General features: G+C 43.1%; 1 long non-coding RNA gene across 1 annotated transcript; it reads left to right on the forward strand.

Moving 5' to 3' along the window:
- The first annotated feature begins 44,409 nt into the window (after positions 1-44,409).
- On the forward strand, positions 44,410-46,700 carry LOC138286468 (uncharacterized). Its single transcript, XR_011201995.1, has 3 exons — positions 44,410-44,544; positions 45,213-45,302; positions 46,439-46,700. It is a non-coding gene; the product is annotated as an uncharacterized lncRNA (long non-coding RNA).
- The last annotated feature ends 25,389 nt before the right edge of the window (positions 46,701-72,089 follow it).

A 72,089-nucleotide genomic window follows, 5' to 3' on the forward strand; every position in this document is an offset into this window, starting at 1 on the left:
TTTAATTTCATATATTATTCATGTTATGTGAAAGCAATATTTAAACATATCTATTTTTTCCAAACACGTAATTCATAATAATTAAATCCATTTAATTGAATAGGTGTGTTGAATTCATATTCTTATAATACTAAGAATACATTTAATTTCTACTGTTTCTACCTAAAAATAATACTCTTAGGTTAATGTTTAGTAATAATTCACTCATTTATGAATGCAAAATATTTTCATGTTAAACGTGATATCAAAATAGGAATGGTAGGTACAAATGTCCACCACAATTTAAACGTGGACATTTCCATTTCTACGTTATTTCTTCTGTTAGGCCTTTGAAACTACAGATTTATTTGCTGCCATATGCTACTTCTATGCCACTAATTCATTAATAAAACTTGATCTCTCTCACTACTCAACCAGAAATGTCATTTCTAATATTTGGTGAAACCATAGACAAATTTGTTGAGAGACTGGATACCCTTACTAAACACTGTAAGTTCAATTAATTTAACATTGAGGAAGCAGTATGTCTTAGAGTTATTGATGGACACATGTCAGATTCATTCAGACAACAAATGCTGAGAGAAACTCTTAGTCTGGAGTTTATTGTCATCTAACTCATTGTCAGAAAGTATATCAGAATCAACATCAAGTGACAATGAAGAAGGTGATTGTGCAATGTCAATGTTTACCTCATGAAAAATGTGCACGTTGTACTGGCCACATGTAGAGAAAAATACTATTCAATGAAAAGTCTACATGAAAAAGCACGAAAGTCATTCAAACACTGCCCGAAAATTATGCTAAAAATGAACCGTTGTTCATTACCTTTCATTATCGAAAGTGATGCATCAATAAATATTATGTCTGCGGAAAAATATAATGAACCATCTCCATTGCTAAGACTGTTGCATTGAAAACTAAAGTGTACACATGGGCTGCATAGACACAATTGAAAAATAAAGGTACATTCATAACTACGATGAAGTATAAGAAAATAAAAGTACAAGAGCCCATTCAATGCTTCAAGGTACCTCATCAAGCACCTTTTTAGTACGTTTAGCACATCTGCTAATATGTAACCAATCTTAGTGAACTACAACAGGAGTGCTCATCAAAAAATAGTAAGTAAGTTCCCTTCTTTGTTTCATGGGTTAGGAAAACTTATGATTATGAAAGTACAGTTGCGTACTAATAAGGATGTTCATCCTGTTGCAAAAAAACATAGAACAACTGTTTTTCATTTATAAGAAGCTGTTGAAAAGGAACTTGAGTCATTACTCAAACATGATATCATTGACTGTCCTATTAGTTCAATGCCATGTTCTCTCCCAAAGTGGTAGTACCCAAAAGGACAGTTAAAAAGACGTATGCATCTGTTTGGATATGCGTCAAGCGAACAAGGCAATTTAAAGAGAACAACATCCAGGTCTGCACATTGCTGACATGAGAACACAATTGAATGGTGCGAGCGTCTTCTCCCAACTTGATTAAAATATAGGATGTCATCAGTTGGAATTCAAGGAGAATTGCAGGTATATTACATCCTTTTCTTCACATATTGGTCTGTTTCAATATAAAATTCTAAGGGCCTGATTTAGATGCTGATGGGAATGGTCCCGCCGTTGACTTTTCGACTGAAAACCCATCTTCCGCTGTGATGGTTCACCCACCACATTTCGATGTTGGCAGTGACAAAGCGGAAAGCTAGCATTTGAATCGCCGTCTCAACCAAGAAACACCACTCGCATCGATGGGGGGAGAGGGAAAAGTGGGTGCCAGTGAGACCTCAGCCACCCTTCACTCCGTGCAGATTTGGATGTGCCTTACCGCCAAGCAAAAAGTGGCAGTCTGACCTCCACTTCAGAGTTGGCGGATTGGGGGGAGAAATGGGTTGAAACTTCACCTTTTTCCCAATGCCACTTCCTTCTACAACTGGACACAACTGAACATAATCTACCATCACTGCTGCGACCATCCCACAGAGAAAACACAACTACCCCCACCCCGGTTGTCAGACACTGTGACATGCATATGTCAGTGATACAAGTGGGTCAGACACGATTGGGGGCACAATGGTACACAACATATATTGCAAACATGTACACATGTGATTGTGGTGTCAGTAGTCATTGACAAATGAATGCTGGCACCACAATGAAAGTACACTCACACTTGACGGTGGTGTCCAATGTGCTCATTGCAAGATGACCTGTACTGGTAGGTTTGTGATGTCTGTTGTGTATTTGAGTCAGTACGTATATGTGTGTGTGTTTGTGTGTGTATATGTGTGTGCATGTGTGGCTTGGCTGGTTGAGTTGGACGGAGATGGAGTGGCATGTGTGTCACTTGCATGCCAGACCGATGTTAATGTGTATGTTGTGTTGCTGTGTGACACTTTCAGGTGAGTGTTGCTGTTGTCATGATGTGTGTAGTTGTGCTTGTGTGTTTGTGTAGCAGAGTGTGTAGCTGTGTTGGTGTTGTGGTTGTGCCGTGTGTGGGTGCAGTATCAATGGTGTGTGTGTTGTGTCGTGCATGTATGTCAATGTGTGTTTTCGTTATGTACGTGTTGTGTTGTGTTGGAATGGTAATGGATGATGGTGTGTATATAGTGTGTTGTGCAGGGGGACACATATGGCTAAGGAACATGTGTATGTGTCACTTACCTCTATTCCATAGCCCATGACCTTGTACAAAGTCCATGGGTCCCGCCGCTGTCTCCCTCCATCAGAAATCTGTCACCAGTCCTCCTGCTTGCAGAGTTGAAACATCTAAATACATCAGGTGGAACATCATCCACTTGACGGTCTTCTCAGGTCCACCGCCAACATGGCTCGGTGGGAACACCATCAAGATCTAAATGATATCCTAAGTTTCGGGATGTCATCAGCTGCAGAGATTTTTCAAGATGGCATTCGACGTATCATACAGCCTGTCATGAATGCTTTCATCTATAGAGATGACATTTTGGTTTTCAGAGCTACACAGAAGGAACACGATAAAGCTCTCAGGCAAGTGTGTCATTTACCTGTTAATGCAGGTTTAACATTGAATGCTGAGAAATGTGAATTTAATAAAACAAAGCTAAAATTCTATGGCCATATCTTTTCTGATGGGGGCATGACAACAGATCCAGCTAAAGTACAAGCATTGTCCACTGCCAGTCCCCCCATAAGATGTTTCCCTGTTACCCTCACTCCTTGGCATGCCACTTTCTGTTCCAGGTACATACAAGACTTTGTCACTGTGAGTGCTCCATTGAAAGAGATGACGTAAAACAATGCTTCATTTCACTGCTCACATTAATGAGAGCAAAGCTTTAAGAGAATCAAACAAGCTATTGAAAATGCTATTTTGTTCCAATGTGTCATATAGTAGTTGATGTTGACGCTAGCCCGGTTGAGTTAGGCGTAATCCTTGTACAGCACAGTAGACACCCACATGCTTGAAACCATATTGTGGCATATGCAAGCAAAGGTTTGGCCCAGACTGAACATGCTTATTCCAACCTAAAAAAGAGAGTTTAGGAATGGTGTGGGCTTGTGAAAATATCCACTTGTTCATATACTGAAAACCTTTTATGCTTCTGATAGATCAATAAACATTGCTGACCATCTTTGGCAATCAAGAGGACAAGGGGCGAGATGTAGGAAAGGATTTGCGCCTCGCAAACGGCGAAAAACGCCGTTTGCGAGGCGCAAAAGCCTCTCCGCGATGCAGAAATGCATTTTGCGAGTCGGATCCGACTCGCAAAATGAATTTCCGACTCGCAAATAGGAAGGGGTGTTCCCTTCCTATTTGCGACTCGCAACGCTATGCAATTTCATTTGCGACCGCGAAAGCGTTCGCAAATGAAATCGCAGTTACCATCCACTTGAAGTGGATGGTAACCCAGTCGCAAACGGGAAGGGGTCCCCATGGGACCCCTTCCCCTTTGTGAATGGAAACAAAAATATTTTTTCAGAGCCGGCAGTGGTCCAATGGACCACTGCCTGCTCTGAAAAAAACCGAAACTAAAGGTTTCGGTATTTTTTTCCAAGTGCAGCTCGTTTTCCTTTAAGGAAAACGGGCTGCAGATGGAAAAAAAAAAACTGCTTTATCAAAAAGCAGTCACGGACATGGTGGTCTGCTGTCTCCAGCAGGCCACCATCCCCGTGAGTGCCCATACTCGCAATGGGGTCGCAAACTGCGACCCACCTCATTAATATTAATGAGGTGGGTCTTTGTGACCCCATTGCGAGTTGCAGAAGGTGTCTGAGACACCTTTCTGCATTTCAAATTGCAACTTGCAATTTGCGAGTCGCATGGACTCGCAAATTGCAAGTCGCAATTTGCTTCTTTCCTACATCTGGCCCGAAATGCCTTCTTGCCTTGAACTTTGGCATCTACGATTACAAGAGTACAACTACACAATTATGCATTGTCTAGAAAAATATGAAAACCCTGCTGACTATTTCTCCAGAGTGCCTATACTGTGTCAAGGTACCCCTTCTAAGACAGCTGAAGCCTACACAAATTTCAATGTGGAACCAACCGTACCTGCTGCTGTTTCATTAGAACACATTGTCACTGTCCGAGTCAAAATAGTGACACGTTTAAGCTGAAAGACATTATTAGACATCCATCATGGAACCAACATACATGACCTCCGACCAGTGACAACAAATAACAGAAGTTTAAAAATGTCAAAGATTAACTATCCATGACACAAGATGGCATTCTCTGAGGGGTTTGAGCATTGTAATTCTGGAGAATCTGCTAAAACAGATAATTGTGGTGGCCCATGAAGGGCATTGTGGAATCATTGTCATGAAACAAGCTCTCTAAGATCAAGTTTGGTATCTTTCATCTCAATGAAAGAGTTGAAAGAGAATTAAATGCTTGTCATCTACACAACTGCCCTTCATCGCAGACCACTCAATAACCCTTAAGCATGTCAGAGTTGCCAAAGCATGTCTGGAAAAGAATTGCTATTGACGTTTTCAGTCCACTTGACAATGGGCATCACTTGATGATGTTTGTCGATGAATATTCCCATTTTCCATTTATAGAAGGTCTCTCATCTATCACTCAGGAAAGAGTCATCAAGAGATTAGGTGGCATCTTTGTGACATCGGGCATTCCTGCAATTGTAATCTTACATCCCGCCTTTCAATAGTTGAGAACTTAGACACTTTCTCAAACTGCCTAATGTGAAGCATTAAAAGAGCACACCTTATTGGCCACAGACTAACGTCCTGTTGAATGTTTCATGAGAAAAGAAAGCTGTTCAGCGTGCTGCATTTAAAAAGCTTGACCTCAAGGCTGTGCTGAATTCTACCCTATGAGCTTACTATTTGACTCCTCTTGTGGCCACAGGTGAAAGCCCTTCAATGTTGATATTTGGGAGAGCAATGACAACAAAGTTACCTCAGTGGACCAACACAAGATAAAGAAGTGAGAAGGAAAGCCATAGAAAAGACTTGGATCATAAAGAAAAAAATGAAGACCTATTTAGACAAGCAATGGCATGCCATTGTCTTCTTCGCAAGAGGAGATTGAGTGCTTGTCTCTCAGCCAAGAAAATGAAAGTCTGATGCTTCATTTGATGCTGAGCCATTCCGTGTTGTAACCAAAAAAGGACACATGGGGTCTCAATATGAGTCTGGCGGTCCTGAGACCGGACAACTCGCGGTGGAGGTCAGACCGCCGCCAAAGCAGTGGTCTGGCCTCCACATTTTGACCCTGGTGGAGCTGCCACAGTCCGACCGCCAGCACCGCCAGGTTGCCACCAGTCGACACCCTGGCGGTGCCGGCGGTGCCGGCGGTCTTAATCCGCCAAGGCAGCGCTGCCATGGGGATTATGAGTCCCTTCTCCACTGGCTTTTGCATGGCAGTCCCACCGCCATGCAAAGGCTGGCAGAGATGGAGTGTTGGGGGCCCCATGGGGGACTCTGCACTGCCCATGAATTTGGCATGAGCAGTGCAGGGGCCCCCTTGGATAGCCCTGTTGCACTTTTTACTACCCGAATTACGAGCAGTGAAAAGCGTAACGGATGCTGTCGCACCGGATGCACCGCAATATTGCCACTGGCTCAATTACGAGCCGGTGTTAATGTTGTGGTGAGTTTTCCTCTGGGCCAGTGGAACACTCATAATAGTGTCGGAGGGCAGAAAACCGGAGTGGTGGTTTTCCATGCTAAAGAGTTTGGCCGGTGGCCTACACCGCCTGCCAAACTCAAAATGAGGCCCACGGTGTCTGCCCAGCGTCCTGGGAAATCCATTACTTAAGATTCCTCACATTTCAGACATGTGACTCATAATTCATCAGACAGAGATGTCAACATAGAGACTGGTTCAGGAAGGACAATTGGAAAAATCCAGACTGCTGTTGCTCCTGCATTGCCAATGTAGATCATGAACACTCCTGTTGCCAATTCCAAGTTTCCAAAGACACAACCAGTAAGAGTATTCAGAGCACCAAGAAGGCTCATCAAAGAGCTATGATTGTATAAATGTTTGTAAAAAATTGTAATTTTTATTCAACAGAGTGGGAGATGTAGTGTTGTCTGAGAAAGAATGAGAGAACCCTTTTGGCTCCTAAAGGACTCTGTAGAGCTCTGACGTAAGTGTTAAAACATAGTGAAGTGAATGCAGGTTTAGAATGCTGAATTCGCAGTTACACGCAGATTAATAAAGACAGGTAATACAAAGTTCAGTGTTAGACAAATTAATTTGCTGGTGCCCTGGCTGGGGAATACGCTACTCTATGTACCACGGTATAATGCAAAAGTACTGCAGCATACTGCGGTCCAAGATATCAATACTTTTTTGCCCATTATTACTAAAATACTGCTGAACCAATTTACATCAAATACCAAAAAGGATTATTTTTACATAAGTCTGCTAAATCTCATGAAAATTCGTTCAGGCATTTTGCTGTTATGTCTATCTAAACGTATATGGAAAATGCATTGGTGGAAAAAGGTGTTTTGGGGCCCCTCTTTTTTTCTTTGTGCCTTCTTAACTAAGCATCATGAAACTTTGCATCATCAGCTAATGTAGAAAAAGCAATAAGACTGCAAAGTTTTGTGAAGATTAGTGTAGTTATATATAATTTATTAAAAAAATTAAAATAATATAACAAAATAATTATAATGTTTTTAATTTAAAATACAAAATAAAATAAATAAACGTTTAAAACAGTGTGCAAACTATTACAAATTACATTAACATTATTGATATAATTGTAAAATGTACAAATATATACATATGTATATATTACCTAGTGGCGGTCGCCACTAGGTAGTTATAGTTAGAACCAAGATTTTGTGGAAAGAGTGGGTTTTTTTGTTAATAACTTTGGAGCCGCCAGATAAATCTTCACAACATTTTCCAAGAAAATACGACGCTCACTTGAGTTGCTTTCTGGGAAGTTTCGGGGTGATCCGTCTGAGGGACCAAGAAAAAGGGAGGGTCCCAAAACACTTTTTCCCCATTCATTTTTCTATAGAAAAATTGAACAGCTACAGCGCTGACACTACTGGACTGAACTACACCAAATTTGGTAGAAAGGTAGGTCCTGGTACCGAAAGGAACCTTTTTTGTTTTGGTGTAAATCCATTGAGAAGTTTTTGAGAAATTAAGGGGGAAACAAATTTTTATATATAGGGACGCAACCGATTTGTGACCCCTCCCAATCTCGTCCTGAGATCTGATTGGCTGATAACAGGCCAACCAGGAAGTGTTGGCAGCCATCTTGAGACTTGGCAGCCAAGTAAAAAAGAGAAAAAGGGGCCAGGGTACAGGCACCCTAAACCCTTAGCTCTAGTGATGGGATCCCAGAGGGTTAAAAAGTATTTTTTTTTATTGTTGTTGCGATTTGTGGTGGATCCATGGATCCAACAAATATTTTTTTTAAAACAAAGTCCGGGCTCCTGTGCTTCATCTTTTTTCAGCCTCCAGGTGGACCAAGTCCTGGGGGCATTGTGTTTTTGTAGTGCAGGGGGCTGCCTGGCCACCTGCAGCCCTGGGGATTGTTACCTCCAAGGAGTCAAGCTGTAATTATGTGCAGGGGGGCAGCATGATCCCTCCAATTCCCGGGACTGCCACCTCCCTGGGACTTTAATAAATTAACACGTGGGAGGCCACCCGCCCCGTTTCGGACTGCCTATAGCCCTGGGGACCACCGCCTCCCCGGGGCTATATTTGTTAGAGGGGGCAGCACAGCCCCACCTCAAGAAGCCATTGATGGCCCTGGGGACAGCCACCCCCCAGGGCCGGCTCCTTCTATGTCCCTGGGTGCCCACCCCAGGACATAGCTGTTTGCTGTAGCTTGACAGCAGCCAATTCACAGCAAACAAAGTCCACTTTCTGACAGTGGGACCTGTCAAATAGGTCCCTCTATCAGAAAGCAGAGTTTTCAACTCTGTCAGCTATGCGTGCAGGGAACAGAGATGAAAAAATGGCTCCAGGAACCACGGGGCTGCTACTTAAAGCAGCTTCTTGGTTGCTGGAGCAATAGGACCACAGGGGAGGTCTTGAGGCTCCCCTCGCAGTCCCACATAGCTCGTAAAGGGCATATAATAAAATACATTTTAAAAATCATAAGGGACTGCGGAGGAGGCCTTGAGGCTTCCCCCACAGTCCCAGATAGCCCATAAAGGGCTAAAAATGTATATTTAAAAGAAATTCATAGCTCAAGTGTGAAGGTCTGTGACCTTCACACTGAGGGTTGAGAGTTCGAGTCCAGGTGTATTCCTGGTCATTCCCCTCCTGTATTTATTTGTTTTTGAAGTGCAAATATTTAAGGCTCATACTGAAAGGTGATCATACTCTTTTTAAATGATAAATACATTTTTCTTTTCAAATTCTGCAGAAATATCTTATTCTAAGTATATCATATATCAAAATCTAAAAAACTCTCTCTCTCTCTCTCTCTCACTTTCACTCCCTTTTTCTCTCTCTCTCTCTCTCTCTCTTTTTCAATCTCTTTCTCCCTCTCACACACCCACTCAGACACTTATGCACCCACTCAAAGTCCCACTCAGAAACTCATGCACCCCCTCACAGACCCACTCAGACTCTCGTGCACCCACTCACAGCCCCGGCAGATGCTCACACACCCACTCACAGACCCACACCCACACTGACACACTCACTAAAACACTGATGTACCACACCCAGACATTCTCAAAGCCACTCTCAGCCCAGATACACCCTCTAACACCTATTCTCACACCCAGAGAGGCTGCTGCCAACTCCCATTACCCACATTCAGGCAACAATCACAGCTATGATCTTCACCCCTAGAGGGCGCAGTTCCACCAACTTGTGTGTGCCCGCTCCTGGGAGTAGATGCAATGCTGGCGGCCATCCTGGGCACTCACCCTTTACCTTCCTTGATGGGGCCCAAGGGTAGGGTCTTGGGCCACTTGGCCACATCTTCATGGGGAGTGCGATGGCGCTCCCCGGCTTCATCTTCCACCACAGGGCCCAGTGATGTGATTCTGGGCAGCCTCCTCCTTTTCACAGGGAGCATGATGTTGCTCCCAGACTTTGCTTCAGGCATCTTCGTGGGGAGCACAATGGTGCTCCCTGCCTTCATTTTCCTGATCGGGGCCCTGGGATGGGGTCCTGGGCATCTCCCCTCCACCATCAAGGTTGTGCAGCAGCTCTCCCCCACAACTTGCATCTTTGTCAGGGACGAACCATGGCGCTTCTTGGGGGCAGCTACCGGGCCCTGGCCCACCCCAGGGGCATATGGAAATCAGCAACAGAGCCTCACCTGCTTTGTTGCCAGTCTTCCCTGTTGGTCAAAGGCCATATACCTTCCCTTAGGTATATCTCAGGCCCCCGTGGGCCAATCTGGGTGAGCTTCGTCTCCTTTCACTCCTGGGGATGAGCCCTTGCCACCCGGAGCACTTTCATCGGACCTCGTGGCTTGAAGGTCCCCATGGTAGTGAGCCAGTCTCAATGACCTCTTGTACTAGATTTTTATTTGGGTGCCTCTCTCTCTTTGGGCAGTGCGCCCTCCTTGTGTCGAAGCCCATCTTTCCCCCAACAGGTCCTTGGTAGCCTGGTCCTGGGGCATGCACCACTGTGTCTGGAGTCAATCAGGGGCAGAGTCCTTGCCCCAGTGGGCAGTCAGAGGATTCTTCTTTCCAGTTGTCAATAACACCCATCTTCATTCCCAGTGGTCTGCAGAAAAGCACATTCAAGAAAGAGCTCTCTCCTGTGTGCAAAGCCTTTTAAGTGGGGGTGGAAGGGTTTATCAGGGCTGTGCCTCTGGCCTGTCCTGATGTGTCACCACCTCTCTCTGCACAGTCTTCTGGGAAAGCTCAAAATGACATTACCCAGAAGTCCGTTGCCCCATGTGCTCTGAGAGTCTCAATTCCCCTCCTCCCTGACATTCCTGCCCGGGCCTCCCCCAGCAATTCCTCCAAGGAGCCCCTCCTCTTTGAGTGGCCTGGGGCAGGCCCAGTTCTTGGCATGGGATGGAAGCTGGCTGATTGATGCAGGACCATGTTCCTGCAGCTGGAGAGAACAGCAATCAATCCAGCCCAGCAGGGTCACAAAGGCCTGGGCCCTAATCCTGAGCTCAGTCAAAGAAAGATGGCATTCCTGGATGACCCATAAGCTGTACAGATGTGTTTTTTGTAACCTACTGCATTGTTCATTTCATACAGGTTACAGTGTACATTGGTGCGACTTTGGCGTCTGTGGACCCTAGGGAACTGGAGTTTCACCCTAGGGCAGCTTTTCCTGTTAGAATATGATGGAGTGTCACTACAGTCAAGACAGCAAAACACACTGACTTACTCTTACATGTGTACGCCCCCATCACAAAGGCCTATTCCAGGTCATAAGCCACTCTGCATTGTCCCTTGTCGCCAGGCTACCCTGGTGCAGTTCTTGGGCTGCGCACGACAGAAGTCCTCCCCATGCAGCCCTCGCATGGGTAATCACAAGTAACAAGTCCTGGGCCTCTTACCCTTCCTGCATCGCAGCAGCCTTACCTTAACAAGGCGGCACCGGCGGTAAACACTTGCAGTCCACTTTATCATGAGTTTACCCTGGGGGAGTCCCAGACTTTAAGGCTTCCTCACAGTAAAAGATCAAAAAACAGGTGATCTAAAAGCAAACAATCTAGGCAGACCAGATAGTCAGAACCACCCTCTCACACTTGCGACTGACAAAACAATATCTAGTGAAACACAGAAGTTACTGGAATCCAACTGGGGAATGTTAAAATATGATCCCACTTTGGATAACATCCCAGATGGAAAACCCAGCATTACATACAGAATAGGGTGCTCCCTACGAGACCATTTGGTCCACAGTGATGTAACTAATAAAACAGATACTCAGAATCAGGAACATAAAGGTTTCTTCCCATGTGGCAAGTGTAAACCTCGCCACTACAGTAAAAGTGTAAAAGAGTTTGAAGTACCCTATGACAATGGGATAAGGGATATTCAACAAATTCTGACCTGTAGTACTCAGTTTGTTTTCTACATTTTAGTATGCCCCTGTAACAAACGATATGTGGGCAGCACTATTCGTGCAGTACAAAAAAGTGTGCTTGAGTACATTGCAGCCATGAACAACAATGATCCCCCTTACCCAATGGCAAGGCATTTAAAAAAATCACATTACAGTAACAGAACTACACTTACATATTATGCCATACGGCATGTGCCTCATAATGCTAGGGGGGCATGATAGAACAAAACATTTGAGGAGAAAGGAATCTAAATATATTTTAAATCTGGAAAACTTAAAGTCCTAGTGGAAGGCATACAGAAGAAGAGCTTAAATTAAATCTTGAGGAGGAATAATGTGTTCTCAGAGATCTTGAAACAGATGTCCTTTTATTTTTCAACATTACGTAAAGAATGTTAAACTCAATCTGTAATTCAGATTAAGTTGATCAGAGATAAATATAAACATGAACATTCATATCGTAGTCCAGATCAGATGTTGGGCATATGCTTTCTATTGGTTCCATTGGCTGTATATATTTTCTGGTGGTTCTATTTGCTTGTTTTTAAGATTGTAATTATATTTTACCATTTCTTCCAGAGGACAAGAAGGAAAGGAATCTCAAGTGAGAAGTGGTAATGGCAATATAGGGGTGGTCCCTCCTACCCTTTTCTTCATTCTGCAATTTTTTTAGTAGACATCATTTCAGAAAAAAAAAAAAAAAACTTTTTGCATTTTGAATGATGATTTAATATAATGATGTTACTCTTTTGGTATTGAGGCATGTGATAAGGTAGGGCTGAAGAACTGTTCAGCAAAAGCCCACCTGGGCTGAATTTCTCACACATGATGTTTGAAGGTATTGTTGGCACTCTATTAACATCAACATTTGCATAATTACCACTTACATGTTTTGCTCAATGTAAGGTGATCCAGTTTGAATACAACACTATGTTGACAGAAAACATTCCTCTATGGATCTGTTGACATATGATTCATTATTGAAATGAGAATATTTGAGAATGGATTGCCCAAAATGAACAGAAATTGTAAGTCTGCATGTTTTGTTCTATATAAGGTGATTCAGTTTGAATACACAGTATGTCAAGAGATAATATTCCACTATGGGTTATTGATGTACGATGCATTATTGAAATAAGAAAATTTGAAAATGGATGCCCAAAAATAAACAGAATACTGTATGTATTATTGCGCTTTTTGCCTCGATCACCACTTGTTATTTGTGATTGCATGATGTGTCCGCTTTGCAAAATGCTCACACTTGATTAGTTCTTTGTCTTTGTTTATGCTTTTTAAGGAATGGAATCACAGAGGTGGTCATGTGATCAAGGCCCTTGGGGGCTGAAAAGCGTTGTGTGTTTGGTGTGAACAAAATACGTGGTGTCTCTGCATATATTGAGTGAGCAGTATACTTTTTTTCTGCTTGGCTAAATATTAGAAACTGTACTAAAAAGTGCAAATATTATCATCCCACTAATACATTATTACAATAACATATATATATACATATATATATACATATATATATATATCTCACCAAGAAGCAAAATGCTGCACTCCCGGAAACTGAAACCATTAATGCTTTTATTCTGCTCATCAAAGAGGCAAAATCAGGTCCCACTGACGCGTTTCGACTTTCTGCTCTTTTACATTGTTGTTTTAGCAGTTTGATTTGAGGTGTACACCAAGGAGTGTTTTTTAGACCATGTTTCCTCATCAACATTTCTGTCTTTCACCCTTGGGTCCCCCAATGATTCGAGTTTTCAGAAATGTCTGAGATTGTGCAACATTTCTGCCTGGAGAAACCCATGGGAATCCAGAGTGATGTTACTGCACCCAAGCATGTTTTCTTACCGAGACTGCCGTGAGAAAGATAAAGTATGGCTCAAAAAGGAACATATTCTTTCCATATTTATGTGACAGAAATCTCATTCCAGCCAATGGCGAAAATGTTATCACCCGGCAGTCCCACATTTCCACCTAATGAAATGCTGCCTCCCTTGGGTGGGTGAACCTTATGCATGTCATTTGAAAGGACCAAACTGTAACCATGTAAAAACCTCTTTGACACCTTCATGTGGTCCAGGTTTTGGCCGGTTACTGTCATTCTCATAAGCACAGTTCCATTTTTATCTGGAGAAGTATGGGAACGCTGGGCTGTAAGACTTTTGTCAATTCCCACAGATTCCAGAAGTTTCCTTCATAAACCTATGAGAAACGTCTGTGATTACAACAGACCATTGTGGGGAAAAGCATGTGGGGGCAATGTTTGGAAGCTACATCAATCTCAACTTCCTTGAATGTCTCTTTCTGAAAAATGTCTGGATTTGGTAGGTTTCCCTTAGTGTTGCTGACCTCAGGCTCAAGTTTCAAAGCTATGCACATCACTAGAATGACTGAAATTAAAATGACAAATCTTTCACATTGCATATTTTGGTATTTCCTGTCGCAGGAGATACGCCCCCCACACAAGTAGGATACTGGTTTTATTAGAAGAAATGTGAGAGAAAAGTATGTTTGGACACTTGTCAATCCCCATGGATTCTAGAAATATGTCTTACAGAAGCGTGAGACAGTTCTGTGACTTTTACTAAAATTAGTTGTTTGCATTGTATTCTGGACAAGAAAAATTAGTAGGATCCAAATAAACCACGCCACCCTTGGGTTCCCCCAATGTATCTAGTTTTCAGAAATGTCTGAGATTGGTAGGTTTCCCTGGGTGCAGTCAGAACCTGGGACCAAGGAAGGTAGCTAACGAGATCACCAGAAAGATTAAAATTCCAAGTACAAATCTTTCCATGTTGCATTTTGAGGGCTTTCCTCTCCCTATTAATAGGTCCACCAGCACAAATTGGTTATCATTTTATTGGGTGAAGTGCGTTCATGCTGGGTGGTGGGAATGTTCTCAGTCACTGGAGAGCCCCATATTTTCTATCTCAGAAATGTGAGGAAATTATGTTATTTTATGCAAAGTTTAATATTTGAATGAAACTGTAGGTAAGAAAATTGGTGGGATTCAAGTAAGCCACACCAACCTGAACTCCATTAGGTACCTAGTTATTATAAACGTTTGGGGTTGGCAGGTTGCCCTGGGTGCCAGCCTGCCCTGGGTACAAGTACTGCAGCCACCCACATCCACCAAAAGATTGACATTACAAGGAAAAATCTTGCTGTTTCAGTGTTGCATTTTGTGGCTTTTACTGTAGCGGATGATAGGCACACCTACACAAGTGTGGTACTGCTTCTACAGAGAGAAGTGTGTGAATGCTGGGTTTTTGTCAAACATACAGATTCTGGAACTTTGTTTTTCAGAAATGAAAAGGAAATCTGTTATTTTAGCCCAAGCTTGATGTTTGTGTGATGACATTCATGTAACCCACACCATTCATGTAACCCACTCTCCCAGGTGTCTACATTTCAGAAATATATCGGGTTGGTAGGTTTCCTTAGGTGCCACACAACCTGGTACAATCTGGCACAGCTACCCACATTCCAGAAACATTGAAAGTCGAAGGAAAAATTTTCATGTCTCCATATTGCATCCAGGAGCCCTTTAGGTTGTGACACATAAATAGGTTAACAATTTTACCAAGAAAATTGTGGGAACACAGAATAGTAGAGCACTTAATATTTGTTGAGTTCCTTTCCAGTTTTGCATTCCAAATTTGAGTCACTGTGTAAGAGCACATTTTGTAAAACACCATCTGAATCACATGATAATATGGGTAAACCCACATTCAAAGTTGATCCTATAACCCCTGCTGCTATCCCTCGGTTCTTGGGCACATTTACAAAAGGCAGACCTTTTCTTCGTACAAATGTTTGAATCATTAGAATTTATCTTAAGAATTGATTTTCAGCACACAGTAAAACAACAATAAGAGCTGCAGCTCGGTTGATGGCATTGAATATCTCGTGTTTCTGGACAACCAATACAAACTATAAATATACTGGGACTGAAAGAGTCTGATAGTTAAAATGGTATATTACATTACTTTTGTAGATCAGCCTTTGGAGCAAAAAGATTAGAGATGACATCTATTTCTATTTTTTCCCAATTTCTTTCGTTAGTGTTTGATTTCAATGGCCGGTTTGTTTGGGATAATCAGGAGCAATCTACAACATTGACCACTTGATAAATTCAGTACTTTTGTCTTCTTTTCAGAAATGTAGAGCTTTCCAGAATCACCCATGGGTTTCGTACCCCTTCCCCTCACAAACTAAAAGTAGCCTAAAAGTGCAAATATAAGACTGACTACCACTTACAAAATTCCAAAAACATTGGTGACAAAAGTGAACATTTTTTTACACCTCTGCCTACTTCTGAAAGCTGGAAAGAGGGTGAAGTTAGCACAGCAAGCCTTTTGTTAATGCCTTTTATTTATTTTTTCACAAAACACACACTTGTTTGTACAGCACTTTTTCCAATTTACCAAAAAAATACCCAATTTTTCTACACGTTGCATCTTTTCTCAGTCCCCTTGGATATCTTTAGAATCTGCAACATGTGGGACAAAATCATGCAAATTTGCCTTGGGTAACTTTTGTGGTGAAAAAATGTTTTGAAGGTTTAAATGTGAACTTCCCCAAATATGAAATGAAAGGGCTCATCACTGTGGGCAAAAGTCCAAGCACTTAAGGGGATAAGCCGTAGAGATGTTATATTCCTGCGGCTACCATCATGAACCCTGAAAGCAGAAGTAGCAACAGAAATGAGGGAAATGCCAAGGGCAAACTTACCTGGGCTACCCCTACTGATATTTAATGGAGAGAGAATTAAGCTGATTGTTCAAAGAGTTAAAATGTTATCCAACCGGGTATTTAAAAAAATGAGATTATTATTTTTAAATTATTGCAAGATCCACAGCCTGGGTGCAGGCTGGCGCCTCTCTCTGCAGGGTTCCATCATATGAAATTCAAGGGTAGAGGTTGGTATTTTTTATAATAATGACACATCTAGAACACTAATAATACTTTATCTTTGCATCTCTTAGGGCTGCGGAGACCAGAAAGCTCTTCTGTGTGGTCTAAACGCTGTACTAAGTGGTGCATTACTGTTTGAATAGCTGCCATCAATTAAGGAGATCTTGAGGTTCCTGGCACAGCATCAGAATTTATTGTTCGCCAAAATCAGTATCCTATTGAAATCTAAAATAGGAAAAGCATTCATCTCATGTCTTACTGAAATGTTAAGACCGTAGAGCGGGATGATATAATGGAAGAAGAACCAACGTCACGAACCATTGTGATGAATATATGTGGTCCATTGTGGCTTTTTGGAAGCGCCGCTAATGAGCATGTTGCACACATCCTGCGGCAACAAAAGTTGCTTTAAATTCGGTTATATTAATTCTATTGTGTTCTGCGTCCTTTTACTGCCTGATAAAGAAGTGGACACCGAGGAACCTCTGTGAGAATAACCGGAAGAGGTGAGCATAGAGCAAAATCGAAAATATTGGAAGAGGAAAAGAGAGAGCAGAGGGGAAGAGTGCAACCTCATTAATTAGACGTTAGTCTAAGACCTTGAAGATACAGTCCCTCTAACTGAATGGAAGTGCCTTGAAGCACAGCCACACATTGTTTGCAAGTTTTTCTTGTTTGAGCACAGCCTATCTTATTTGCCACAAGTCCATCACTTTGCTGTACACTCTGTAAGTTGATGTGAATCTTACACCTTGGTGTGTGTCTTTGTCATTGGGTGAGAGTCTCATTCCTTAGGGCATAGTCTCACTGAGTATAAGATTCATTTCATGAAGCACAATGTCACGCTTTTAAATGTGAGTCTTATGTCAGGGAGCATAGTCTTACTTATTGTCTGCAATTTTCACTTCATGGATCACAGCCTGACTCAGTTAGTGTGGATCCCACACCACACTGTGGTTCACTGTCTCACTTTTTAGGTGTGAGTTTCACACCGTGGGGCACAGTCCCCCTCATTGGGTCTGAGTGACATTTCTAGAGTCTGTGTGACTGTTCCAGGTTGGTGTGGAGGAAAGCACAATCCTGGGAGTTACGTGGCCCCTGCCCTCAGCTGGCAGAAGAGAGCTGACTGACTATAGATTGAGGGCCTCATTCCTAGTTTGTCAGGAGCCAGGGCCGCTCACCAAACTCATTAGGTTGGAAGATCGCCAGTTTGGTTTTCCGCCCGCTGGCCCTATTATGAGTTTCCCGCTGTCCCAGCGGGAAACTACCCACAACATTGACGACGGCTCGTAATCTAGCCAGCGGCAATGTTGCAGTGTGGTGGGTGTGACAGCACCCATCGTGCTTTTCACTGCCTGAAATTCAGGCAGTGAAAAGCGTGACAGGGCTGCCATTGGGTCCCCAGCACTGCCCATGCCAAGTAATGCTTGCAGCGCTGCCCTAGTGGATCAAGACCGCTGGCACCGCCTGGCTGCTGGCGGTCGGACCATGACGCTTTCGCCATGATCATAATGTGGCTTTCAGACTGTCGCATTTGGGGCGGTCCGACCACCACCGCAAGTTTGGCGGTCCTAGGACTGCCAGATTCACAATGAGGCCCTGTGTAACCAACGTACAGTATGGTGCTGTGAAGAGGAAAGGGAACTAAAAGGTAATTTTATCTGCTACCAAAAACCTAGCCCTAATTAAATCTAGGAAGGTGGTAGTCTGGAACCCATTGAATCATACAGAGAACAATAACCCCCCATTCCCTTCCAATGGGCAATGTCTCTTCAACTGCTCTAGTTGTGTTTTGAAATAATACTTTTCCAGTGGGTAAACTAGTACAAGCGGACTCCCTTCACAAAGTAATTAATACCTTGTCTATTGTGTGCCACATGTACACCCTCTGACTTTTGTGTGAACAGCACTATGTTTTGTGTAAGAAGTAAATTACCTCTTCTTATATTTAAAAGCACTGGATATGCATTGATTTATTGACTACTATTTTATAGATCTTGCACACAAGAGGTGTACTCGGTGCCACCTTTTGGGTTCAAGTGTGGGGTTAAGTCCGCGGACACCAGTGGTAAAGTGTTATCATTATTACAATAAGCGCCTAGTAACCTCGGACTGCCCTGGCACTCCTAAAAAAGTTCTCACAGTGGTTATCCACAATCCCGTTCCTGCTGCCGAGGGAAATCAGATTTCATTGGTTCAAAAGATTGTTTACAACTGCCTGTTACATGCAAAATCGAAGGTCCCTTTTAGTTCAGGAGGGAGAAAGGAAATCGTAAGTCTTTTAAAGAGCAGGAGGTTTCAAATATGTGGAAATGGAGAGTTGCTCAAGAGCTTAGAGTATATCAGCGATGGGGGTAGATCAAAGGAGATCATCTTGGAATCCAGACATCAGAAGATCATGCATTGCTGGTCAAGAGCCTGCAGGAACAGATGGGCACCCTGGAGCAGTAGTTGGCTGGGTTTCTTCTTTTGCTTCCGGCCTAAGTCAGCTGATTAGGTGAGATAGCTTAATGCCACAAAAGGCAAATGTCAACTGTAGAGGTCCTCATCGCCCCACACTCTCTCCTTTGATGTTAAATGCCCACCTGTTCCCCTGGCTCAGGCAGCTGCTGGCCGCGGACTCTCATGTCAAATTTGTGCCTTCATTTAGAGATGGAGGAAAGAATGTTATGAACTGCCATAGGGGGGCGAACAATATGTGCAGGATAACTTGCTCTGCCTTAATAATAGAGACCTTATCCGCGCGGTGACACAGCTCTTGTCTTTGTTTCTTACAAGTTTTCAGGGTCATTATGATCACAGATCACTCCAGTGTATACGGTTTGTAATCTTGCTGCCATGGTTGATTTGTGGTATATTTTGAGGTAACCAGTGGCTTATACACAATCAGTTAATGGAATCTATACCATTTATCAGACTTATACTTTTTACTCCAACATAAACATCATCTTGTACTGATTCAGCCGGTAATCCTTTCTAGGTTACAATACTGCATCTCAGGATATCTGGGCCTCGAACCACAGGTTGTTAATTTGCAGTTAGCATACAACAGGGCTACTGGACGGAAAACTGGTCAAAATAGCTGCAATACTGACCAGTAGCAAAACATATCATTTAGATACTGGAAGTCTAATACTGAGAATGCTTGATGTGTGTTTTGCCATGTTGGGAAACTTACACATCCACCAAGGTGCAGTGGAAAATCTTCCTGGCTAAAGAATGTCTGCCATAGCGGAGAAGGTTTCTCTATGAATGTAGCTGTTAGAGAGTAGCCACAATGCTGGAGAAATATTTTAGTGTAGTTTTCACCAGTGTCATTCACTGCTGGTAAAAATGTTGCTAGCAAATGGATGTATATGGAATGCACCCCAAACTGAATGTACAGTCAGTATCCAGACAGTAGCCACATTAAGTTGCTAAGGCGTAACATGTTAGGGGCACTATACTTACCACCACCACTTCCATGGAGTTACTCCCACCAGAAAACATATATTCGATGGATCTTGGGCCACCATATCTGGCAAAGTGAATTCAAATGAGGAATCAACCATGTTTTGGTGAATTTTCAGTTACCACTCTCCTCAAAATCATGCTGTCAGTCTTACATGAAAAATTATGAAGTATGTTAGAAATGGGGCCTTTGGTTGACAGTCAGGTTACCCCCAGTTCAAGCAAGGACCCTCACTCTAGTCAGGGTAAAAGAGAATCACCCTCAGCTAACCCCTGCTTACCCCTTTGGTAGCTTGGCAGAGCAGTAGGCTTAACTTCAGAGCGCTAGGTGTAAAGTATTTGTACCAACACACACAGTAACTTAATGAAAACACTACAAAATGACACAACACCAGTTTAGAAAAATAGGAAATATTTATCTAAACAAAACAAGACCAAAACAACAAACATTCGACATACACAAGTCAAGTTATGAATATTTAGAGATTAAACTCAAAAATAGTGCTTAGAAACAAAAATGCTTCAATGAGATGTTAACACGGCGTCATGACGGAGTCGTTCCCAACAAGCCGACACCAGCGGCGCCGGACACGGAGTCGTGTAGACCCCCAAGTACAGTACCTTTGGTGAAGAGTGAAAACAAGCCGAGGCGCGAAGTAGTGGATCGCAGCGTCTGTGTGAAATGTTGAATCTGTGCACTTCGAGCGGCGTCGGTCACGACGTGGTGCGGCGACTTCCACGGAGCCGCGGACTTCACCGGATTCAGCAGCGGCGTCAGTCCGGAGTCGTCCGAAGACGATTTTCTTGGATTTCCACCAGCTTTCTTTCCAAGGGCCCAGGACTGGATAGGGCACCACTTGTCAGAGAAGGAGTCTCTCCAGATACTCCAGGTGCTGGCAGAGAGAAGTCTTTGCTGTCCCTGAGACTTCAAACAACAGGAGGCAAGTTCTACATCAAGCCCCTGGAGATTTCTTCACAAGATGGAAGGCACACAAAGTCCAGTCTATGCCCTCTTACTCTGGCAGAAGCAGCACTGCAGGAAAGCTCCACAAAGCACAGTCACAGGCAGGGCAGCACTTCTTCCTCAGCTATCAGCTCTTCTCCAGGCAGAGGTTCCTCTTGGTTCCAGAAGTGTTTCTAAAGTCTGTAGATTTGGGTGCCCTTCTTATACCCATTTTAGTCTTTGAAGTCACCTCTCTTCAAAGGGGACTCACACCTACTTGTGAAATCCTGCCTTGCCCAGGCAAGGCCTTAGACACACACCAGGGGGTTGGAGCCTGCATTGTCAGCGGCAGGCACAGTCCTTTCAGATGAGAGTGACCACTCCACCCCTCCCTCCTAGCAGAGATGGCTAATTAGGGAATGCAGGTTACACCCCAGCTCCCTTTGTGTCACTGTCTAGTGTGAGGTGAAAAACAACCCAACTGTCAAACTGACCCAGACAGGAATCCACAAACAAGGCAAAGTCACAGAATGGTTTAAGCAAGAAAATGCTCACTTTCTAAAAGTGTAATTTTCAAACACACAATCTCAAAACCAACTTTAGTAAAAGATGTATTTTTAAATTGTGAGTTCAGGGACCCCAAACTCCACATGTCCATCTACTCTCTAGGGGAATCTACACTTTAATCATATTTAAAGGTAGCCCCCATATTATCCTATGAGAGAGACAGGCCTTGCAACAGTGAAAAACGAAGTTGGCAGTATTTCACTGTCAGGACATATAAACCACATTACTATGGGGGTCATTCAGACCCCGGCGGGCGGCGGGAGCCGCCCGCCTGGAGGAAACTGCCATATGGCCGCTCCGCGGCGAAAGACCGCGGAGGCCATTCTGGCTTTCCCGCTGGGCTGGCGGGCGACTGCCAGCAGGCCGCCCGCCAGCCCAGTGGGAAACCCCTTCCCACGAGGAAGCCGGCTCCGAATGGAGCCGGCGGAGTGGGAAGGTGCGACGGGTGCAGTTGCACCCGTCGCGAATTCCAGTGTCTGCTGAGCAGACACTGGAATTCAAAGTGGGGCCCTCTTACGTGGGCCCCTGCAGTGCCCATGCCATTGGCGTGGGCACAGCAGGGGCCCCCAGGGGCCCCACGACACCCCTCACCGCCATCCTGTTCCTGGCGGTCGGAACCGCCAGGAACAGGATGGCGGTGAGGGGGTCGGAATCCCCCATGGCGGCGCAGCAAGCTGCGCCGCCATGGGGGATTCCCAGGGCAGCGGAAAACCGGCGGGAGACCGGCGGTTTTCCTGGTCTGACCGCGGCCAAACCGCCGCGGTCAGAATGCCCTGCGGGGCACCGCCAGCCTGTTGGCGGTGATCCCGCATCCCCGGCCCCGGCGGTCCTTGACCGCCGGGGTCAGAATGAGCCCCTATATGTCCTACCCTATCCATACACTGCACCCTGCCCTTGGGGCTACCTAGGGCCTACCTTAGGGGTGCCTTACATGTAAAAAAAAGGGAAGGTTTAGGCCTGGCAAGTGGGTACACTTGCCAAGTCGAATTTACAGTTAAAACTGCGCACACAGACACTGCAATGGCAGGTCTGAGACATGATTACAGAGCTACTTATGTGGGTGGCACAACCAGTGCTGCAGTCCCACTAGTAGCATTTGATTTACAGGCCCTGGCACCTCTAGTGCACCTTACTAGGGACTTACTAGTAAATCAAATATGCCAATCATGGATAAACCAATCAACCATACAATTTACACACAGAGCATATGCACTTTAGCACTGGTTAGCAGTGGTAAAGTGCTCAGAGTTCAAAAGCCAACAGCAACAGGTCAGAAAAGATAGGAGGCAGGAGGCAAAAAGATTGGGGATGACCCTGCATAAGCAAAAAAGTCCAACAAAGTACATGGAGCCAATTCACAAAAGCATTTATGAGTAAAGGGAGTAGCACTATAGGAGTATTCATGGACTTCTCTTTTATACCATTACATGTTTGTGAATTGGCACCGAAACAAGAAAGACCCTATTAGTATAGGTGCAAAGTGTTCTCTGTTCTTTCTATTTTTCTAATTTTTTATGAATATTCTCATTTTATTCCCATTTTAGATGTTTTGGAACCAATTCACAAAGGCATCAAAGAGTATGTAAAAGAAAACTACAGTAGTACTACTTTACATACTCAAAAATGCATTTATAAATAGGCCCCATAGTATTCCGAATATTGAAGGATATTTTCCAATGTGGGAGTCACTCCTCCATGACAGGCCTGCATCCCTGCATTCCTGGTTACCCTTGAAGTAAGAATGCCAAACTGCCACTTGAATCGAAATCATGGAGCCCTTTCCTGCCTGTATAACCCAGGAGCAAGTCTTGCCCATCATTTTTGTTTCACTAAAGAGTCAGACAATAATGGGATGGCGGGATCTTTTTAGAGGGGTGCTGTGTTTAAAATGGGCAGGTACTGTCATGTACCTTGAACCCACACTTATTTAATTTGAAAAGGGAGTGTACCAGTGGTTCTTAGCAGGAGTTCAATACATTTAGGGGCATATTTACTAGTCCCTAGCACCACCTTGGGCCGCCCTAGGTCATTTTTGTTTATGCTAAGGCAGTGTTAAGGAGGCCTTTCACCTGCGCCATATATACAAAGTGGCATAATGCTAGCATTGTGCCACTTTGTAAACCCTTGTGCCACATTATGCCTACGCCAGGCATAATGTATGCAAGGGGGCGTTCCGACGCAGGGAGGCCCGAAAAAATGATGCAGTCAAATGTACAACATTTCACTGCGCCATTTTCCCATCATTTGTAACGCCTGCTCAGGGCAGATGTTAAAATGACGAATCCATTGTAATCAATTGGCCTCCTGTGCATTGCTGCACTAGGTTCAACATTTTTGACGCTAGTGCAGTAAAGCGCCACAATAGCGTCAAAGTTTTGACACTATAGTGCTAACAAGCTCTGTAGTGTAAACAGGGTGCAACCATGGTGTCATTAGGTGGGGCAGGGGCGATGCAAGAAAAGTGGCGCATTGGTCCGATCCGCCACTTGTAAATATGCTCCTTAATGGCAGAATATGGACACTCCTCAGTAGCAAACAGGTACTCTAAAACAGCATAACTTCACTTTTACATTTCCATTTAAAGCCCTAGACATGTTCTTCCTTAATTCACTCGATTTCTTCAATAATTCAGCACTCGTTCTCTGCCTCGCTGCTCCCGACTGCCAAATACACTTCTGCGCCTCTTTATCACGCTGTGATATTTCGGTCTGTTCTCAACAATGCAGGCAATCTGGGAGCGAGAGACATTTTCTCGACCCCTCCGTCGTCGCTGCTTTTAAGTCAGCAGACGAGCATGTGTTATTATTTTAAACATAAAAACAAGATGTTTTAACTTATTTAGAAGGGTTTTCACCACGCACATCTACTGTCTCGCCGATGTAGATACTGGAGACAGCAGTGAGGTGGGGAGCCGCAGTGTAAGGTTTCTTCGGGTGCAGAACATGGACAGCACAGGAATTGGTGAATTAGCGAGAGATGAGATACAAGATACTGAGGTAGAGAGAGGAAGTAGAGTATGGCAGTGTAGAAAGAGAGGAGAGAGGCAGAATGTGTGAGAGAGAGCGAGACGAGGTAAGTAGCGGAGGCAAAAGTACTTTAGAGGGCACGTGACTGAAAAGTATTGGGAGAGGTAAAGTGAGGCAAATACGATGGGAAGAGAGAGCTGACAGCGCGACATATAAAGATAGAGCGCTTTGAGGTAGGGATAGGAACAGAATTAGAGGTAGATAGAACTATGGAGATACGCTGAAATAGAGAAAGAAATAATCTTCTGATTTTCTCAATTACTAGTAAGAGGCACCTTGGGAGGTTGGGGCAATGGGCACTTGCTCACTTTGCCAGGCTTTAAAATGGCGAGGCAAGGGTGCCATGAGTGCTAATGCAAGCAAAGAAAATGGGTCGACCTGGGCTAGATGCACAGAGAACATGTGTTGCACGAACCCAGCTATGTACAGTAGATATAGAACTATAAATATCATGCTTGAAGGTAATGATTTATTCTCACTAGTAAGCTGGGTCACATTTGTGCCAGTGGTCCATCCTATCCACTCCAGATCCGCAGGGGTATCAGGCTAGAACCTTCTTTGCATGATTATCCGCACCAGCGTTTGCCTGGGTTTCGCAAAAACGCAATCAGAGGGGATTCTTTCTGTTTAAATAAAGTCAGTGGTCTTCTTGTCTCTAACATCGCATTTCATCATTTCCAGGTGACTATGCTCAGAGGCAGAATTTATTGGGTGACAGCCAACTTCTGCCATTGCAGCTAGAGCAGCAGTGCTTAACTCGAGCTGGTGGTTGGTGGTGGGATCTGCTGGCACTCATTTTTGGGGATCAGCACGTACTTTTCTACATCAGACATTTACCAACAGCAAGACAGGATAAAACGCACAATACGGAGAGACGGAGGAAGAAAACAACAGAAAAACTCTCAGAATGAGAAAGCAGGAACCTGTTAGAGTGAAATAAATGGGCAGGGAGTGTCTGGTAATAGATTAAAGAGGCAAGGCTAGAGTTAATCAGATATCCAGCATGGAAATTCGTTTGTCTGTCTTTATCCATTTGCTAATCCTAGAGTGTCAGCTGACCATTATCACAAATTGGCTGGATCATGTCCATTGCTCAATATATAAAACCTGTTGCAATACATCCTGTTAGCTTCTTAGACCATGACTCCATACTATAATGATGACTACACAATCAAAGGAGCGAATACTGCTTAGATTTCAGGACGAAAAAACGACTGGTTGGAATGCTACCCCAAGCAATTGTCAGAGGTTAGACAAATTGCAAGCATTCTACCCATCACCTTTTGTGTGTATGCTGTAACACCCTAAGTTGCCATTGGTAAATCCAGACATGAGTCCCTTGCTCACTAAGGGCCAGATGTAGCAAAGGGTTTTACCCATTCTGTGTCAATGGGAAAATGTGTTCGTACATATGGCCCTAAGACACTTAAACCAAACTGCACTCGCCTGACAACCCCAATCAGGGCTAAATTGGTCTTAGGTCGCTCGTGTTCCAGTTCAGAGAGAACCTGGCTTGGAGGAAAGCGCTGAACTACTCCTAATGGAGCAGCCGAGGCTGATTTGCATATGGCTGGATCTAATCTGAAGTGGTATGGTTGGCAAAAGAACACATGGTTGGAATGCTACCCAAGTGGTTGCCAGTAGTTAGACAAATAGCATGCATTCTTCCCCTCACCTTTTCTGTTTTTGATGTTATGCTATAAGTGGCCAAGGGAATTCCCAGACGTGAGCCTCCTTCTGACTGTACCACTGGAACCAAGCTGCGCCTGACTGACAAGCCCTAATCAGGGAAAACTGGTTTTGGGTTGCTTGTGTTCTGGTTCAAAGAAACTGGCTTGGTGGTTCAGGTTTGACTACTTCTATTGGAGCAGGGTCAAGGCTGATTTACATATGGCTGGTTCTAATCTTTTTGTGGCATAGTTGGCAAAAGAATGAATGGTTGGACCACTGCACCAAGAGTTCGTCAGAGACCGATCAATTGCCAGCATTCCGCCGACCAACGTTTGTGTGTTTTACGTTTCAGTTTTATCTTTGTGCAGTGGAAATAAAGGGGTCAATTTGAGTGGTCTTAGTGCTTGCTAATGTTTCAAGAGCCGGTAAGATTTGCAAGGCAGACTGTGAAAGTTTACATAAAACTGAGAATCCATTAGGATCTTGTTAGAAATGGGGTCTTTGGTTGGCAGTCAGGTTACCCCTTGTCCAAGCAAGGACCCTCACTCTAGTCAGTGTACATCACACACAATCCAAATTATCCTGTGCTCACCCTCTGGTAGCTTGGCACTGAGCAGTCAAACCTAACTTAGAAGGCAATGTATAAAGTATTTGTGCAATAAATCATGCAATAACACAGTAGAACACCACAAAAATACATCACACAGTGTATAGAAAAATATATAATACTTATCTGGATAAATGCAGGTCAAAACGATTAAAATGCAATAAGTATATGTTGAGATATCACTGCAAAAATGATATAAAGTGTCTTTAGTTTCTTAAAAGCACTAAATGTCTCTTGCAAGCAGAAAGTACCTGGTTTGCATTCAAAATCTCCACAAAGAACCGCAGAGGAGTAGATGTGTGGAAAACAGGGAGGTGTGCGTCGATTTCCGGCGCTCGGTCTCGGATCCTCTTCGGGTTCTGGGGTTTTCGAATGCCCCGGGGATGATGCGTTGAAATTCGACGCTGGCAGAACCAAGTCACAGGGGCTGTGTTGATCCGGTGAGCGTTGCATGGAGATTTCTACCGCACGGCAGGCGCTGCGTCGATTCCTCTCAGGAAGTTGGCTGTGTCGTTCTGGCTCAGCTGTGCATCGATCCAGTGGGCAGTGCGTGGAATTTTCGGTTGCTACGCTGTCGATGCTTCGATCTTCTCCTTACGAAGTCAGACTGCGTCGTTCCAGTTCGGCGTGTGGTGAATTTTTCACTGTGAGGTAGGCTGTGTGTCATTTCTGGCAGGCGATGCGTTGATTTTCGCTGCTCCGGGAGTTCTTCTTGCAAGAATGAAGTCTTTTTGGTCCTGAGACTTCAGGGAACATGAGGCAAGCTCTATCTAAGCCCTTGGAGAGCACTTCTCAGCACAGCCAGAGAGCAGTAGGGCAGCAGGGCAACAGCAAGGCAGCAGTCCTTCACAGAAAGCAGTCAGGTGAGTCCTTTGGGCAGCCAGGCAGTTCTTCTTGGCAGGTTGCAGGTTCTGGTTCAGGTTTTCTTCTCCAGGAAGTGCCTGTAAGGTAGAGTGTCTACCACAGAAGTGTCTAAGTTGGTAGGGTCAGAGGCCCTGCTTAAATACCCCAATGTGCATTTGAAGTGGGGGAGACTTCAAAGAGTGGCTTAGAAGTGTGCAAGGTCCCCTTTCAGTTCAATCCTGTCTGCCAGGGTCCCAGTAGGGGGTGTGGCAGTCCTTTGTGTGAGGGCAGGCTACTGTCCTTTGACATGTAAGTGTCAGGCCCTCCACCCTCCCAGCCCAAGAAGTCCCATTCAATATGCAGCTGTATGCAAGTGTGACTGAGCATCCTGTGTTTGGGGTTGTCTGAGTGAATGCACAAGGGATCTGTCAACTAAACCTAGCCAGGCGTGGCTTGGAAGGCACAGAAGGATTTCAGTGTAGAGAAATGCTCACTTTCTAAAAGTAGCATTTCTAAAATAGTAATATAAAATCCAACTTCACCATTAAGCAGGATTTTGTATCACCATTCAGGCCATACTAAATATGACCTGGCTACTCCTTTCAGATCAGGATCTACCACTCAAACAGTATATGAGGGTAGCCCTAATGCTATCCTATGAAAGGAGCAGGCCTCACAGCAGTGTAAAAATGAATTTAGGTGTTTTACACTATCGGGACATAGAGAACACACATGTTCATGTCCTGCCTTTTACCTACATAGCACCCTCCTGTATGGGCTACTAGGGCCTACCTTAGGGGTGACTCATATGTAGAAAAAGGGGAGTTTAAGGCTTGGCAAGTACTTTTAAATGCCAAGTCGAGGTGGCAGTGAAACTGCACACACAGGCAGGCCTGAGACATGGTTAAGGGCTACGTATGTGGATGGCACAACCAGTTCTGCAGCACACTAGTAGCATTCAATTTACAGGCCCTGGGCACATGTAGTGCACTTGACTAGGGACTTACAAGTAAATTAAATAAGCCAATTGGGTATGAGCCAATGTCACCATGTTTTAAGGAGAGAGCATATGCACTTTAGCACTGATTAGCAGTGGTAAAGTGCACAGAGTCCTAAAGCCAGCAAAAATGAGGTCAGAAAAAGAGACGTAGGAAGGCAAAATGTTTGGGGGTGACCCTGCAGAAAGGCCATTTCCAACAAATGTTAGTTCACTGGAAAGAACATAGGAGAATTAGCCCCATGTAGGAGGTAGGTACAAAAGCGTTGAGCCCAAAGAGGGTGATGAGTAAAGTGGGATGAGATTGTATGCATTTGGAATCCCCACAAAATTACAGTCAACTGGAGGACATAAGCTCTACAAGAGATGTACCATAGAAAAAGACATGATTACATCCTTATTATAAAGAGAGTCCTCTTCCTCTGGTCAGTCCTTTGCATCTCCAAAAAGTAAGTCTGGCAGTTCCCTGAAGTTATCTCCTAGAGATGCAGCAAGATTACCCTCCCATGTGCTCCTAGGGGATCGGTGCTGTCAACGATTAGGTACATTCATGATGGTTTTCAAGGTTGTACAACAGTGTGCAACACTAGGGGGCATATGTATACTCTGTTTGCGCAGAATTTGCGTAATTATTTTTAATGCAAATTTGGCGCAAACCAAACTTCATATTTATATTTTGATGTTAGACACGTCTAATGTCAAACTATAGGAGTTTGCACCATTTTTTGGATGCCTGCTCCTACCCTGCTTCAATGAGATGCAAGGTAGGCACTCCCATCTAAAAGAAGGTGCTATCCCCATAGCCCCATATTTATCCCCCTTGCTAAAATGACGCACGGGTGGGAGGAGGGGCTAAATAATGGTGCAAAGCTTGCTTTGCACCATTATTTAATGCCTGGGTCAGACCAGGCATTAGGGGACCTGTGGACCCATTTTCATGCTTAATGACCATGGAATGGGTCCACAGGTGCCCTCCCCAGGCCCCAGGAACACCCACACCGACATCAGAGGGACTCCAGAGGATGGTGGACCCCATCCCAGGTAAGCAGGGTAAGTATTGGTAAGTATTTTTTATTTTTTATTTAAAGTGCTATCGGGCCCTGACTTGGGGGCCCCTGCATGGCACAGGGTGCAATGACCATGCCCAGGGGACATTTGTCCCATGTGCTGGCCATTGGGGTGGTGGGCATGACTCCTGTCTTTCCGAAGACAGGAGTCATGTTTTTGGTGGTTGTGCGCCAGAAAATGGCGCTCGTCTGGTTAGAGGCATTTTTTTTGCCTCTAGCCAGGCTACCATCATTTTTTGACACACAACCCCCTACTCCCCTACTGCCACTCCCACCTAGCTTGTGTCTTTTTTGAAGACGCTGACCCAAGTTTAGCGCTGGCTTGTGCCATTCCTTTAATAAGGTGCCCAGCTGGAGCTGTGGAATGGTGCAAGCCGGCGCTATACTTTTTGCTGCAAAACCGTGTTTGCGCAGTTTTGCAGCAAAAAGTCTAAATCAAGCCCTAGGTTGGGCAAAAATGAGAAATGTTACGTTGCCCATGTACTGGGATTGCAGCAAGTCTCTGTTCCTGTTCACAGTGGCCAAGACATTGCTCCCTCATTTAGAGTGCTTTTACATGATATAGTATGCACAAGAAGCAATAGAGAAGTGAGTTGTGTGCTGAAGTATGCCTCACCCTGGCTCAAAGTCCGGTATGAGGGTAGTTGTCTCATGCTGAAGTAAAAGTATTTTAGGTGATCTTAAAGCTCTAAAGTGGACCAGAGATGGAGTTTTGGGTATTTTTTTATTATTGTAGAGAGACTGTAAGTACTCTGTGGTTATAATTCTGATTCCCAGATGCAGGAATTCCTCAGAATTTTGGTCACTAATAACTTTGCCCCAATTTGACAAATCTCCAGAAAACTTTTCAAGACCTATAGCTTTTCCTACTTTGATGGAGGATTGAACGAATCACTGTAATTCGTCAAGGGGGTAAAAAGATAAAAAGAGGGTCCTAAAATGCATTTTCAATAGACTATTTTATCTCATGTAGCACAAAAACAGCTGAATGGATTTTCATGTCATTTGGCAGGATTAGATATAATGGGACGCAGCAAATCCTTTTGGGCACTACAGATAAGTAGGGTAATTTTTTTAAAACTTATATGGCATTTTACCTTAGTGATATCTGCACTGCAGTACATAGCAATGACAAGGCATTGTGCAAATGACTAATAACTGCCTTTACAAACACTAAAGACAGCCATGTTGTTTTTAGGTACACTTTAGCTGTGTTCTACATTACACCCTTAAATATATTAAAGTATTAGGTTTGATTTTTTCTTTTTTTACGTATTACCACTCATTTAATGTGGTAATAGGTAGGGGATATTATTTGTAAGTTTCTATATATTTTACAGGGTATTGTGGTAATTGCTTGGAAGTACCACAGAACCTACAATAAATTGAAAACAAATATGTTAAACTAAACATATACTATATTTTACAAATATAATGTACTACAGTGTATTTTACATTCCACACTACTTACCAAAATGAAAGAAAAAAGCATGATTCTCTGTAAACTGCTGTAAAAATATATAGAAGAAATGAAATACATTTCTCTACCTATTTCTGCTCTAATAAAGTGTTATTAGGTGGGTAATAATGATAAAACCTACTAAAAACCTATATCTAAGGCTCTAACCAAGAACACAGCAAAACGCAGAATGCAGCAAAAATGTGCTCAAAACCACATGCTGCCTTTTCTTTTTTTACCTTTGGTAAACACGGCCACTAGCCAATCAAATACTGCTTTCTTATCTGCATGGCACAATGGCTAACTAAGTATTTTTAAACTAATAACTTTAACCCCTTCACTGACAAGTCTATTCCCCCCTCCTGTGCCTAGCCTGTTTTTGGTATTTGTAGTAGTTCGCACTTAGGCCCCCAAAACTTTTTGTCAACGTATCCATGCCGTGGTTTGTGGATTCCCCTGGTGGAGACAAAGACATTAGCCAAAATACAGCAAAATTTGTTTTTTTGGGAAGAATGGGAAACAAGTGCTGCAGAAGAAAGCCTCTGTGTTTTCCCCCTTCAAATGGCATCAACAAACGGCTTGCAGTGCTAGAATCACCATCTTCCAAGCATTTAGGAGCAGGCAGACTAGAATCAGAAAACCAAACTTTTGAACACAGTTTTGGCATTTGACTGGAACATACCCCATTTTTCCTATTTTGTGTGCTTTCAACCTCCTTCCAGTTAGTGACAGAAATGGGAGTGAAACCAATGGTGGATTCTGGAAAGCTATACATTTCTGAAAAGTAGACAATAGTCTGAATTCAGAAAGGGGTAATTTGTGTAGTTCCTTCAAGGTTTTTCTACAGAAAGTAACAGTTTAAATAAAAAATATTGAAATTGAGTTGAAAAAAACAGCCATTTCTGTCTACATTTTCTGTAACTTCCTTTAACTATGGCAGATTTTTTAAAGCAATGTACTGTTACATCCGCTGGACCCTTCTGGTTGCAGGGATATATAAAGTTTGTAGGTTCTCCAAGAGTCCAAGCTACCCTGAGCCAATAACTGAGCTGCACTTTACAATGGGTTTTCATTGTCTACTGGGAACCCAGTAATTAATTTGGTAAAATGTAAAGAGTGAAGAATAGGTATTAAAGAAACCTAAGTATTTCTGAAATGGATGTAAGTTGTGTAGTTTAAAAGCAGTGGTTATTTACACATCTCTGAATTTGTGGGTATTTATACTAGCATGTGAATTAGAGGGCATTTCTCAAAATAACTTTTTTCTTACACACTGTCTTAGATTTGGCATCTCTGAATTTGTGGGTATTTATACTAGCATGTGAATTAGACACACTGTCTTAGATTTGGAAAGCGCAAATGAAGAGAAAGACAAATGGTAATATCACTTTTTATGCTATTCTGCATTCCCAAGTCTCCCAATAAAAATGGTACCTCACTTCTGTGGGTCTGCCTAGTCTCCATTCTATGCCACTGCACTGCACACTACTCCATTCTTCACCACTACAATCTACCCAACTCCACTGCACTCCACTCCACTGCACTCTTTTCCACGACACTGTACTCCACTCAACAACAGCCTATGCCCGTCACTGTACCTCACTATACTCCACTGTATAGTCCTACCCTGTCTAACAATATTTAACTGCTAATGCCAGTGCACAGTACTTTGCTTTACTCTATAGCACTTTAGGACAATCTACTTCACTCTATGACACTTTGCACAACTCCCTCTTTGCTGCTCTACCCCTTAATATACTCTACTCTATTACACACTACTCCACTCCACTGTACTCCACTACTGTACTCCACTACTGCACTGTATGCCACTTTATTCTGCTAAACTGTACGTTAGTCTATCCCACTCCACTCTAACATACTGTACCACTGCACCACATTCTACTCTACTTCATGTCACTCCATTGTACAACATTTTAATCCATTCTGTGGCATTCTGTGGCACTCTACTCCATTCTACAACACTTTCTGACACTCTACAACAAACCAATCCTCTGCACTGTACCACACACCACTCCACTCTACAACACTTTACTCCAATGTATACAGCGTTGTAGTGAAAATAGGTAGGTTTGACCACTGACTTTGTGTTTCACCACTGTGCATATAAATTGTTCAATGTTCACCAGTTGCAGATTACATTTTGCATTCAGTTAGCTGCCTATTGGCTTTATCGTGGCATTAGACATTACATTTTGTATTCAGTTTAGCTTCATACTGGCGTTATCGTGGCGTTAAACACTGCAGCTGAGACTTTGCAGATGAGCTGTGTTTATCCACATGCTAAACTAAGCTTGTGTTCTTCTTATTTTCTCTTACCGAACGTGATAGCATGATAAGGAAGCGCACATTTTTTTGTTTTTCTTCAGAGCATGGAACAGGTTGGCCTCAGAAGAGGGAGACTTGAAATGTTGGCTAATTTTTAACGTTTTTTCTTCCAACTCTGACCTACAGTAGCCAGCATATTTTGAATATTTACATCTGAGAGGGAAGGGCCTTTCAGAAGGCTTTTTCCATGATTGTTTAGGATATAAAAAGGTGGCCCTGCTCAGTAGAGAGGGGAATTTCCGAGACCTCAGTCAGGATTGGATGTCAAATGCCTGACACAGACACTTGTCCTGTGAGGGTGGATATCCTTTTCTCGCAGTTGAACAGGGGTCATCAACTTGCTGGCATAAGAAAGATGAAGAGCCTTGGCAGGCCCTACGGTCCTACCTCCTAGGGCATAAGGAACATATTTTTCATCTAGACATTTGAGAGCATTACCATAGATCCAGAGCTAGCTTCTCTGCAATGGCGGAGGAATGTCACCCCGCTGGTTCAGAGCCAGCAGCAGAAAAATAAAACAGTATTTCACTATGATTTTATTTTTCTGCTGCTGGTTGATCCAGCCTGTGCAGGGAGGGGTGGGAACGGACCATGGGAGGGTGGAGTGGAGTATACCCTCACCTGCGCAGGTCTATTTGGCAAGCCATTCTAGACTGGCTAAACAGACATTCGCAGTTAGGGGTCTCCAACCCAGCTGTATTTGACAGCCTCGTAAGAGAAACAACACAGACTCTCTGTGCCTGAGTGAACAGCAAACCTGCCCACTCAGGCCAATCCCCACACTGCTCTTATGCTAAGTAGTAGCATGAGATCAGTGCGGGGGATTGCACAGGGAGTCTTTGTTGCTGCGACCAGGAAGCAGAGGAGCCGGCAGCACCAGGTAAGTGTTTTTTTTTATTAATCCCCCAAGCTCTCCCCAAAGCTCCCCCCATGCTCCCGCTGTGCCCCCTCCACCTGCCCCACCATTTTAATTTATGTTGGCCACTGCTGCATAGATCACCTTTTGTGTCAAATATAGTTTTAAACACTTCATGGTACAGGCAACCAATGACATTTTCCCAAAGCCTAATATAAATGAGCGTGTATTGGTAGATGGGCACTGCACTAACTGCTGCTACTCAGTATTTTTTTAGTTGGCTTTAAACATCTCAGCCAATAAAGTATTCATGTAGTTTAAATGTGTTCCAATAAGGGCTCTCTGAGATGTGATGTTTGGTTGTCCTCAACTATTTTGTGTATGCACCAGGGCTGTCTCATTGGCAATGTGAGGTGATAAACTAAACTGATATTTTACTAAAATTTGAATTACTTCCACAAACTTCAGCAACTGAGACAGTGCTGTCTTTATCGCTGGATTTAGCAACCAAGAAATGCTCAACATAGAGTGATGGCTCACATCTGAGGTGAGATGTAAGTTATGTGTCTTTGCAAAAAAGGGTAACTCCAACCTCTATCAGTGCTTTTGGCATGTGGCCAGTTTTCAGATCATAATTCAGGATTTCCAAATGAATGAAGCAATACTTTTGTGAATTGTCTTGTTAATCTTAGTGGATCATTGGTCCCAAGGGAAGGATGTGGGATTAAGAGATTTTTAAAACAAGCATTGCCTCCAAGATGACCTTCTCAAGAGATAATCTATGGGCTGACCAAGAGTGTATGCGGTAACTCCTTCAGTCCTCTTAAAGGAGGATGCTTTCTCCAATAGACCGAATTGTGCTGTAGGAGTATTTTTGGACTAACTCACACCAGTTTCCCTACTGCTCAATGATGGTATCACTAGAGAAAGGATCAGTTGGCACTTTCATAGATCTAAACAATCTTTAGATATGTCATTAGTTTCCCTGATTCTGACCAAGAGATGGTTAAATTTTAAACATATCTATTTACACTCTTTCTTACTCTTCTTCACCTAAAGTAGGGAATTTATTATTCATTTCTCTTAGTCATGTGGTTTCTACGTTCCTGACCCCAGACCATATGTCTCCACGTTCAGCGGAGAGCCAATAATTAAACTTGTTATTTTTCCTCTTGGTGGTTGCTTTTAAAAGGGTGTGCCCAGTTACAAATGCGTATGGGATACTGATAAACCAGACAGCCTATGCTATCATCAGCTGGATGATGTTCTACTCCCTTCTGACTCCAACATTTGAAGTGCTTCAAATCGATGTTTTAAGATTTCTATATGTAGAAGGGACTAGTCTATGGATTTATTTTCTCTTTTTCTCCCACACCATGTCAAATTAAATTAGAAAATAGACTGACACTACTTACACTAGACCCTTCCTCACTTTCAGGAAGTGGTAGGGCAGACCTAATTCCCTCATTATAGTTTTTAATTCTTCTTAAACACTAGTGTCCTGAACTGAACTTCATTCTAGGTTCCCATGTTGGGTAATTAACTCGGCTAGTAGGCTTAAAGAGTTTCTGCATATGATAGTAATACTTGCAGCGAAATGCTCAACAAACGCCTGACGATGAGTGTCACTGTGACTGTGTCATCACCTCTGCAGTACCCTTCTTCTGCTGTACATTGGCATTGCCCTTCCATTCCATTAGATATGTCTCTTATACAGCATGTCATGGTTCCAAATCCATTATGTACAGTTTTTCAGTTTTTTTAAATTTCCTCTGTCCTGTGGTTTTTGTCGTAAATAGCCATTTACTATTTTTCTGAAATCCAGGCAAAACATTTTCTAGATTTTTAAAATGTTTTACCAATACTGGTGTATGTGCTCTTGAGCTTGATACTCCTGGTGGTCCTTGAGTAGTTAGCAGTGCAGTGGTTATTTATGGGTAAAGCATTGAGTATTATTGAGTGACTCTAACTGTTGATGACAAAGTAACAACAGTAGCTTGTTGCTCTGTCACTCGATCTGGTGTCTCTATAGCCTTTTCCATGTTTGTATGGCTTTCTGAGCTTGGTGTAGTTGCTTTTTTTGCTCTACTCCTCATGTGTGTCATCAGTGACAATTTGTGTAGATGGTTTTGTGTAGAGAAAGTGTAATCACAGTGAGTGAACGCTACAATGAATTTCTATATGATACAAGTATATTTAATAGTAGATATATTAGCAATTAAAAATAAAATAGTTATTATGAGTGAAATGTCTAAACCTGAGGATGGTGTGTAAGATGATAAAACATACCAAGCATTGGCAAAGCCAACAGGTCCCACCTTTACAAGAGCTGTTGACTTTGGCAATCTGTTTTTGCCATGCTGTACACCAGTGTGGCTGCTGTTCAGCATGGCTGAAAGTTAGTGGTGTGGAGTGTCGCTAGTGGAGTGAGGGAGTAGAGTATTGGAGAGTGGATTTTTTTAGGAGTAGGGTGTTGAAGAGTGGAGTAGAGGCAGTAGGGTATCATAAATTTGAGTAGAGGGAATTAGAGTTCAGCGGTTCAGTGGCAGAGTGTCATAGAGTGCAGTGTGATGGAGTAGAGTGGAATAGGGTGGAGTGGGTTAGAGTGGACTGGGGTACTGGGGTGGATTGGATTATGGTACAGTGGTGTCGTTTAAGAGGAGTTGGGTAGATTGGGTGGATTGATGGGGTGGACTGGATTGGAGTGGGGAGGTTTGGGGTGGGGTGGATTAGATTGGCTTGGAGTTGGGTGGTTTGGATTGAACTGGACTGGGGTGGATTGGACTGGAGTTGGTGGGCTCGGGTGGATTGGAATGGGGTGGGCTGGATAGATTGGAGTGGACTGAACTGGGGTGGATTGGATTGGGGCAGAGTCGGGTGGATCAGAGCAGACTGGATTAGAGTGGATTGGGGTGGATTAAAAATGGGTGGTGTAGACTGGGTTTGGGTGGATTGGATTGTAGCGGCATGAGCTGGAGTGCGGTGGATTGGATTTGGGGAGATTTGATTTGATTGGATTGGGGTAGGGTAGGGCGGGGTGGATTGGATTGGGGTGGGGTGGATTGGGGCTGGTTAGGTTGGAGTTAGGTAGATTGGACTGGAGTGGGGGGGATTGTATTGGAGTGGGTTGGGCTGGATTGGAATCTTGTGAGCTAGATAGATTGTATTGGAGTGAGATGGAGTGAACTAGAGTGGGTTGAATTGGATTCCAGCAGAGCCGGTTGGATCAGAGTAGATTGGATTAGAGTGAAGTGGGGTGGATTGGAGTGGGGGTGGGGTGGATTGGTTTGGGTTAGGTTGGAGTGGAGTGGTTTGATCTGCGGTTAATTGGAATAAGTGGGGTGCATCTGGATTGAGTGGGGTGAACAGGAGGGGATTGGACTGGAGTAAGGTGGGGTGGACTGGAGTGGGGTGGACAGGAGTGGGGTGGAATGGAGTGGGGCGCATTGGAGTTGGGTGGGGTGGCCAGGAGTGAAGTGGATTGGATTGGTGTGAGGTGGATTGGTTTGAGTGGGTGGATTGGATTTGAGTGGGGTGGAAAGGATTGGAGTGGTGAATTGGATTGGTGGGGGAATGACTGGATTGGAATGAGGTGGATTTGATTGGATTGAGGTGAATTGCATTGAGGTGGTTTGGACTGGGGTGAGGTGGGTTGGATTTGAGTAGGGGTGTTTTTCTTGGAGTGTAGTGGAGTTTGTGGAGTGGGATGGATTGGAGTGGGGTGGACTTAATTGGGGTGGAATTGGAGAGGAATTGTCTGGATCTGAGTGTAAAAGAATTGAGTGGGGTGGAGTGTGGTGGATTGGATTGGAGTGAAATGAGGTGGATTAAGTGGATGAATTGGTTTGGTGTGGGGTGGGGTGGACTGGAGTGAGGTGAGGTGGATTGGATTGGAGTGGGTGAAATAGATGGGAGTGGGGTGGATTTTATTTGAGTAGAGTGGACTAAGGTGGTTTCGAATGAGATGGACTGGATTGGAGTGGGGTAGGTTAAGGTGGAATGGATTGGACTGGGGTTGGTTGAATTAAGGAGGATCGGATTGGGGTGGGCTGGATCAGATTGGAATGGGTTGAATTAGAGAGGGTTGGGTTGGGTTGGATTGGAATAGGTTGGATTGGAGTGGACTGGGTTGGATTAGAATGGGCTGGATTGAATTGGAGTGGGGTGGGTTAGTTTGGAATGAGGTGAATTGGATCAGAGTAGGGTGGGTTGGATTGGAGTGGAGTGGGCTGAATTGGAGTGGGGTGGACTGGAGTGGGGTACATTTGACTGAATGGGTCAGATTGGTGTGGGGTGGATTAAATTGGTGTGGGGTGGATTGGACTGGAGTGGAATAGATTGGACTGGGGTGGGCTGGGGTGGAGTGGTTTGGGGTGAGGTGGATTGGAGTGGTGTATAGTGGATTCTGGTGGATTGGTGTGGGGCGATAAGATTGCGGTTGATTGTGGTGGACTATAGTGGAGTGGAGTGGATTGGAATGGAGTGAATTGGGGTAGAGTGGGTAGATTGGATTGTAGTGAGGTGTTTTGGATTGAAGTGGGATGAAATGGAGTGGCCAGACTGTTTTGGATTGGAGTGAGGTGGATTGCCGTGAGGCAGATTAGAGTGGGGAAGACTGGAGTAAAGCACATTGTTTTAGATTGAATTTGGGCAGATTAGAGTGGGCAGATTGTTTTGGATTGGAGAAGATTGCTTTGGATTTGAGTGGGGCAGATTGGTTTGTATTGCAGAGGGGCAGAGTGGGCTGGGGCAGATTATTTTGGATTGGTGTGAGGCAGATTATTTTGGATTGGAGTGGGGCAAACTGGACTGGGGCAGTTTCTTTGGATTGGAGTGGGCAAGGTTGTTGTGGATTAGAGTGGGTGGATTATCGTGGATTGGAGTGGGGCAGATTGTTTTGGATTGGATTGGAGTAGGGTGGATTGGGGTGTTGTAGGGTGGATTGGATTGGGGTGAGGTGGATTCGATTGGAGAGGGGTAGATTGGACTGTGCTGGATTGGGATGGATTGGCGTGGGCTGGATTACAGTGGGATGGATTATGGTGGATTGGAGTAGGGTGAATTGGGATGGAGAGGGGTGGATTAGATTGGGGTGAGAAGGACTGAACTGGAGTAGAGTGGATTGGAGTGGTGCAGACTGTTTTGGATTGGAGTAGGGCAGATTGGAGTGGGGAAGAAAGTTTTGGATAGGAGTGGGGCTGATTGGAGTGGGGAGATTGGAGTGGGGAAGATTAGAGTGGGACAGATTGGAGTGGGGCAGATTGTTTTGGATTGGAGTGGAGCAGATTATTTTTGATTGAAGTGGGGCAAATTGAACTGGGGCAGATTGTAGTGGGGCAGATTGTTTGTGATTGGAGTGCGGCAGATTGGAGTAAGGCAGACTGTTTTGGATTGGAGTGAGACAGATTGTTTTGGACTGGAGTGAGGCAGAATGATTTTGATTGGAGTGGGGCAGATTGATTTTGATTGGAGTGGGCAGAATAGAGTGGTGCAGATTGTTTTGGATTGGAGTGGGGCAAATTGTTTTAGATTGTGTGGGGCAACTGGTTTTGTATTGGAGCTGGGCATTTGGGAGTTGGGTAGGCTGAAAGGCTACGAGTGTGGTGAATTGGATTAGGGTGAGTGTTTTGGATTGGAGTGGTTTGGATTGGAGTGGGGTGGATTCAGGTGTGCGATTATGTGTTCAAGCATAATTTTGAAATGTACACATGAGAAAGAAACAATATCACTTTGCAATATTTAGAACAAGATGATTGTCTTCTTTTCAGAACAGCACCTGCAAGCAAATACAAAAGAAAACATGAGTGCAAAGTGAGAAAAGAAGATTCGGCAAACTAAAAGAAATGAGTTAAGTATAGAAAATAAAGCTTTCCAATTTTGTTTGTTCTGCTGGGCATATTTTTGCCAGTCACACTCCTGTTTGCAGGTCACTAGAAAGAACAAATGAATACCTCAATCCCATTGGGAGCAGTGGACGGACAATGATTAAATTGAATCAGTCAGTGCTTGGTCCCTCCTCCATGGACAGGAATGGAAATAATGATATGCCTGCAGAGACCAATTATGAGGCTGTAAAAAAGAGTGGAACACAAGTCAACAATTGGCAAGCAACAGGCTGGCAGGCTCCATGCACTTTTCTATTTACAAGAGTGTCTCGCAACATTTCTTCTTATGGGTTTCTTTCTAATATGTGATAAATGGATGCTTTTTGTAGCACTACAAGTCCCATGATGCATGTTGGTTATGTTATGTTACAGAAGACATCTAATTTATATGCATATGTCTAAAGTTTGCAATGTGAGGTTCCATGAATGTTTGTTTGCATAAGAGTGTGTTCTATGCAATGCACTTTTGCATTCCCTTCCTTTAACATTTATTGAAGAAAAACCCATTTGATACCCATCAAGACCTATCTACAAATCCCTGTTATAGATAATCAGGGATTTATCAAGAAAGCAGCAAGAAATGTCTAGGAAGAATTGCTATTAAGCAGCATTTTGTTACTAAAATTATCTGGCTGAGCAATATATTTTTTCAAGTATTGCAGAGCAGGCAAGGCAGTGCTTCATTTGAGCCAGTGTGTTCCAGTGTTCACCAGCACTTAATTGTCAACACCGGCACTTATAACAGTTTACATGGTGGCTCTGTTCGTCTAAATTAGAGATGAACACAACATGAACTGTTTAGTAATTAAATACACATTAAAAATGACTGTTACCTTCTGACCAAGCGATTCTTATAGCTTTCGGGCGTGGAATAGTCTGAACTTTCATACTTGTATGGTGTGATGGTTAGTAGTTGTCTTGGTTCTGTCATTGGTGGTGCTGGCAGGGGTAAGAGATAGTGTAAGCTGCAATGGTCTCCTGGCAAAGGCCCTGACACCTATGTTTTTTACAAATTAAGCACGGAGGCAGGGTGTCAGCAACAGGCATAAAACTAGCCCGGTACCTCAGGAATCAATGGCAGGCAAATGGTATGTTCCCAGGTCAACTAGAAGGGTGACATGGACAAATCATGTTACCACTGGGTAATGATTACCTGGATTGAAAAGTGGAAGATGTGGTTGAATAGGATTAACAAAATTGGATTTTGGGCACAAAGCATTTTAAACCATTCAGGTGTGCACAAGCAACCAGTCTCCCCTTGGGTGGTGGAAACATGATCGCATATACTGGAGCATTGTGACACTACATCACTTCTTTGCTGACCTCTGCACATGTGAATATGCAGTGGGTGGACAGGTTCCCAAAATCAAGGGTGGGCAAAGTTGGAAAGGTTCATGGACTTTATTGTGGTCTTTTAAAACTTCCCAACTTCCAGTTTGCAAAGTTTTGCGTTTTGGCGACAGCCTATTGAAAATAGTGACTTTTGTTACAACTTATGATATACCCTTATCAACCTCTAAAACAACTGGTTCTGCTTAAGGTATGTTTTGCAGAAGACAATAGCCTTTATTTGAAGTGTGGTGTTAATTCCAGTGTCCGGCAAAAATGTTCTTGTGCTTAGCTTCAGATTCCAAGTTGGAGGCAAGTTTTTCATAGATCAATGACTTTTTCTCAGGCAAATCCCTCCAAGTATTACCTGGAGAAATGTATGTGGGGATAACAGGCAGGAAAGGGGACATTCTGTGCAGTAAAATCTAAACTGCGTGTTAGCCCTCCTTGAGGCCTGTGAACTCAGAATGGATAGGTAAGACCACCAGGAGTAACACCAAGACCTTCCAGTAACATTACTTCCTTGGGGTGGTTTTATTGCGAGATTAACACAACCAGATGGGAACAATTCTCTCCATGTTTTCTACCTCTGCAATGGTATTGCAGCATAACATTCATGTAGTTCTTACTTTTTACTACCTCTATATGGGCTACTGACGCACTTGTACATCAGTGGCATCCTACACCAGTGGCATCCTACACCATGTAGGGTGTATGGTTGGAAGAGTGTAATCTTTGCTTCTATCCTACGTGCAAAGGGGCATATTTATACTCTGTTTGCGCCGGATTTGCATCGTTTTTTTTTACGCAAATCAGACGAAAAAAAAACTCCATATTTATACTTTGACGTTAGACCCGTCTAGCGCCAAAGATCTTGGAGTTTGCGTCATTTTTTTGCGTGGACACCTTCCTTGCGTTAATGATATGCAAGGTAGGCGTTCCCTTCTAAAAAATGACTCCGAGGCATGTGCGCCGTATTTATACTCCCGGGCAAAAATGACGCCCAGGAGTGGGCGGGTCAAAAAAAATGGCGTTCATTTGCGGTTTATAGTTGGTAAGTTGGCAGCTTTGATCAGATCTGTGGATAGATAGATAGATAGATAGATAGATAGATAGATAGATAGATAGATAGATAGATAGATAGATAGGTATAAGTTGGAAGCAGAAAAGTCAGAACATCTGTTGAATGCTATTGTGAGTTGTGAAGAAGTGGTCACATGATGTAGTTAGTTGGGACCTAAGTAACAAACTATATTAGAGTCTTTCAATGGCCCGCCGTATGTGACATATCTTTTATGTTATTCCGTGTCTTTTCGAATGGTGATAGGTGGTTTGCTGCTGTAGACTTGTACAGTATTGGGTGATAGACATGACCTGTGGCAGCTCTGTTTTACGTGATTATAAAAGGACTAAGCACTATAAGGGAATTTTTATGAAGCCTGTTTGAAACACAATTGACTGCACAATCACTGATGGTAACAGAATAAGATTATTACGGACCAAGAGGGTTATGTATGAATCTACATCACTATATAACACCCAAGGTAGACACATGGTAGCTCTTCGTAAGGTACATGGATACAGAAAGCTATTAGAGTGTTTGCCAATATAAGGGGAATGTTTGGATTGGGTTGTTGCATGCTCGTGGAGTGTAGATTGTACTTGGAGGAGCGATTGTTATTTTTTGTTCTATCTCAGGGTTATGGCACGCATTAGTTGCTTTGTAAGCAGCCATATGTGCGCCGCCCTTGTGAACTGTATGTCCTCCTGGATGCTTTGTACGTTGCCAGGTAGTAAGATTCAGAGCTGTGTACTATAGTACATGAAAAGGCAAAATCTGCATATAATTCCCATCATAATGGTATTATGCAAATAAACAAGCAGTGTTAGTCACACACTAAGAGTTGTGTTGAGTATGGAAGCTTTCTTTTGAAATCATATTTAATTTGCTAAAATGGTGTGCTGAGCTAAAACCTAACTTTGGCAAAGGCAAACTGGAAAGCTTTGCACACTGTAACAAAGGTGAAAAACAGGAACTTTGCAAGACTTTCAGGCTTGGCCATCACTGATAGCAGAGACAACCTCATGCCCCAGGTGCCCAGCTTTTCAAGAACATTATCGAAATATCCAAAAACTTTATATTAGTGCACCACTTTGGAACATTTTAATGAATTTCACCCTGAAGAATGCACCTTTACCTTCTGTGGCCTTCAACGACTTAAAGCACTCCCCAGAGGGGGCAACTTAAAACTACGATTACATGAAGAAGAAAGTCGTTTGATCATTCTTTATGACACAGTCTTTCATGGTCTCAACAAAGATTCAGAATGGTATTATTGGTTGAAGTAATCTTTTGAAAGTGACTTTATAATGCCTTTTTCCATTCATTTACTTTGTTTACTATGAATGTTATTCCATGTAATCGCAGATGTTTACTGACCTTTTTAGCAAAATAATTGAAGACAGTCACCCTATAAGAGAAGGACTGATTTTTGACTAAATCTGAGTATTAACTAGTAATATTTGCATACCTTTTCATTTTGACATAAGCTCTTTGGAAATAGCTATAATTCTTTCATGTATTAGAATTACACACGGAAACACTTTGATATAGAATGCCCTTTGAAATCTGTCGCTCTCATATTATCTCACTAACATGTAATATGACTTGTCGTTTCTTCCTTTCTGACGTTTTGCAATTATTTGTACAATTGTTATTCTTTTTTCCCAGTGCAATTTCCTTTTCTTTTACGTGTTCTAGTACATCATTTTCGATTTCCAAGATGGCGGCACCCGTCTCTTCTTTTCCTTTCTTTAACAAACATAAAGAAAGGACCAAAGCGCATACTTTGTATATTTACAGATCACCCGTCTCATCAGCACATTCCCTAAAAAGGCGACGGGTGAGACTTTCAAGATGGCGGTGCCCGTTCTTTCTTCCTTTCCCTCTCCTCTTTTCAATAAACATAAAGATAGGACTCACGCTCTGAGCTTCAAAATATAAGAACACTCGTTCAGTCAGCACCTTCCTTATAATGGCGACGGATGCGACTGACTGAACCTCCCTGGACAAGCTATTTTAGCTGCTAAACGGGTAAGCCATGATCTTGCAGTATTAACGCTATGAGAGAGTCTTTTCTTTTTCTTCCTTTTTTTGTGGACATCATATAGCTGAAACTTGTTTATGCCTCATGTTACTAGAGAGGCCTTGCTCACGGGTATTTATACATTCCTGAACTTTATCATTAATACATATTAGCCCACATTTTCTGTAAAAATGTTGTTTCGCTTAAGTATAATTTTCCTAAATCTTCAATGCGTTTGAGGATACATTTTTCTTTTAAATTGTTGTTTGTTCTTTTTGATAGCCTCTGGTACTCTCATACAAAAGTTACATGTTACTTTCCCATGTTCTTATTTACAGATTGTTTGTTTTGTCAATATTACTCAGTTCATTACTAGAAGCAAAAATGTATTACAATTATGGTATTTTACTTACCTGAGGGACCTATCCTAGTGTTTGGACTAATGTACCACTTTTACTTTTGGTTGTTTTTGGTTGAATATAACTAACTAGCACTAGAATTTTTTCTTTCTAACTGTCACGGTGCCTGCACCATCATTTAGCCTTATATCTTTATCACTTAATGCACTCTTTTTTTATTTAGACCATATGTATTTCATTCTTTTGTTCTCTTAATTTCTACCCTGGATATCCTAATTTGATCACTTGTCCCTTTGACCCTTTTTCTATGCCTACAGTCTGGAATGGATCTATGCTACTGCATCACTACTGCATGGGTTCTTAAATCTATCTTTCCCATGGATAGAATCTCACAGATAAGACAGCAGGTAGGTGTAATTATTCCTTCAAGAACTTTGGGCCTTCACCTTCTTGGTGCTTCTCAATCTCTAGACTTTAATGTCTTCTCTCAATACCATCCTTAATTTCACTCCATCTCATTTTCCACAGCCTTGAGAAAGCCCTGGTTAATGCACCCCATAGGGCGAAACACGCGCTGGCTGAGTATCTACTTTGTTCCACGCTTCATCTACTTGCTGTAAAAATATGAAGCCTTTTACTTTTGTCTAATAAACTTTAAATTGGATCACATATCCTGGAGTATTTTTCCAATTCCTTGAGGAACTAAATGGATAACTGGCAATTGGATGCCCTCAAATTATTGACACTTAAGTGGGAACCTACCATATATTAGTAAGCCCAGCTTTGTAGGTCCTGCGTGCTGGTTCACTTAAAGTTATTTATATATTTTTAAATGAAAGCAAACCTGCAGTGTTCATTAAGGTAAAGATAGGTTACATGACCATAACACTAGATGGCATGTTTTGTCTTTCCCTGACGTACATTGTTTAATACTTAGAAAAAGGTTCTTCTGGCACCTGGCAAAAACCGACAAAGCATCAAGAGGGCCCATCAATATGAGTTTGTTGTAACTCGCGCAAAAAACTTCTATCAAGTCTGCTTCCTGGGTGCTGATTTTTTTTTTTGCAATTTCAGAGATTGCCTTATCTCTGGAACTGGGCATCTTTTCTATGCACTCCTGGGGAGAGTTTACTGAGCATTGCTGAAATTGATATCATTGGAAGTCAGCATGAAATGGACATATTGTGAATGCTGAATCTCTGTAAATATGCGCTTTACGACAGTAACAGGTGAATTGTCACATTGTAGCAAAACACATCTGAATAACCCTGACTAAGGCATGAATTTAGAACGTGTAAACTGAAGTATCTGAAATCTGCGTTTTGTTGTGGGCAGTGGTGCAGTTCTTGGCAGATGCTGGCTTCTAATGGCTTGTCAGGGGTTTTATTCAGGAATCAGAGTAAAAAAATTTACATCCAGCCCCTTGTGTTTTCCGCTCTGCAGAGAGCATTTGTCAGCCAGGAGAAGCAGGAACAGGCGGCTGCTCTGTCTTTTACCTTCAGTGAAACGGAAGACATTTTATCCATATTCTTTTGTCTGTCAGGAGTTGTGCGCCCAAGGCCCTCACAGGAGTTGTTGAAGCACCGTTTTTTATAATCGATCCAGGTTTGCGGCACCGCAGGCCCTGCAACTCCGGATACATCATGGAGGAAGACAGAGAGACCCCAGACGTATCAAGAAGGTTTGCAGAAACCAACGTAGTCATTTATCCTAATGCAAAAAATATAAGTGCTATTCGTGCTCTTCGAAGATAATAAGGGCATCTGTGTGATGGAGTCAATAAATGACTGTTGAAATTGACATAATTTGCTGTTGCGAAATTATGGGGAATTTCTGCAAAATTACGCATATAATGCAAATCTGCCATTTCTCTGTATTTCAGTGCGAAATGTCCCCCGAATTCAATGAACAGCCGCTTGTGTTCTGTTTTCAATGGCATCCTTTTTGAAACCAGGCATTGAAAGGAAAAATGTTGTAATTTCTCCTTTCTTTTCCTGCTTTGCATACATACTGCACTGTGCAGCACACCTACAAAGTAGGAAACATTTTGGAAGTGATGCTATACCCTCACACACACCCTTGCACTAATGTGTGGAAACGCGTCCCGTCCTAGATAATTTAATTTGTCTGGGACTCGTTTTAGGCCAATGAATCTTTTGACCCTGATTGGGGACACCTTAAGACGAGATATCTAATCAACATGTCAATCAAAGATCAATAACCTCATCCATATTTACAATAGCAAATCAATCAAAATGGTTAATGACATTAATAAGGGTCAGAACGCACCATGACCTTTCAGTCATGAATAACCACACGGAATGTAGTAAGATTTATGATATTTATTCACTATTGATTACACTCTACTAGCAAGTTTATTAGTCTCAAAACCATAAAACACATTAGCACTGTCACAATATGGCAACTCGATTAAGACTTCATCAAAGCAAAGATCATAAACATTAGAACAAAGCATGACGTCAACATGGATTAATTTTAGCTGAGTATCATTGGCGCATTATTCAACAAAGCATAGATTCAGTCATTTGTCTACTTGCGTCCGTTCAGTGAACCCCTCAACTAACCTCGAATTGGCATTAGCATGTTGGGCCTCATGCAAAAAATTTTAGCAACACGAATTTAGAAAACATCTAACTATGGTCTCTATCAAAGAAGCAGTTGGTATCTAGAAAGGAAAGGCAAACAGACAATTACAATCTCATTCTCATATAGTTACCCTCCGTAATGGGTCAGCATACAGAGTCAGTCTTCGTCCTCACGACATCTCTCTGATTCGCCATCAGCCAGGAAACACAGCAAAGTTCAGCAAGACAGGCAATATGGGACACTTCCCTCATAAGGAGGAAAAGTATGAATTGGGCAGGACAAATATAAAGATAGTTCGAGGAATCAAACAGCAAAGTCAGAGTGACAAAGTGGCTAGGTGATAGCAAAAGGCACGTAATGGCAGTGGCAAAAGGTGTCTCGGAATGGCATATAATGGCTGATTTCTCCTTGTGACACACGATTATATCAATGTTGCTGTACAGTCCCCTAATTTCCAATTGGGCAAATTGTGGTGCATCATTATCTCCATCCAATAATCAGGTAGTCACCTCATTAGGATTGTCACTTTAGAACAGTTCTCACGTAGTTTATTGGCTCCTGTAATTGACATCTCCAACGGGTAGAATGTCAGGTACAAAGTTTTTATTCTCTCAGGCTCAGTCAGTAGTTCCATTGTCTTTACCAGTTCAGGCGACCTTGTACCTGTTGCAAGTTTACACTGTTGCATTCAGCAAGAATGTCTCCTTGAGCAAGTTGGGTCTCATGAGAAAGAATTTACTACGGTTACACGTCTCCTAGCTTCTGGAAAAGTACGGCTACATGTCCTTCAGCAAGGCTGCACATTGCACATTAGAAAAACACATTTAATATGAAACCGGGCAGCTAGGCCCCTACTCATGCTAACTAAGGCCTAGTAATTCATTTTAGAAAAACCTTAACATACAACTCTAAATGCTAATACAGAATCATACATTAGTACACTAATAATTAATTATCAGTCAATTTCATTAATCATCGTATATATTGGTGGCCACTCCCCGTGGGCACATTTCACACACATGTTAAAAGCGCATTAATACATTTTCTATGCGGCATCATTATACTTTAATTTGCAACCATTTCATGTTAATTTTAATTCTAAAAAGCTACACTCCAACATGCGCAAAGGTGTGTGCATGGCACATGGCAGCTGAAATCAGCGCCAGGACTAAGGAAATGGGAGGAGAGAGCCATATCTCTGCAGTCATGGCGCTCTCCTGCTCCCTCTTTCTTGCTCAACGAAGTACAGATTTTTTGGCTGCTGCACTGCGTTGCCAGGAAGGATGGCAAATCTGCCCCAAAATTCCTGAGGTTGAGTGAAATCCACTTCCATAATTACAATTTCGCTTGGACCAATAAGTGAAAACAATTGTAAATAAAAGTAATTACAAAATTACATATACTTTTTTCAGTTTAATAACAATCTTACATTTAAACAACAACATTAATATTAAAAGGTTTTAAATAATTAAATGTAATAATAAATTGTTTAACTTTTAATCAAGTTTACTAAATACTAAATGAAAATAAAAACAAAAAATTCCTGACGCTGCCTGAATTACACTGGCATATTACATTTTCGCACATTTTCGCCAAGAACAATAAGGGGAACAATGGTTAATAAAAGTATTAAAGAAAAAAATATATATATATTTATATATTTATTTATATATATATATATATATATATATATATATATATACATATATATGTATATATATATATATATATATTGTTTCACGTTAATAATATTCTTACATTTAAAAAAATGAAAATAATATTAAATATTTAAATATAATAATGACATGTTTAACTTTTAATTATGTATACTAAATATTGAATGAAATTAAAAATGTTAGGGAAGGTGAATAATTTTTAAATTACTGCTTTAAAAGTATTTATAAATGTTCTTAATAAATTATCTTATTAGTTAATACACATTTAGTTTTATGAGGCAATGTGCTCTATTTTTTAAATATTTTCTGATAATAAATATTTGAAATTATTTTACATTTATATTATTCATTAAAATATGTAACTATGTTTTAAAAACGTAACGTATTTTAAAAAACTTTCTCTACACTTTCCCATAAGGAAATAAGAAGATCTCCATATTCATGGTGGTGGTTTCCACCTCTGAGGTGAACATGTCCACCAACAACACAGAATGTAAACTATAGGAAAAAAACTACCTGTAGTGACTTTAGGATTGCTAACTCATTCAAGAAGGCTCCTACTCACAATGGAGTGGGTGGAGCTATGTAACCCTACACCATTTGGAAACTATGAGTGGCAAATAAATTGATAGTTACATCTTGGTCTAGTAGTAACTATACATATGTAAATTTATCTTTGTGAATTAGGCCCATACAGGGAAAAAGGGTTAACTTTAAGGATTATTGAAGCAAAAATAAAGGTATTAAGAATTGCTCTACGTAGAGCAGTCTATTTTCTCTGCTGTTCCCAACACTGCATTTTCAACTGACTCACAGTGCAGTTGACAGACCAAATAATCTCACAGTCTAGACTGCTTTGGCAAACTATGCAGGGTAAGCACAAATATACCACCTTAACTTAAATGATCCTTTGATAGATGTTCTCAGAAGCATACTTCCAAAGGGACAGAGGAATCCTCCGTGAAACAATGTATTGTAACAGTTTTTTGTTTTTACATTGTATTGTTTTGTATAGTGATGTATTGTATTGTACTTTATTGTAATGCAGTATTTGTATAGCACTTACAACCCCTACATGGGGCACTGTAGCACTTACCAAAATGGGTCACAAGCTAAACCATCTACGGTATGTGTTTGCAAGGGTTTTGACTCTGATTTGTGATCCGATGTGGGAAGTATTTATATGTCATTTTTGATGACCACCCAGGTGCTTTTATCATGCTATTGGACACAGCGCGTAGGAGTGTGGTGGTTGATGAGATGTGAGAGTGGCGTGAGGACCTTTTGGACCCAAGTTTGTTGCCCCTGTTTTTAGCTTAATTTTCTATTTCATATTTTATGCATTTTAGCTGCACTGCTTTTACCAATGGTAATTCCCACACATTTCTTTGATGGTATTTTTTTAGGAATATAATCAGTACTTTCTGTTCAAGGCTAGGAGTACTGTACATGATATCCTAGTTCTTGTGTTGCCCATTCAAGAGACTGCTTCTAATACCTAGACACAGTTTTGCATCAGAGCTATGCTTCCAACACAGTATGGGTTTATTATATAAATGGTGCTCTGACCCGGAAGGGGCAGATGGCACTCCAGCCACAACTGTCCTGGGACGAATGCTGTGTTTGTCATGCAGCCCTGCTGGCACTAATCTACCAGCTTCCAAGAATATTGCCATCAACACCACAGACCAATTCCTGATACTGTTTTCGGGTACAGGGCTAAGGCTTATCCCTTAGATTGGGGCAGGCAGAGGGTACACCTGCTTTGCTCTCAGCATAGTCTTAGGGTTAGGTAGAAACTGCTAGAACTTCAAGAACACATTTACAATGGTTGGATTATTCATTGTCTTCACCATTTTAAAAGCACTGCAGAGTTCCTTGTATCGGAAACAGTTTTCAGGCCACGATAACTGTGCCAACATAACTCTGGTGATTAATGTACCTGCTGGAGAGAGATCAGGGTTTTTTCCAATGACAGTGTTGACTGATCTAGGATAGCACAGAGGGTTAATATGCCTACTGCATAGAACATGTACTATGCAGCTCACAGAACATTATTATATGTGCATAGCTCAGTGGGATACTGCTTTTGACACATAGCTCAAATCTAGCACAGTGAGCTATGAACTGTCATCAAAGAGCTGCATGGAAAATGCATAGTACAGGTTAGAAAGTTATGTTTTTTCCCAGTCTTTGATTATCCTAATTTACCTAAAAACAGTTTGTTTGGGGAGAAGTAAATTGTTATTAGTAAAGTCAACCCTAACCACCATGTTACAATCTAAATCTTGAGTTTATAGTTCCCAAGACCAAGCACTCTCAAAAAATGCCTACCAGTATGGATGACATGTGAATCCTACACCTTGTAGTCCCCTTTGTCAACATTTCTTATACATTGATTTACACACGTATGGTTCATTGTCTCTATATGTCTGTGTGATGTAAAGCGTTTCAACACCCTACGCTCGTAAGACAGTTGCTATAAAAGAAATGAAATACAGGTGAGGGAGGAGCTTCTGGAGAGATGAAAGGCACAGTGAGAGGTTATGGTGAAGGAATCATTGAAGAACCCCAGTAAAGATTGTAGTATTCTAGTGCACCGTAAGCTCATCTTTTACTATGCTTTAAGTACTAACACAATTGAATATATAATATAAAACGTGTTGTAGAATGAATAATGTTTGCCTTTTTTCCCAACTTTTCTTGCGAGGGAACCACCTAAGCCACTCTGTAATGGTTAGGCATGCACTCTATTGGGGCTGGTTTGACTAAATTTGTCAGGGATGCTTTGGGTTTCCAGTATAGCCCTGTATGGACTGATGCTAGTCCTTGGAATTCAAGGTACTAGAACTGCGATTTTGCAACTGCGTGTTGGTTGCAAATACAACGCTACATCTTCATTAGTCAAGTAAAATTGCATCATGAGGCCGATCCTCCACAGTAGACTTCGAGGACTCGTGGGTAGTTCCCTATCCCCTCTCACTAGCATACATGAAATTCCTCTTAAAGTGTTGAACAACATCAACATTGTTTCCCCTAAATTGGGGAGGGTGGAGAATGAACTTCTGTTGATTCCAGTTAGTGCTACAAACACAAGAAATGCACCAGACATAAGTCTACAGTTCTCTACTACTTCTCAAAGCAAATGAGTTGTTTATGATGGACCAACTTTAGAGGCATCTATTAGCTCCCTTTCACTGGCTGCATCTGCTGTCATCACACAGACTGCTTCAGGGTACTTTGTGAACATTGATTACTTCAATTCAGATTCAACTACCACTTCTTTTCATGGTGTATGTAAGTTTTTTCACTGGCTTAAACATGCTTATCTGATCCATCCATGGTCCTCTTTGTGGATTATACTTGCCTAATTTGCTCTCTTCCTGCAGATTGGATTTGCGACTGTTTTCTTCATGCATGCAAACGTGCATTATTTTTTTCAATGATCTGCTGTTTAACTGGTGAATGAGGTATTAAAGCCTCATTTTTCTTCTTACAAAGTGTGAATAGACTTTTTCCCTGGTGAACATTTCAGCCATTCCAGTTCTTGTTGGGATTGTTTGGGGTAAGGTTCTATATGATATTTTTAGTCCCACATACACTACTCAAATTCCATATGCTTTTAAGGTTGCAATGGATGATATGATCACACCAGGTGTATCTCATGATTGGGATGTTAAAACAGGTTTTTCAAGGCTTCAGTGCTTTCTGAGCTTGAATATTACACTGTGAAGATATGTACATGAACTCAGCTAATTACAGGGAAATATTGTGTTACCATCATTATGCAACACATTTGGGGGTGGCTACCACAGTGGCCAAATTAAACATTGCATCCCACTTGAGAGCTCCTGAGCCCCCTTTATTGCCCCAGTGGCATTGTGGAGTGGACTGGTGTGTGCAGTAGGGAAAAATGAGGCTGTCCTTCCAAGCATGAACGGATTTGGGGTAAATGGATGGAACACTTTGGATTGATTCTGCCACTGTAATTCAGTTTGTAGGATGCCTATTCACAGGTCCTGCTCGCTACACTGTGACTGGCTGTACTACTTGTATTCAAACTGCAAAGTTACCTGTTGCATTTTCATAACTATCTGTGATGCACTTTATGTATTGAAAACTAATACAATTAGATTACATCCATTTCCCGACCTTACCAGTATGGAGTTACACAACATACTTAAACAAATTCACATATTTTTATGGGCATGATACTTCAGATCCTGTATCTTACTACTGTAAACTACCAGCAACAAAAGCAATGAAAAAATTGGTGACTGTTACTAAATTAACTTAATCAAATTAATTTGTTTCCCAACTAGCCACTAACGGCTCTGGATATTGGAACAAATAATTTAAAATCGGTTTGGGGAACAAAGGATTGGCAAGTGCAAGGCACAGATGATTTATTCAAAGTGTGTCTGACTCCATTACAGGTGACTTTCTGAATGACACAGTTCTGCAGACTACTTGCCTAGGTTCAGAAAAAAGTTAAAGAAATTAACATGGCCAGTATCCCGTCAATTGCATGTTTTGACAATTGGCAAAGTTTGGTAAATCACACAGAAGATCAGCTCAAACGTATGGTTCAGAATGGTACATTTCATTTGTCGCTTTCAAGTCCCAACGGGTGAATATTATGGCCAGTGGACAGAAATGGTTGCATTGCATGTTTTATAAACTCCACGCAGGGTTTTAAAGCATGCAGACCGGACACTTATTTTATCAAGACACAACCACAGGGGTGTCACTACTTACAGTGTAGGAAAGTTATGTCAGCAATGGATATAACATTTCACTTTGTCAGCTGTAAAAGAGCACCTCTCCCTTCTCTCTGATGATATGGATCTACAACACTTTAGTTCCTAGACCACCACGCTACAAAAGATTCTTGAACGCCATTTACAATAAACTTTGGAAGCTTTCTCAAATGGAAGCTGCTGTGTATTTAAGGCAAATAGATAATGCTAATATGGAGAAAGCATTGAAGGAATGAATATATTTTCTACTCATATTTACATACTAAACAACATTGTCCCCTCTGCAATTGGCATCATACAAAATGACATCTTTTTTACAGCATGGACAGAGTCAACGTAGATCTATAATGCAGTTGAGTTGGGTATTGCAAGTTCTTAAATGGAACCGTGTGCCCTGCAAGCATGTAAAGTCAAAAGAGTTGTTCTTGCCTTTCAATTTAATATGCAGACAGCAGACAATGGCAAAGAAGGATGCAGCACATACCCTGCTTAACATAGAAAGTTTAGTAAAGTTGCCATTCACAGTGGCAGAAACGCCATCAGCAGTATGGCTAATACACTGAGTTATCTCTCTGCCAATATCTATGTTTCAGTTCACATCATGTTTAAAACATTTTCCAGTAGGCAGATTTGAGGCTTTAGGGGAAATATTTATACACAAGGTGTGAGAATTACCTTTTGATTACAAATGTATGACTGGAGAAAAGGAAGACTTTCTCAGTAGAAGTGATTGTGAAACTTCTGTAAGCCATGCAATGATTTGTAAACAGGTGACATTGCACGGAGTATGTAATGCGTCCATGGCAAAGCTGGCTTGTTACTTGAAGGGATTTACCATCTCATTGACTCATCCTGTGTTTCAGTTACTTGTGGGCTGAAGTTACCAGATGCTGAATGATCAAAACTGTTGTGGGATGAAAGAAGGTGTCCCTTATGTAGTTTCTGTTTCTCAAATAATGGCCAGCTGGGGCAATGTACTTTTTTCTTTCACTCATTAGATTAGGGCAGCGAGTTTGTGGCTTTCCATTCCTACCTTTAATGTTAGCTTTCACAAACTAAACAGACTGAAAGCACCATTGTGTCAGAAACACATGGTGCTTACATCTGTCCATGAAAACTTCGAATTGCAAGTTGCAAGGTCATCCTCTGAAATAAAGTGTCTTTTGATTTCCAATTTTCAAAGCCACTTTGGTGTACTTGCAAGTTGAATCTTTAATGCTTATAACATCAGGATGTTGTACGGGTTTGGTTTTGTCAGCACCTTCTAGACTGTTTTTGAAGTGATTCCATCTTTTATACACTCCTTGCTTTTGGGTGTATTTGGAGGCATGCCACTTGAATTGTCGTTACTTGGTGGTGTTCTGCTACTTCTCTTTCTGCTCCACAATGGATGTCCCATTTCAAAGCCAAACAATAATGGAACTACCACACCTCCAGCTGGGACTTGAATGCACAATATAGTACTTTGCAGTCCCTTTGTTGGAGGAACAAAATGCCAACTGGTCTTTGTCTTTTTGACCAATATGGTTCTGTTAGGTACAGCCTGTGTTCCGCTGTCTTCGGTGCCCTTTCAAGTGTGTTCTGAATATTTGTCTTGCAACACATATGATACTATCGACGGACATGTATCTGCTAATGTTCCAGTTGAGGGCTCATTTACAGAGTTGTATTATCTGACTACAATTGCTCCAGGTTGCTTTTAATGAGCCATCTTTCATGGATTTGAATGCTACGGCTCCAGGATTCCCTCCTTGCTGGCATTGCACAGGATGCTGCTACCTCGGTGAAGGCTGAGGCTCTGGATCATGTCTGTTCCTTTGACTTACTCACTGGAGTTTTCGGGGGTTCTGTCGTCTGCAGATGAGGGTTCTGTATTCTATTACTACTGACATCATGGATGTCTCCACTGATTCTGACTTTTAAATTTGGCCCTTGTTTTTAATACAAATTAACATGTTCTAATTGGTTTATTTTTATGACTTGTTTGCTCTGCTTGTTGGTGTGAACATCTTAATCTTTTTAGCCTTTTGTATGAAAATGTCTCAGTTGGCATGGTTACCCCCTAACCTTTTGCCTTTTGTTGATGCTAGTTATGATTGAAAGTGTGCTGGGACCCTGCTAACTAGGCCCCAGCACCGGTGTTCTTTCCCTAAACTGTACCTTTTGTCTCCACAATTGGCACAGCCCTGGCACACAGATACGTCCCTTGTAAATGGTACCCCTGGTACCAAGGGCCCTGTGGCCAGGGAAGGTCTCTAAGGGCTGCAGCATGTATTATACCACCCTGGGGACCCCTCACTCAGCAGATGCACACTGCCTCACAGATTGTGTGTGCTGGTGGGGAGAAAAAGACTCAATCGACATGGCACTCTCCTCAGAGTGCCATGCCCACAGCCCCCTGCCTGCGGCATAGCTATGTCACCCGTCTAGCAGGCCTTACAGCCCTAAGGCAGGGTGCACTATACCACAGGTGAGGGCATAGTTGCATGAGCACTATGCCCCTACAGTGACTAAGCCAATTCTTAGACATTGTAAGTGCAGAGAAGCCATAAAGAGTATATGGTCCAGGAGTTTGTCAAACCCGAACTCCACAGTTCCTTAATGGCTAAACTGAATACTGGGAAGTTTGATATCAAACTTCTCAGCACAATAAATCTGATGCTAGTGTAGGATTTATTGAGAAATGCACACAGAGGGCATCTTAGAGATGCCCCATGTATACCAGTCCAACTACTGGTGCTAGGCTGACCAGTTTCAGCCAGCCTGCCACTTCCAGACTGGGTTCTCACCACATGGGGTGAGTGCCTTTGTCACTCTGTGGCCAGGAACAAAGCCTGTACTGGGTGGAGGTGCTTCACACCTCCCCCTGCAGGAACTGTAACACCTGGCGGTGAGGCTCAAAGACTCAAGCCTGGTGTTACAGCGCCCCAGGGCACTCCAGCTAGTGGAGATAGCGCCTCTCGGACACAGCCCCCCCCCCCCATTTGGCGGTGTTAGACTTTTCATCCTTGGTGTGGTCTCCCTTAACTTTTTGCCTCTGTTTCCCAGGTTGTTGATGTGTGCTGGACTCCGATTTTGCTGTTTTTGTTACTCTGGGCACTTTGCCACTGCTAACCAGTGCTAAAGTGCAAGTGCTCCTTTACAAAATGTGTATGTAATTGGCTTATCCATGATTGGCATATTTGATTTATTAGTAAGTCCCTAGTACAGTGCAGTACAGTGCGCTAGAGGTGCCCAGGGCCTGTAAATCAAATGCTACTAGTGAGCCTGCAGCACTATTTGTGACACCCACATAAGTAGCTCTGTAATCATGCCTCAGACCTGCCACTGCAGTGTCTGTGTGTGCAGTTTTAACTGTAAATTCGACGTGGCAAGTGTACCCACTTGCCAGGCCTAAACCTTCCCTTTTCTTATATGTCAGACACCCCTAAGGTAGGCCCTAGGTAGCCCAAAGGGCAGGGTGCAGGGTATGGTTAAGGTAGGACATATAGTAATGTTTTTTATATGTCCTGACAGTGAAATATTGCTAAATTCGCTTTTCACTGTTGCAAGGTCTGTCCCTCGCATAGTTTAACATGGACGCTACCTATAAATCTGATTAAAGTGTACATTCCCTTTGGGAGCAGATGGACATGTGGAGTTTGGGGTCTCTGAGCCACAATTTAAAAATACATAAAGCTGATTTTGAGATTGTGTGTTTGAAAATGCCAATTTTAGAAAGTGAGCATTTTCTTGCTTATACCATTTCTGTGACTCTTCCTGTTGGTGGATTCCCTGTCTAAGTCATTTTGACAGTTGGGCTGGTTGCACCTCACACTAGACAGTGACACAAAGGGAGCTGGGGTGTAATCTGCATTTCCTGATGAGCCATTGGTGCTAGGAGGGTGGGGAGGAGTGGTCACTCACACCTGAAAGGGCTGTGCCTGCCCTCACACAATGCAGTCCTAAACCCCATGGTGAGTGTCTGGGGCCTGGCCTGGGCAAGGCAGGATTTCACATTCAAAAGGGACTTTACTTTGAAGTAGGCCTACTTCAGAGGAGAAATTGGGTATAAGAAGGGCACCCAAAACCACAGACTCTAGAACACTTCTATAAACCAAGAGGAACCTCTGCCTGGAGAAGAGCTGAAGAGCTGAGGAAGAAGAGCTGCCCTGCCTGTGACTGTGCTTTGTGGACCTATCCTGCAGTTGCTGCTTCTGCCAGAGTAAGAGGGCAAAGACTGGACTTTGTATGCCTTCGATCTTGAGAAGAATTCTGATTTAGAGCTTGCCTCCTGTTTTTTGAAGTCTCAGGGACAGCAAATACTTCTCTCTGCCAGCACCTGGAGTCTCTGGAGAGACTCCTGCTCTGCCCTGTGGTGCCCATCCAGTTCCTGGGACCCTGAAAGGAGAAGCTGGCAGATTAAGAGGAAGAAATCCCCGCACAGAGCGCCGTGTAGGGAAAAGATCAACACAAATCCGATCTGCGGCTGAAGAATCGACACGCCGCCGGCTCCGCAGATGAAAATCGACACTCGCTGGAAACATGACCAAAGAATTGACACACAGAGCTGGAGAAATGACCCGCAGCGTGGCTGACGTAGGCTGGGCGATCGCAACCCGGGCTGCGTGGTTTTCGGATCATCATGCAGCTGGATTTCCGACGCCAGCACTGCTGGGGGTGTAAAAACAACACAAGGCCTACCCGGACCGGAGAGTGCTGACCGGATCGATGCATCACTCTCCTGCGGAGAGAAGGAACGACGTGCCCTGACCCGACGAAAGGAGAAACAACGCAAGGTCTCACTTGTGAGTGAAATTGACGCATTGCAAGCCCTTTTTGACGCACACGTGCCCATGCAGGGTTATTTGTGACGCACCAAAGGTACACTTTCAGAATAACAGTTTTAGTGTGAGTTTTAAACTACATAAAGGCTCTTTTTGCTTTTTAATTGATATTGTGTATTGTGGATTTTTGTCATTTTGGTTTTGGATAAATATTTCATATTTTACTAAACCTGTGTTGTGTCATTTTGTAGTGTTTTCATTAAGTTACTGTGGGTGTTGGTACAAATACTTTACACCTAGCACTCTGAAGTTAAGCCTACTGCTCTGCCAAGCTACCAAGGGGATAAACAGGAGTTAGCAGAAGGTGATTCTCTTTTACCCTGACTAGAGTGATGGTCCTTGCTTGAACAGGTGGTAACCTAACTGTCAACCAAAGACCCGTTTCTAACAGGCGGCAAGTCCGGAGGCCATAATGAGAAAAACAAGGAGGAGTCACCCTCCAGTCAGAACAGCCCCTAAGGTGTCCTGAGCTGAGGTGACCCCTGCCTTAGGAAATCCTTCATCTTGTTTTGGAGGATTCCCCCCAATAGTATTAGGGATGTGCCCCCTCCCCACAGGGAGGAGGCACAAAGAGGGTGTAGCCACCCTCAAGGATAGTTGCCATTGGCTACTGCCCCCCAGACTTAAACACACCCCTAAATTGAGTAGTTAGGGGCGACCCTGAACCCAGGAAACCAGATTCCTGACGACCTACAGCAAGAAGAAGAACTGCTGACTTGAAAGTCAACTGACTTGGCCCCAGCCCTACCGACCTGTCTCCAGACTGAAATGACCTGTACATTGATGCATCCAGCGGGACCAGCGACCTCTGAGGACTCAGAGGAGTGCCCTGCAACCAAAGGACCAAGAAACTCCTATGGACAGCGGCTCTGTCCAAAACAGCAACAAGAAACCATCTTTAAATGGACTCCAGCCTCACTCCGGAAGCGTGAGTCCCCAACACTCTGCACCAGACTCCCCCGACTCGTGTCCAGAAGAACCAACACTGCAGAGAGAACCCCTAGGCGACTCCAACATTATGGACACCCTGAGACGACCTTCCTGCACCTCCACAGCGACGCTTGCAGAGAGAATCCAGAGGCTCCCCCTGACCGCGACTGCCCGGTAACAAAGAACCAGACGCCTAGAAGAAGCACTGCACCCACAGCTCCCAGGCCTGAGAGAAACCAACTACCAGTGCTGGAGTGACCAGCAGGTGGCCCTCATCCTGGCCCAGTCTGTAGCTGGTCCGAGAAGCCCTCCTGTACCCTGCCTGCATCGCCAGAGTGACCCCCGGGCCTCTCCTTTGATTTCAATTACAAACCTGACGCCTTGTTTGCCCACTGCACCCGGCCACCCCTGTGCCGCTGAGGGTGTGCTTTGTGTGCCTATTTGGGCCCCCCCTCCAGTGCTCTACTAAACCCCCCTGGTGTACTCCCCAATGATGCAGATAGTTACCTGCCAGCAGACTGGAACCGGAACACCCCCGTCTCCATAGGTGCCTATGTTATTTGGGCCATACTTTGACCTCTGCACCTGACCGGCTCTGTGTTGCTGGGTGTTTGGGGTTGCCATGAACCCCCAACGGTGGGCTGCCTATGCCCTGGAGACTGAACTTGTACTTTACTTAACTGAAAAACGAACCAATACTTACCTCCCCCAGTAACTGTTGACTTTTGCAGTGTCCTCTTTTAAAATAGCTTATTGCCCTTTTTGCCAAAACTTTGTACATTATTGTTTAAATTCAAAGTTCCATATTTACCTATGCCAAGTACCTTACAATGTATGTATTTACTTGAATTCTGAATCTTGTGGTTCTAACATAAATTAAGAAAATAATATTTTTCTATATAAAAACCTGTTTGCCTGGAGTTAAGTCTTTGAGTGTGTTTTCTCATTTATTGCCTGTGTGTGTACAACAAATGCTTAACACTACTCTCTGATAAGCCTACTGCTCAACCACACTACCACAAAATAGAGCATTAGTATTATCTATTATTGCCACTATCAACCTCTAAGGGGAACCCTTGGACTCTGTGCACACTATCTCTCACTTTGAGATAGTATGTACAGAGCCAACTTCCTACACCTTTCATACAATGTACTTTTTACAATTTAATTTTTAGAATCTTTCTTTTTTACTGGAAGGGAATGGGGCTGCGAGGACATTTTGGACCCGAGTTGGTTCCCCCTATTTTTAGCTTCATTTTATATTCTATATTTTATGGGTTTTAGCTGCACTGCTTTTAGCAATGATATGTTACACACATTTCTTATATGATAGTTTTCTAGGAATATATGGTACGAGTGGCTTATTTAGTTAGCCTTTGCAACACATGTAATCAGTGCTTTCTGTTCAAAGGCAGGAATACTCTTCATAATATCCTAGTTCTTGTGTTGCTAATTCAATAGACAGCTTCTAACACCTAGACATAGCATTGCATCAGAGCTATGCTTCCAAAATAGTTGTAACGGTGCAACAGTGCACTGACCTGAAGGGGCAGAGGGCACTCCAGACACAACCATCCTGAGACGTATGCTGTGTTCAACATGCAGCTCTTCTGCAACTAATCTACCAGCTTCCCGAGAGGATTGCCATCTACAATGCAGACCAACTCCTGACATTGCTTTCAGGTATGGGGCTTGGGCTACTTCCTTAGAACAGACCAGGCAGAAGGGTACACCCGCTATGCTCTCACTGTAATCTTAGGGTTAGGTTGGAACTGCTACAACCTCTATAACACATTTACCATGGTTAGATTACTCATTCTCTTCACCATGTTAATCATGCTGGATACTTTGCTTTGTTTCATCTGCCTTATTATCGCAACTCATTCACTTTATGTAAGTTTCCATTTGTTTCAATAAATATATTGACAACTTAGTTTCTGTATCTTTTGTGTCTTTGCTTGGGCATGCATGAGTAAAACAATGAAAGGGTGGGATCTGTTTCCATGACTTCTCCGAGGAGACAGAGTGTCATTTTTAGGTTGCCCTAATCACCTTCAACCCGGGTAGGTTCGGGGATTCAAGTGAGGCACCATGAGCTAGCCAGGAATTGGTCCAACAGTTTCTTATGATGTGGGCAGACTTAGGGCCTGATTTATATTCCCGCGGATGGGTTATTCGGCCACCAAGGTGACGAATATCCTATCCACCAAAATATAAATCCCATAGGAAATAATAGGATTTATATTTCAGCAGATTGGATATCTGTCACCATTGTGACAGGGTAACAAGTCTGCCGAAATGTAAATCAGGCCCGTAGTCTCCCACATTCTGAAGTTCTGCCGTTCTAAGTACACAGTCAAATTATCTTGGTAGGAACCATATAACAAGAGACACAGATGCACAGCATATGGTTTTGCAGTATGCTGGCAGCTTTGAACAGCTCTGGAGGTCCTTTTGAGACATCTGCTGGGATAGGCATTGTTACTGTCATCCTATATCTCAGTGTCATTGTGAAATGTTAAGAAGTGGCCATTTCCTATAGATATTTTGGAACCTGCTACGGTGGACTAGATTAAAACCCTCTGATTGACCAGCAGTGTGTGACAGATCTTTTCAAGTTCTCTACGCCTGTTTATTTGGTAATGGCTGGTTTACTGGCTGGACAGTACAGGTGATGGACAACTCAACCCTCATAGCCGATATGTCTTCTTTGAATGTAAGAGGTATAAGTTACAATTGGCTGCCAACTGCTGAGTATTATGGTCTAAGTATCAAAGTATCATTGTGGACCATAAATGTTATATGAAATTACACAACTATACAGCTATATAAAGCCAAGGTTATCCAAAGGTCAGTCTTCCGTAACTTACCTGCCTACCGAATGCAGTTGCTGGTTGGGTTGTTTCCAATCTATGGGCTGTAAGCTGACAACTGAGGGTTGAGGGTGCAACAGTTTTTCTGGGGTCCTTTGTTGGGAGGTGAGGTGCTGTAGTTGTCTTGGAAATAGCCATATTTTCAACTGTTTTGTGAAGTTAAATGCTCCTGGATGCTTCAAATGATGGCTGGTAGTGAATTTTCCAGAGCTTAGGGCCAGTACAGAGAAATCAGTGCCTCTTACACATTTCTTATGGTGAGGTTATATGATGATAAGTGGTGCAAGCCTGAAGCTCAGTGTCCTTTTTTGTTTGCATTGCTTGAACTTAACTTGTTAGTATTACAGTCCCTTTCCTCAGGAGGCTTTGTGGAGAATGCTAAGTGCTTTGAACATTGAGCTTCTAGCAATCGGTAGTCAGTACAGTTATATGTTCTCTTGGGTGAAGGCAGAGAAGAAATCTCGCGGCAGCATTTTGGATGAGGTGTATTTTGCACATTATGAATGCAAGAATGCCAAGGTATAGGCTGTTGATATAATCAAGCTTTTAGTGTGAGGATGGCTTACAGCTTCTTTTGGTATCCAATGTATGGGAAGAAGCAACAGAGGCCCTGATTTAAGAAAAGTGGTGCTGCACCCAGTGCAGCACCACTTTTCTTGTGCCCCTTAGCATCTAAGAAACGGCACACCATGGCGGTAGTTAGGGGAGCTAGCATCGCTAATTAGGAGCTTTGCAGGATTAGTGTAAAAAATGTTGACACTAATCCTGCAAAGCCCATTGAGGCCCATTGAAAACAATGGCATGTCTCCTTTCAATGCCTGCACTGAGCAGGCGTTAAAAGTGCCAAAATAAATGACGCAAAAAAATCTTTTTGATTTTTTTGTGCCATTTATTAAGGCCCCCCCTAACCGGGGAACACCCCTCTTTGCATACATTATGCCTGGCGCAGGCATAATGTAGCACAGAGGGTTACAAAGTGGCGCAATGCATGCATTGTGCCACTTTGTAAATTTGGCGCAGCAATTTTGGCCTCATTGGGCCACATTAGCGTAAAACAAAGTATGCTAATATGGCACAAGGAGGCGCTAGGGTCTCTTAATTCAGCCCCATGGTGTTTTTATTGTGTAGAAGACACTCTGTGTGACTTTATTATGATGTGCTAACAAGTATAGTACTAAGTCCATGGTTTCTCATAGGTTTCTGACTTCTCTTGATATTGTTGGAGAGGCCTCATGTTCCATAGCCGCATGCTTAAGAGAAGGGCTTGGCCACCGGCACATTTTTATTTACAAATGAAGCACTGTCCTGCTCTAAGTATTTTGATACTAATAGAAGGGATTTGAAGTGCCCCTTATGGAGCTGGCTGCAGTGCTCAAGCAAAGGCGTGAAAGTGGATGCCTGGAGTGAGAGCACGAGTGTCCAACTCTGCTATTGCGTCATCACCTGCCTTGGTGATACTTTTTTATGGATGAGTGTAAGGAGATGAGATGGGGTAGAGTTTTCGGACCCTTGCACAGACCCCCAGAATTTAATAAGGGAAATGATATTGTGTTTAGCATGATGTGCTGATTTTCGTGTGATAAAAACAAAAATCTGCATGTTATTCCGCAAAAACTCGAAATAAATTTTGCACTTGAAAACGTAGACAGATTAACTGGGTCCAACAAATAGCCTCTTCTTTTCGGGAAACATGTAATCAGGGTCTACGTGACATTCAGCAACCAATTAAACATGAAACATAATTCATGGAGTAACATCGCTTTGTCCTCAGTTATGACTACTGTGCAAAATTGCTGCACCCATACAAACCTCTCTTTGCACTGGTGTCGCAATTACTAGTGGACTGGAGTTTTCCGACTCCAGGCAGTTCTCACCAGGTTAATTTCATTAAGTGAAACCTGTCGATATTTACCAAGTGACAAGGTCCATTAAATACAGCAGATTTTGGTGCAGAGAACACCAAATCAGCAAGCTATTCCCATTGCAAATGGCAAAACTCGTAGTAGATGTTATTCATTGCACCAGCTACATTTCAAACTCCAGGGCATCAGTATTTAATAGGAGCAATTAATGGCACCGCTTGCTGCACTACAGCAGAACAGTAATGTCCTAGATGTCAGTATAGGAGAGTGCTGGACTAAGCTGAAAACGTCCACAGATAATGAGATTAATTAGATGAGTGCTGCTGGTCAAATGCTGTAGTGTAATAGTTCCCAACCTTTTGACTTCAGTGGACCCCCTCATTATCAACACTGGAACCTGGGGACCCCCACTGAATCATTATTGGAATACGGGGACCCCCACGGAGCCATTACTGAAAGCTGGGACCTAATCTGTTAAAATTATTAAATTTTCTAAGCAGTTCCGGACCCCAGGAGGAGGCTTTGCGGACCCCCAGGGGTCCCTGGACCACAGGTTGGGAACCACTACTGTAGTGACTCTGTGCTAGACTTGCGTTCTCTAGTGTACACAGAAGGGCATCAAATTCACCTGGGTGCACTAGACTACACGTAGCAAGTCTTGAAACAAAAACACAGTGTTTACTAGAGAGACTGCAGCATGGGAAACAGCATTTTTCATTTTAAATATTTTAAATCCATATGGGCCTGATTTGGATTTTGGCAGCTGGGAACACTCCGTCAAAAACGTAACGGATATCCTGTATGCCATATTACGATCCCATTTCACCCTATAGCGATAGTAATAATGGGGACGGGATATCCCATGATCAAGCATTCCATCTAGCAAGATCTAAATCAGGCCCATAATGTTCTGTGACTGTCGTTTGGCGAGGTTTGAGGTGGTTACAATGTTACAGCAGGAGGTAAGACAAAGCTGTACAGTCTGTAAACACATGACATGGGCATTGAGTATTCAGGCAACACTGAATAAACCTGGGGATGACATGTTCTGCTGAGTTGTATCAGAAACCATGTGGGCCAAAAATGTTTTAAACTAAGCGGTCATGCCACAAATATGTGAGGCTGTTTGTTGGGGCATTTACTCACAATTAGAAGTCACTGTCCTCTAGGCATCTGAGGACTATGAATCCTCAGACATGTAACATACAGCATGGAACTTGAAAGTCAGTCGCATAGACAGCCATCTGTAGTTGGGCTGTGGTAGATATTGCACACTGGACATGTGCTGGATACTTAGAGTGGAATGACATGTCCATTTACGTCAACCATGTTCCTATGCACAGAAATGGGCTTCAGGTTTACCAGTGAGGAATTGCAGGTCACTTATTTCTTATCCTTTTCAGTGCTCGGATGTGGCATCTTTTTCAGGTACAAGAGGACAGGGCCTTAATGTAAGACTGGTAGTGCTGGCTGTGAGACACCAACCCTCCTCACCTTTGCTTCGGGAACTGAATTATCCATTGTGATTTCTCACGTTGTCCCCAACAAATGACCTTTGGCTTCAGATCACAAGGTCTGTGAAAATAATTAGCAGCAGGAGCAAGGGCTGCAATCTGGTGTGGGCTTGTGGGGCTAGAGCAGGGAGAAACAATGGGGGCTTCAACAGAGAATTTCCATGAGGAACGTCAGCTGAGGAGGGTCTGTGGTTTCTCTGTGTGCTGGGGTTGGTTGCGTCCTGCTGTGCTGGGGTACATGAGGAGGTGGCTTGCCAGTACAGACTGTGATAGGCAGTGGATCATTCTAGAACCACCCCTCCTTTGCCACTTGATTTACATTTGGAGGTCAGTGTGTTGGTGTGAAGAATTGTCTGGTGGGACGTGACATAGGCATGGAGGCCCCTTCTCAGTCCCTGTTGCTAAGTAACTGATAAATGTGGAACCAGAACACACTTTGTTACAAACTGGGTTGTTGGTTGACTGGGATGTTAACCATAGTCAAGCAGCAACCACAATTAACCTTTGCTCACCCTCTGGTAGTTTGGCACAGAGCAGGCAGGCTTAACCTAGAGGCATGGTGTCAAGTATATGTGCAACACTTCAAACAGTAAAACAGTGAAAACACCCCACAAAGAGATTCCACAACAGATTGAAAAATAGAGCAAAATTTTACAAATACAACAAGACCGAAATGCCAAAAATCCAATAAGTAGAACTTGAGTTATGCATTTTTGAAACCATAGAATTGTGCTTAGAAGCAAGAAGTGCCAATCGTGGATATCTGTTCAGGCCAGACCAGGACAAAGTCAACAGTTCAGACTGATCACAATGGAGCACGGTTTGGATACGGGGATCCAGTGAGGCCCGTTGAACAAAAATACCTTAATCCTGGGCGTGTTCACATTGAAGATGCGGAGTACAGCAGAAGTGATGCATTGGTGTTGATCCCCAGAGCAGAGGAGATGCTTTGATTTTCTTCATGCTATAGAGGAGATGGATTGATTTTCCCTACGCATCAGCGGCAATGAGTTGGTTCCAAGATGCGTTGGGTCCAGAGGCAATGCACTGGGTCTGTTCCTGCACCCGCAGCAATGCATCGGAGTCGAGCCTCGCAATAGAGGAGATGTGCCAGTACCAATCCATGCAACAGGAATTATGTGCCGGTTCCAATCCACGCAAGAGGAGCGATGCGCTGGTTATGATCCATGACCCAAGATGACAGCAGGTGCATTAGTTCTGCTTGAGCAAGCACCTTAAGTCCACTCCCAAGAGTGCAGGACTGGAGTGGCACCACTTGACGGGGCAGACTAACAGAAGGCAGAGTCTAGGTGCAGAAATAGGTTAGCTGCTAGTCTTTTATGTCCCTGAGACTTCAGATCGGGAGACCAGTTAGCTGAGCTGGCCTTTGGAGTCACTCTGGGTTCAAGTGATGCAAGTCCAGTCTTTCTCACCCAGGCAGGGGAACAGTAGGCAGCAGGGCAGCACAGCAAGGCCGGAGTCCAGCAAAGCAGCAGTCCAGCAGAGTGGCAGTCCTTCAGCAGCACAGTCATTCTTCCCAGCAGAGTAGCCACAAGTCCAGAAATGTACTGAGTTGCTGGTGTCAGAGGTCCGGTACTTATGCCCAGTTTAACGTTTGAAGTGGTGGAGACTTCAGAGACAGGTCTTTGAAGTGCACAAATGCCCTGCCCTTCCTGCCCTGGCTCCAGACTTACTACAGGGGATTATGCAACCCTTTGTGTGGATAAAGGGCACAGCCTATTCAGGTGTAAGTGTGAGGCTATGGCCAGCCCATCTTTCCCATCCTGTCAGGATGGCCCCTCAAGTCACACCTAAGTTCCCATTGTGTGTGACTGTCTAGGGGGAATACAGAATGGCCCCTCAAGTCACACCTAAGCTCCTATTGTGTGTGACTGTCTAATACACAAAGCTCAGCTGTCGCCCACCTCTGACAAGTGATAGCAGCAGGAACAAAATGGCAAAAGCAAGAAAATGCCAACTTTCTAAAAGTGACATTTTCAGAATTACAATTTAAAATCCGACTTCACCATAAGTTGTGATTTTAAATTGTGGTTCCAAAGACACCAAACTCGAAAAGCGTAGTCACAATGTTATTCTATGGAAGAGATAGGCCTTGCTTTAATGAAAAACGACTTTGGGAGTTTTTCACTGTCAGGACATGTAAAACTTAAAAGTACACGTCTTGCCTTTTAAATACATCACTCCCTGCCATCTAGGTTGTCGAGGGCCTACCTTAGGGGTTCTTCATATGTGTAAACAAATAAGGTTTAGGGTTGGCAAAAGGGTTATTTTGCCAGGTCGACATGATAGTGTAAAAGTGTAAAACCCCACGCACAGGCTCTGCAATGACAGGTCTAAGACGTGTATAGGGATAATTAAGTGGGTGGCACAATCATTGCTGCAGGCGCACAAGTAGCATTTAATTTACAGGCCCTAGGGACATGTAGTGCACTTTAATAGGGACGTATAAGTAAATTAAGTATGTGGTTTGGGTATGTGCCTATATTCCCATGTTTAGGGGAGAGAGTGCAAACACTTTAGCACTGGTTAGCAGTGTTAAAGCACATGGAGTCCTAAAGCCATACAAAACGAGGACAGAAAAGAGGAAAAGGGAGGCAGAAAGTTTGTGGGTGACCCTGTAGAAAGGGCCATTTCCAACACACTGCAACTGATGGTGTCTGATAGATTGTTCCGGGATGAGTTGGCATTCATGGGCCACTGCTCAGGAGATGTCTCCCCGTGCGTTTGGCAGTGAGTACAAGGTAGCGAAGGGCATCCAGGAGCCAGCTCTTCTGCCTTATGGGCCTGGTGAAGCCTCTTGACAAGTGTATTTGGGCTTTGTCACTTTAAGGGGTATTGCTACGCAGGCCGACCTTCCGTGCCTTCTGTTCAGGGTTCAGGTAGCTCTCCAAAACTATGCAGCGATCACCACTATAGTTGTACTACTTCTTCCATTGGAAGGATTACAACTTCTTTTTTTAAATGACGTCAACACAGAGTACCTCGAGCTGGGCTAAACATAATCCAACTCATAACCCTTCAACATTCTTCAACCAATGACCAATTTACAGCTCTCCTTTTTCTTTAAATCCTGCAACTCCTCTCAAGTAATCACTGACCAAATATGAGAAAAGCGGCCTAGTGACGGTTTGATTACATTTTTATAATCATTCACACTGGACAGCCAAAATAACTGATAGCGAGGATGCAAAAGCTTTAAAACCAGGAAAAAAACAATTGCTAAAACCTGTGAAAAGGCGACCACATAAAATACCTCGTTTAGAGCTCCACTGGCTTCTGATGGATGCAATGCCCTAGGTCATGGTCGTCTGCACTTTATATTAGACCTACTTAGCCAAAGGTCCAGTCCACCTACACACACTAGGACCAAGCTATGGGCCAACATGACTACACTCGGCAGCTCTCATCATTACAGCACCAGCCTTAAAACTTGTAAGCATGGTCACTAAATACATTTAAAATACGTTGTAATCGCTGAATGCCATGCTGAAATATTGTTGCTTTCAGAACACTGATTTGGTATGAATAGTGAAATAAACATTTTCATGACAATGAATGAATATTTTCCTCCCCGTCTGCATTACATTTAAATGTGTTAGATATAGCTACATCTATTGTGATAAAATTAGTTAGTCAGGTGCAGCATGTAAAATCTATAATGGTACTTTATAAAAAATGTATAATTTTTGTGGCATCTTGGAAAGAAAAACAATTCTCCCAACTTGCTATTTGAGATAATAACATTATCTGGGATAAATTCACATTTGTTAGGTTTCTGAATGCAGCCACTAACATACAAAAAGGCTATTAGGGCCACAGAGATGTATAAGCTGCATTGCATACCATCTGCGTGTTTTAGTAGCCCTTGATCCATCTAAACTAAGAATATTGTTTTCTGGTATGTGCAAAGTATGCAGCAGAAGGTGGATTTGAGAAAAATACAGAGGAAAATGTTAAAGTCATAATTACACATAATTCCGATAGACCTGAGGTGGTGCCAGCACGAGGTTGGGGTACTGTACGAGGATACGTCAGGGGATGAGAAGGGCATGATGGGAGCGAATGTAGCACGCTAGAGGCGCTACAAAAGGGAGTTGTGGTAAAGGTGAACCATAGATCCCAGTGCTAGGCGGCATATATTTTTAAGTAATGCATAATATTGGGTTTCAGGAGTGATTTTATGATGATAAATAAAGAGTGCTAGTGAAAATAGAGGATGGGATTTTTGCAGAGGGAAAGAGAGGAGCTGATAAGTCAGGAGAGGTGGAAGCAAGGTTGTGGGGAAGAGAGGAGCAAATCCACTGATGTGAGAAATTGATTTATAGCTTCTCAACGAGGCAAGAGCCAGATTTATTGTGTGCAATTGGGGAAAAGTTCCAGGGAGCACTTTTGGGGAAGTAGCGTGACAATGATTACGGAACATGATTTGCAGTCCAAATCAAACATTTAAGTCATGCTTTTTCTTTAGACAAAGATTCAATCTTGGTCAAATGAACTCTTTGGCTGCATCCACCTAGACCATTATAGACACTGTTTCCAGTCCTGAATTTTAGTATGATAGTCTAATGCATTCTGGGTATTGTAGTTGTTTTGCCTCTATTAAACTAATCAGACTAACACTCCTGATACCAGTGATTTGCAGGTGGAAAGGTCAGAACTGACGCCACTGTCCAAAATGACGTGGAGTGAATATGCGCAGTAGCCCAGGACACTATCAATCAGAGGGGGTTCCCAAGGTGAAGTTCTTTATAAATACTGTCAACAATGGTGGAACTTCCAGGCTGATTCTGCACAAGAACTGCAGTGTAAGGCAGTGACCCCTGCGACCTCTTCGTCTGATAGCACACCTGAGACTGCAGAATGCGCCAGCGTGCGGCTGCCATTTCCAGCTTCCCAATGGCCCACCTGGGAGAAGCTGATGGGCCAACCTGCTCTGCAGTCTGCGGAAACAAAAAGGAATGCATGAGAGCGGAGGGTATTATCAAGAATTATGTGCTTGGGGGCCAGCAGAGCTGTTTGTTCCTTCGGCGTCACATTTATTTTTTAATAAATAATTCGGGAGGCAATCACAGTTCCTCTATTCTGCCTTCAGCCACATGCACATACATCCGTGATTCATGAGTCCCTTCAGCGGAGCAAGCTTTTGCATTGTGGTTTCTCTCAAGCAGACTGTAAATGCAATGGATCAAACCCCGGCTCCAGACTAAGCTGTAGCTGGATGCACATCTTATGTGTTGAACTTATGCTGCAGGCAGTGACATGTGATAGGGTGTTCAAGGACGCAGCTAACACAGGGCGCCATCACCATGAACTTTTTCCAGGTTCACCATGGCCCACAGACATCATCTTTCATGGCAGCTCCGACTCCTTTGTCATCCGTGGCACTGCTTTAGCTACCGCAGGCACATGAGGCACAAAAGGTAGTGGCACAAACAGAAATTGAAGAGGGCAATACAGGGCCTCTTTACTTTCTCTAATGTGAACTACTTGCCCATCCGGTAGCTCTTCAGAAGCCAGTATGAGACATTGACAGAATGGGACGCGCCTGGAACTTTGAAAGGGACTACATATCCCAGACTGCTTTGTGGCCCCAGGAGGCGGCCATCTTACCAGCTGCATTCGCTTGATCAGACCAATGAGCACTATATAGCACGTGGGGCACTTCGCGGTGTGGGACACGGCTGGAACTTTGAAAGGGACTACATACCCCAGAATGCATTGTGGCCCTAGGAGGCAGCCATCTTACCAGCACCTGCAACCACTTGATCAGACCAACGAGCGTTATATAGCGCTTGGGGACACTTCGCGACGCGGGCCGCACCCAGTCCAAGCCCGGGCCAAGGGCGGGCCTGTCCACGCCCGTCATAGCCCAGAGGAGGCTGGGCTGGGCCACCCCCCTAACATTTTTTCTAAGCAGACACCGTTGACTCTTACCACTATTGTGCCTTCTTGTAGGTGTATCATTGAACTAACTTTTTATAGAACACTTATTCATCAACTATAGTTCAATGGGCAAAAGGAAAGCAATAGAGGGTGGGGCGGGGGCAGTGTTAAAAACTAAGTGGAAGAGACATAGGCATTCAGCCATTAACTGTGCTATGGACAGAATCAACACCCTTCTTGAC

Source organism: Pleurodeles waltl, chromosome 3_2 (assembly GCF_031143425.1).
Source record: "Pleurodeles waltl isolate 20211129_DDA chromosome 3_2, aPleWal1.hap1.20221129, whole genome shotgun sequence".
Classification (NCBI taxonomy): Eukaryota; Metazoa; Chordata; class Amphibia; order Caudata; family Salamandridae; genus Pleurodeles; species Pleurodeles waltl.